This window comes from Macaca fascicularis, chromosome 18 (assembly GCF_037993035.2).
Source record: "Macaca fascicularis isolate 582-1 chromosome 18, T2T-MFA8v1.1".
NCBI lineage: Eukaryota > Metazoa > Chordata > Mammalia > Primates > Cercopithecidae > Macaca > Macaca fascicularis.
Window position 1 is genome coordinate 26358599 of NC_088392.1, and position 72089 is coordinate 26430687.

The 72089-nt window shown below is 37.4% G+C and overlaps 1 protein-coding gene across 2 annotated transcripts; it reads right to left on the reverse strand.

Annotated features, from left to right (window-relative positions):
- Window positions 1-28255: 28255 nt before the first annotated feature.
- Window positions 28256-39489, reverse strand: DYNAP (dynactin associated protein). Of its 2 annotated transcripts, none has more exons than XM_015439748.3 (3): window positions 39382-39489; window positions 36198-36322; window positions 28256-29934 (listed from the first exon to the last, which is right to left on the reverse strand). In XM_015439748.3, exons 1-3 carry the CDS (start codon window positions 39398-39400, stop codon window positions 29602-29604), a joined length of 477 nt encoding a protein of 158 aa, XP_015295234.2. In that variant the 5' UTR covers window positions 39401-39489; the 3' UTR covers window positions 28256-29601. The 2 variants fall into 2 exon arrangements, with proteins under 2 accessions (XP_015295234.2, XP_005586693.3); XM_005586636.3 differs by lacking the exon at window positions 39382-39489 and adding an exon at window positions 32626-32790 and having other exon boundaries at window positions 36198-36292.
- Window positions 39490-72089: the final 32600 nt, after the last annotated feature.

The following is a 72089-nucleotide window of genomic DNA, read 5'->3' on the forward strand; positions in this document are numbered from 1 at the left end:
GTGATCTTTTTCTTTTCTTGAGATAGTATCACTTTTTTGATAACAGCCATTTTAATAGATGTGCAGTGATCTCTCATTCTGGTTTTAATTTGCATTTCCCTGGTGACTAGTGATGTTGAACATTTTTTCATATTCTTATTGGCTATTTGTATGTCTTTTGAGATATGTTTATTCAGGACCTTTCACCATTTTTTAACAGGTCTAATTTTTTCTTGTCACTGAGTTATGTGCGTTGCTGTGTTGCTTGTTTATTTTAAAATAGGTATTAGGCCTTTATGAGATGTATGATTGGCAAATATTTTCTCCCAGTGTCTTTTTACTTTGTTAATTGTTTTCTTTGCCATACACAAACTTTTTAGGTTGATGCAATTCACATTTATCTATTTTTGCATTTGTTGCCTGTACTTTTGGGGTCATATCTAAGAAATCATTGCCCAGACCATTGCTTTTCCCCTATGTTTCCTCTAGTAGTTTTACAGTTTCGGGTCTTGCTTTAAGTCTTTAATTTCTTTTAAGTTGATTCTTGTACATAGAGGGAGATAAAGATTAACTTTCATTTTTCTGCACGTGGATATCCAATTTTCCCAACACTATTTATTTATTTATTTATTTATTTATTTATTTATTTATTATTATTATACTTTAAGTTCTAGGGTACATGTGCATAACGTGCAGGTTTGTTACATATGTATACTTGTGCCTTGTTGCTGTGCTGCACCCATCAACTTGTCAGCACCCATCAACTCATCATTTACATCAGGTATAACTCCCAATGCAATCCCTCCCCCCTTCCCCCTCCCCATGATAGGCCCCGGTGTGTGATGTTCCCCTTCCCGAGTCCAAGTGATCTCATTGTTCAGTTCCCACCTATGAGTGAGAACATGTGTTGTTTGGTTTTCTGTTCTTGTGATAGTTTGCTAAGAATGATGGTTTCCAGCTGCATCCATGTCCCTACAAAGGACACAAACTCATCCTTTTTGATGGCTGCATAGTATTCCATGGTGTATATGTGCCACATTTTCTTAATCCAGTCAGTCACTGATGGACATTTGGGTTGATTCCAAGTCTTTGCTATTGTGAATAGTGCCGCAATAAACATACGTGTGCATGTCCCAACACCATTTATTAAAGAGACCATTCTTTCTTCACTTTGGGTTCTTGGCACCTTTGCCAAAAATCAACTGACCATAAATGCATGGGTTGATTGCTGGACTTTCTATCCTGTTCCATTGGTCAATGTATCTGTTTTTATGCCAGTACCATGCTGTTTTGATTAGTGTAGCTTTGTAACATAAATTGAGATTAGGTACTCTAATGTCTCCAACTTTGTTCTTTTCACTGCAGATTGCTTTGGCTATGTGAGGCCTTTCGTGATTTCTCACAAATTTCAGGATATTTCTGTGAAGATTGATATTGGAATTTTGGTAGAGATTGCACTAAACCTATGGAATGCTTTGGATAGTATGGACTTTTTACAATATCAATTTTTCTAATCCATGAACATGGAGTATCTTTCCATTCATGGGTACTTTTTCCTTTTGATTAGGTTTGGTGCACTGAAACCACCATTTTCAAGGCTTGATGGCACGGTAAGAAATAAAACAGAAATAAACTAGTTGATATACCTGTGGTCTGGCAGTCAGTACAATTGCTTTAAGATGATTAGAATTGACATTTGACTGATGTTTGTTCCCTCTCTCAACACCACTCTCAGTGACCTCTAATCCTGGAGCTTCAGCCCCTCACTTCACAGAAGGTACTGAGAACACTTGACTTTGGAGGCTCTCAGCAGGGAACAGGCTGGCACCATGAATCCACATTATTTGTATTAGGGAACATGTACCTTGAGTTTAGTTAAATCTTTTGCTTTGATTGTTTGCTAATTCAGCAAGTATATCAATTACTGTCAATCCTTGAACCTAAACCTGAACCTTAAACTTTATGGTCTGTTCTAAGCTCTGAAGTCTTAAGCTGTTTTGTTCTGTTTTGAAGTTTGGTCTCACCAGACACGGTGGCTCATGCCTGTAATCCCAGCACTTTGGGAGGCCGAGGTGGGTAGATCACGAGGTCAGAAGTTCAAGGCTAGCCTGGTCAAGATGGTGAAACCCCATCTCTACTAAAATTACAAAAACATTAGCCAGGAATGGTGGTGGGCACCTGTAATCCCAGCTACTTGGGAAACTGAGGCAGAGAATTGCTTGAATCTTGGAGGCAGAAGTTGCAGTGAGCTAAAATTGCACCACTATACTACAGCCTGGGTGACAGAGTAAAACTCTGTCTAAAAAAAAAAAGCTTGGTCTCCACTTTAACCATCAAAGACTGAAGCACTGCTCCTCAGAAAAGATGGCAAGAGAATAGGGTTTTTCCTTTTCCCAAGCTACTGCATGGGCAAGCTACTGCAAGTTGAAAGCAGTCAGTATTAGTCTGATTTTGCATTGCTATAAAGAAATACCTGCAACAGGGTAATTTATAAAGAAAGGAGGTTTAGTTGCTTACAGTTCTACAGGCTATACTGGAAGCATGATGCTGACACATGCTCAGTTTCTGGGGAGGCCTCAGGAAACTTATAATTATGGTGGAAGGTGAAGAGGGTGTAGGCAGGTCACAAGGCCAGAGCAGAAGCAAGAGATAAAGTAGGGAGGTGCTGTACACCTTTTAAAAAACTAGATCTCACAAGAAATTACTCACTATCACTAGGAGAGTACTGAGGGGGATGATGCTAAACCATTCATGAGAAATCTGCCTCCATTATCCAATCACCTCCCACTAGGGCCCATCTCCAACACAGGGGATTACATTTCAATATGAGATTTAGGTGGGGACACATTCAAACTATATTAGCTGGAGATCACTAGAGCATAACAGCCAGTCTTCATCTGGATTTCTGGTGATATTTCTTGGGCTTAATTTGCTTTATCCATGAGAAAATAAAGAGAGAGATTATTGTTCAAAATCCTTAGAAAAACTGAAGATATTCTGTTTCTGGATTCTGTTGTAAATATCTTTGAGGTGAAAAGTTTATCTGTAAGTCACAATTATGAAGCCAATTGTAAATCCCAGAGATGTCAACTGTTCAAAGCAGTTGATAATAGTATAAGGAAATAAAACATATTGCCCATAGATCATGAATATTGGTACCATAATGGCACTTCTTAGCTCTGATGATCAGATGGAAATCATAAGAAAAGACGAATTTCTGATTCTCTCCTATTGCTCTGTTGACTTGCTTATGAAATCCCTAATAGAGAAATGCAGAATTTTGAGAAAATTATCTGGAAGCTGAGTAGAGTAAAAAAAGTAATGATAAGCCAAATAATAGAAGTGAGAACACCTTGGAATAAATGAAGTTTTATTATACATTACACATATCTACTAAAGTATTAATGACTCTGGAATATCCATGCTTATGAATAGTTTATGTACATTATTTTATTATATATGTTATATATATAATTTACTGCCTCTGTGAAAGCAATTTGACTCTTCTTATAATAATAAGAAATATTTATTTTTCAGAAACTGTGACGGGTACAAAAGCTCCTGAAAAAGTATTATTAGGTCCATATGATAGATGAGGATAGATGAAGGAAGACTCAATGAATTTAAGAAATTTTCTTCAGGTTACAAAACCAATAGTTGCTGCAGAGCAGAAATTTCAATTCTACTCTAAATTGAAAAGCCTGTGTTGAACCAGCAAATTGATTGATTTCACAAGGGAATTGAATAGACAAATCACTTAGTAGAAGATAGGCTGATACAAATAAGAGGTAACATATGATCTCATTAGGTTTCTTTTGTACCTCAGCTTTGAAATAATGTTCTATAACCACTATTTGAAAATTTAAAAGAAGTCGAGTATCTACACATGAGGCCAAACTCACTATTCTATTTTAAATCTAGGAACTTCAGTTTCCATTACTCACTGATCCCAAATTACTGTCTGGTCTCTTTTATTGCTTTTTCATTCATTTGTGAAACATTTGAATGCAAAATGTCTGATTGTTTATTTAGGTTTCAATCTAAAAGTAGAATTAATTAGATTTAAAAATCTATTGATAAATATTGCCAAGTAATGAAGAAAATTGTACCAGTTTACACTGTTACTAACAATGTAGTAACACTACCCTACTCACTGTTTCCCCTTGCTTTTGCCATTTTGTTAGACTCTGCTAATTGAGTCAGGAAAAAAATGTAAGTGTGTGTGTGGTCACTTCCTTTGTTTTGTAGCTCTGAGAGTGAACATAGTAACTATTTACATATTATTCATTTTGTATTTATAAAGTATTCATATTTATATATTCATATATGCTTATTCATATACATATTTTGTTTTATTTAACGTTTCATGGTAGTTTAACTATTGTGGTTCAGTATTCTTTTCTTTAAAGAACACCTTATATATTAAAATACCAGTGACTTTTTTTATCCCATGTGTGGCAAATATTTTTCCAATAGTTTTTTTTCTTGTTATTTTTTAGAATTTTTTTTTACTTACAGAAATGTTAAACACTTTTCAGGTTGAAATAATTATTCCTAATTTTTATATTTTGATTTTCATTAATTAACTCATTAACACATTTGAAATCAATTTCTGGTTTTCCCCAAATATTTAATCAATTTTCCTGGAACATTTATTGCATTCTATTTTTGTCTTCCTTGACAATTTATAATATATCTGAGTTTTTCCATCATACATTATTTTGCTCATTTTCTTACAAACAATTTAACCTACTTATGAGCTAATTTTTTTATTTAATCAAGAGCCCAATACAAATAAAGGTTTTTGGACATTCTGGCTACCACATATGGGACATAAATATTTTGACAAATATGGCATGAACATCCAAACTTTTATACTTTTAGCTTTAGGATATTGGTCTACACATGTTATATCTTATGAAGCTTATTAATAATTCGTTATACATCTGGATGGCATCCAGTTACACCCAGCTGTCTATTCTTCACAATAATCTTTCTGATTTGCATCAAATAATATGGGCACTTAATTTTAATACTGCCTTTTTCTGAAAACGTTTTGTCATTTTAATTCTCATCTGCATTTCTGCATTTTTATCCTGTGACTCTTAATTCTTTCTCTGCACATAGTGCAGTCCCAGGTCAGCTCTGCCCTAGGACTGAGCATAACCAATTGTAAATTACAAATATGATAATACTAGTTCCTCTAGGGTGGGGGCCAGGTCTATTATTTGAGATGAATTTCCTGAGTGGTTAGTATCCAACTGCACAATTTATAAGAACTTAATACCAGGTGACTAACTGATAAGTTACTGGCTCAGGATTACAAATTTTAGTAAATATGTAGTTCATGATCATTACAAACAGTCTGTCTTTTGTTTGAGAATACATATAACCAAAAGACTTGGAGTATACAATTTAATTAGTACATGCATGTTCAATATCACCTTTTAACTCTGAGAGTTCTGACCACCCAATAAAATGCTTCATTATAAAAAAGGTTTCAAACTTCCAATTTCTGCTATCTTCATAGGAGTCTTCAATCCTGTATTTTCTTATACGGCTATATCTGCTTTGTGCTGATCAGCAGCAAGGGAAGGCTAAAGTCCCTGCAAAAATGGAACCTAGAACTTTTGTGACATTGCTCTGATAACTGCAACTATGTTTTAAAACCATCCACCCAAAGTGAATCAAGCTATCTACTTTCATATAGTGACATGAGTTGGGGAAGGTAAAAGGGTAATTACATTTCTTAAATTATTAGATTTTTCTAGGCATTCACCAAAAGAATATTTACCAGTAAAAAAAAAAAAAAAAAAAAAAAAAGAGTGATAAGATGGTTACATGTCTACTGCCCATCATAATAAACAGAAATTACTAATATAACTGAAGCCCCAGAATATGCCTCCCAGATAATATTCCCTCCTCACAAACATAGGCAACACTCCAAATTATTTGTTTATTTTCCGTTTTCCCTTATGGACATCCAAACTATTATACTTTATTGGAGTTTTAGGAAATTGGTAGACACATGTTATAGCTTATAAGCTTAACCAATAATAATTGGTTATATAGCTGGTTAGATTCCATAACTGTGCAGCTTTGTAGACACAAATGGTAAAAATATCAAACGGTGTGTGTCTGGACTTGCCTTTATTTCATTGATGTGGTTTGGCTGTGTCCCCACCCAAATCTCATCTTGAATTGTATCTCTCACAATTCCCATGTGTTGTGTAAGGGAGCCAGTGGGAGGAAATTGAGTCATGGGGGCAGGTTTTTCCCATGCTGTTCTTGTAATAGTGAATAAGTCTCATGAGATCAGATGGTTTTATAAAAGGCAGTTCCCCTGCACCTGCTCTCTTGCCTGCTGCCATGTCAGAGATGCCTTTGCTCTTCCTTCACTTTCCATCATGGTTATGAGGTCTCCCCAGCCATGTGGAACTGTGAGTCAATTAAATGTCTTTCCTTTATAAATTACCCAGTCTCAAGTATGTTTTTATCAGCTGCGTGAGAATGGACTAATACATTAATTTTATTTTTTAAGATAAACAATGTTTCTATGAACACCTTGTTCATATTTCCTGGTACTTCTCTAGGGTATATATACCTAGAAATGAAGTTTCTCTGTTTCAGGGTATGCCCATTTCAAATTTGCTAGGAAATTTCAAAATATTTTTCTATTTGTGCTATTCTGCATTCCTACCAGCAATGCATAAAAGTGGCCTTTGTTTTAAATCACTGCCAGTGTTTCAGATTTATAGGGATTTAAAAAAATATTCTTCATCTTAGACTAGGTAATAATAATAATAATAAAAAGAAAAATATTTTCCAATCTAGTGAGTGTAAACTATCACAGTATGACTGAGAAATTTGCATTTTCCTGGTAAGTAATGAGGCTGAACATCTTAGGATAAGATGTTTATTGGCCATTTATATTTCCTTATAACACAAGGCAGGAATCCCCAATAGTCAGGAGTCCTGGACAGTGCCCCAGTACAGGATGGCTCATATTCCTGAGAGACACTTGGAAATGTCATAAGTTGCTCTATAAATTACCACATTCTGGATAAGCTGGTAATTTGGTTGTCCACAGTAATTCACTAATCCCAGCAATTATTTCCCAGCTTGAGATTCCTTTATTAGAGCCACGAAATGGGCCACAGATAGATAGCTTTACTCTCTGAAAGAATGACAGTGTAAAAATCAATAAGTTAGACCAAAGCAAGCATATAAAGTCAGAAAAGCAATAGACAAAGAACAGAAGCTTAGAAATCACAATAGTTTAAGTGCTTGGTTAAATGGCCTTGAAGAAACAAGGAGAAATAATCACAGCTGGAAGGAAGAGCAGGAAAGAGAGATGGGACAGAAAACAAGACAAAAAGAGCAAAATGTGCAAAAAGGAGTGAAATGGGCATGTCAGTGACAAAAGATTAAGAAAATAAGTTTCAGGAATGAGGTGGGTATAAAGTTATCAGGTAGGAGTCAAGGCTTCGGGGCCATGTGAAATAAATTACATCTGTTCCAGTTATCTATTTTTCACAAACAGTGCTCTTTTTTCTTCTCACAGTTTTCTGTGTTATGTACCAGATACTTCAAATATGGTTTTGAAATTTGACCAGGAATCAAACGATTTGATATTTCTTTCAGTCATATACTAACTGGGTCAAAGACTCCTTGACTTCAGATCTCTGAGTTTTCTCCTTTCCATCTCTACCACCATGACTCTGAGTGATTTCAACAGAGTTTTAGTGATTCTTTCTGTCTTTTCTCTTTTTGCTCTCCAATCCATCCTATACACGGCTTCCAGGGAGAAAAGCCCTAAATGTAGGTTTTAAGACACTGAGTGGCCTCCTGTTACCAATAAAGGGCAGATTCCCTCATTAGGCACTCTCCAGTCTCCTCAAGGTGACTCCAACTTATCTTCCTTTCCCTAAAACTCAATTGTGAGCATATGTAATTTCCATTTGTTAATTGAAAATCTTCTAAAGGCAGTGTCTAATAATAGGTTTGTCTTTGTATCTCTTGAAATACCCAGCCCAAATAAATATACTTAAATTTAAGATATATCTCTGACATATACTGTGTATCATTATATGAAGTTTTTTCTTTGGTCTTGCCCTGCCATGACTTTCAAGATTATATAAAAAGGCAAGATTACCCAGAAGGCAGTCAGATAGATGTGCTATCTTACCACCACCACCAACAACAAATGAGAGTGCATGTTTACAAATGACAGTTTGCAGAAATAAAATGTGGAAGGCCCGTTGCAGTAGCTCACACATGTGACCCCAGGCCTTTGGGAGGCCAAAGCAGGAGGATTTATGGAACCCAGGAGTTCAAGACCAGCCTGGGAAACTTTTGTAGAGACCCTGTCTCTACAAAAAAATAAGATTAGCTGGGTGTGGTGGCATGCGCCTGTGTTCCCAGCTACTCTGGAGGTTGAGGTGTTAGAATCATCTGAGCTCAAGAGGTGGAGGCTGCAGTGAGCCATGTTTGGACCACTGCATTCCAGCCTGGGCAACATAGCAAGAACTTGTCTCCAAAAATAAATAAATAAATAAACAAACAAACATGAGCATTGATAGTTTACAAGATTCCCCAAACAAGATATTTACTAATATTCCTCTCCCCTTCTTCATAGTAGTGAGACCCCCTTCAAAGAAGAGGCCCTTTTCCTGCCCTCCTTATTCTTAGCTAATTGGAAAAATGTTCATCATAGCCACCACTACTACCAGTGGAGACCATGGCATTTTAGTTTCTTATTGCTGCTGTAACAAATTAGTACAAACTTAGTGGCTTAAGACAACATAAATGTATTGGCTTTCAGTTCTGGACATCAGAGGTCGAAAAACAGCCTCACTGAACTGAGTCAAGATGTTGGCATGGCTGTGTTCATTTTAGAGGCTTGGTGAAAATTTCTTTACCTACTTTAGCTCCTAGAGACCACCTACATTCCTTGGCTTGTAGTCCCTCCCTCACATCACTCCAACATCTTGTTTCTGTCATCCCATCTGCTACTAATTATTGACTCTTCTCTTTTATAATAAGCCCTGTGATTACATTTGGCCCATTGGATAAACCAGACAATCTTCCCATCTTAAGATCTTTATTTTGATCACATCTGCAAAGTCTTTTCTGCTGTGTAAGGTAATATTCACAGGTTCCAGGGATTAGGACATGGACATGATTATTCAGCCTTCCACAATCGTAACTAAAAGTTTACTACCAGACAGTTCAGATCAAAATGATATTGGGACCAAAAATAGTTTATTTCCAGACTTGTTTAGTCAAAAGCCAGCATCCATTTTCTAGGGCTGCTGCTGCTCTTCCTATGTGTCTGCAGCATCCAGGGCTTGCTGCTTCCACAGCCTTTATTACCCAGCTTTGAAATGCTCAGTTCATCATTTCATATTCTCTTTCAAATTCCCAACACTTACCACATAGGAAATATTTAATAAGTGCTTGTGGAATAAAATGATTGTATTATAAATATTTCAAATTAAAAGATAATGATTAGCATAGGACCTTGAAAATATTAACATTCAATACATGCTTTCTCACTAACATGATGAATCTAATAGATTAAAGGCTCTTTTCAGGACAGAAAAATCCTCTTTAAGTTAGACCTTGCCAATTGTTAAAGACACACCTCTTTGTTCACTGGTCCCTCAATGCTTATGACATGCTGCCTTATTTTTTATATTCATTATACAGTGATTTACAACCAACCCAAACATATTTTAGGAGTTATCTATTGTCTTTTCCAAAATAAAATTAGGAGGCATATAAAGTATTTAATTAGGATTAAGAACCTACTGTAAATTAACAATGAGGCACATTTGTATGAATTATACTAAGTAGACATTTGCTGAAGATTCCACCTTTGGATTTTTGGCTTAATAAACAAAAACAGAGAAAGCCAAATAAACTGATGTTAAATAGAACTAGACAATAGAAATGTGACCTTCATCAGTTCCTCAGGCTTAAATAAATTTTTGTCTCTCATATTGATCCTGGATTATAGTTGTAAAGTGTCTTTCCAAGGAATCTAATGCCATCATCTTAAAGCACAAAGCAGACTCTTTATAAAACCCTTTTGCAACTTCATGTTTCACTGAAAATGAAATCTATAAAAGCTCAGTATAATGTGGTCACTGTGTCTTTCCCAATTCATCTCCTTCCACTTAATAACTCTGACCACACAAGCTTTGTGTTAGGGTACTGAATATGTCAAACTTTTTCTTGTGTGTTTTTTGTGTCTGCAAAACTCTTACTCAGGGTTCTCAGTGCTTCAATTCTTGCAACGACCAAATGAGATACAATAATTATCACTGATTTACACAGGAGGCTAATAATGCATCCAAAATAACAAAGCTAGTATTGGCAAAACTCAGATTTACACCAGCGGGAATACTGGTTCCAACCTTTGCTTGTCCCATACAAGACAGGTGTCTCCATCTGAGATTGTGATATGCCCACCTCACTAGCAACTAATATCCCCAAGTCAACAACTTTGTCTCTTTTGATTACTACTGTACAACTGACACTTAAAACAGGGTCAAAAAAGTGTTCCATAGTTGAATGAATGGATGAATTAATTAATATACCCTTAGAATCACTGGCGTTTACAATATAAATGGAGAAAATCAATGACTTCAATGTGTGGAGAGAACTATCAAATTTAGAAGTTAATTTGTAAGGGTCTCTGAGCAGGAGTGAGGGTTGAAGACTGTTCTGTGGTTTTTAGTGAGAAGAATAAGTCACTCTGCCTCACTTTAATTTTCTATTTTCAGTGGCATCACTTGAAAGAGACAGTTCCCCTTTTGGGACCTTGTTTTGTAGAACAAACGAACAGAGTGGGGAAGGGAAGAGGAAGAGTCTACCTCAAGAGGTCTCTTCCTCATTCCCCACTCCACCCTAAAGCTTTTCCTGTGTCTTTCAGGATAACATCAAAAAGACCTGGCTCACATAAGCTCTGGGAAGAGCCCCTCTAAAGCGTGAAATGAGAAGATGCAGCATAGCATGAGGAGAAGAGGGGCCTGGTATATCCCAGAGCCTGGGATAAATGGAGAGGGGCCCTGCTTTGTCAGCTTTGGAATGGAAGTCTTACACAGCCAGGGAGAGTTCTGGCTGGGTTGGTGGTACCTCATGGCTGCTGGGTCACCCAGAAGAACTGGCACCCTCCCAGCAGCCAAACAGCTCAGGGAAATGAGCCACACCATCACCCACCATTGAGGGAAGCCATATTCACAGCCATACACCTTACATTCTGCCTTGTAAGACAGTCCTGGAAAGTCAGCAGAGGGAGGGCATGCTGGTATCTCAATCTGGGGAGATTGAGACAGATTGGGTGACCCAACACAGCATCCACATATGCAAACATTTTCAAGTTAAGCCATGTTAGAGATACTGACAGAAGGTTTCTATTATTTAAAGTCAACCATCCAACAAACAAAAGACTAGTAGTTGTGTATCAATAAATAATGTGTCGATAGACTTGATAAAGGAAAGGAAAGCAATTAAATAATATGTGCAAAATCCTTCAAAATTTTATGGTTGGTTGTCCTAAATTTATTTATGGTCATTTTTTTTCCATTGCTCAAAGACTATTTTTTTAACTGAAGAAATCTCTCTGGAAAGTGGGCACATTCACCTGTCAACAGTGTTTGACCCTGTTGATGGCTCTGCCTTTCTCCATACAATATATTCACTTGGCCCATTGGATAATGGCTTGGCTTCCAAGGGCACCACTTTTCTTGATTCTCCTCCTGGGTCACAAGGCACACACTCTTTCTCAGAAGGTTTTACTGGCTCCTCCTCATCTCTATAACCTTTAATGCCTGAAGCACCAGGGCTCAGTTCTTGTAGTCTCTCCCATCTCTATGCTCATGCCCTAGGTGAGCCTATCCAGTCTGTGGTTTTAGGAATCATCCACAAGCTGATGACTGTAAAATTTCTATCTAAAGCCTAGGATTATCTTCTGAACTCCAGACACTTATATCTGTCTACCCATATCTAACAGACAACTCAAACTTATTTGCCCCAAATAAATTCCTTAGACCTCCTTTCATCCTCCCCACCCAGCACATTTAACTGATTTGTTTCTGTTGTAGATGTCCTTCATAGGTGAGATGGACCTCACACCCCAGGAGGGTTTGAAGGGATTTACTACTCACATAACGAGACTTTCTGGGGAGAGCACTGCAGGGTTGCAAGCAGGCCTGAAAATGGCTTGAGAAAGAAAGAAAAGAAAGGTATTTGGCTTTCCTGTGATTAGGGAGTGAGGTCAGAGTGAGAGTTTCTGCAAGCATGGCTTGAACTTCCTGCTAGTGCAAAGAAGGGGGCACCCAGGCTTTCTTATCAGCTTTCCCAGATGTGGACCACGGAAGAGAAGAATCTCAAAGTCTATACTCATTTCAGTAAATGACAATCTATCTATCCTTTCTTTCGAAAAAGGCAAAACATGGGATGCCATCCTATTTCTCCTGTATCCCATAACCAATCCATCAGCAAATTCTGATGGCTCTATTGTCAAATAGACCCGAAATACTAGCACTTATTACTTCCACTGCTGCGATCATGGTCCAGGCCTGAATCATCTCTTGGGTTATTTCAATTCTTTCCTAGTCTCTTTGCTTATACTCTTGCCCCTTTATCATCTGTTTACATCTGTAAAGTAGTCAGGATCTCCTGGCCTCATGATCTGCCCTCCTCGGCCTCCCAAAGTGCTGGGATTACAGATGTGAGCCACCGTGCCCAGCCTATTTTTTTTTTAATTTTTAAAATTATGGCCATTCTTGTAAAGGTAAGATGGTATCGCATTATGGTCTTATTTCAACTCTTAAAGAAAAGACTCCTTCTCTCTAAGATCATTCCTGTGTGGTTTATATGGGGGGGATTATAGGAACAGATTCACTCTGCTGATCCTCTAGAAGAAAATCTAGGAAAAGCATTAGTGTTCTACTGTTTGCCTTGCATGTGGTACCATTCATAATAAACTGGTAATAAACTAGCTGTTTCTTAAGAAGTTTTCTGTTTAGGCTGTGAAAACTATGTTCAATTTGAAACTGTCATGTAAGAACTTAGCTGAATCCTGAAGAACTGTCAGGAAATTTTCTCAGAAATCATGTACTCTATCTTCTACCTGGTTATGTTTGCATAATGAATACTACGGAAATGCAGCATTGAATCTGGATTCTGAAAAAAATAGCCTCTCTCAAATGGCTGAAATAGAAAAGCAATTTAATAAAGTATATAAGCTATTTAGTCATACAGCAAGTTCATATATTAGAAATGCATTTCCCTATGAAATCATGGCTATTTTTTTTTTTGAAGATTGAAATGAAAAAAGTATTTTTATTTTTTAAATAATGACTCAGAGAACACAGCATGGATTATAAGATAGATATTACAGAATACAATCATAAAGGAAGGTTTTGTGAACATCTAGAAACATTGAAGAGCATTTTTTAAATTGGGTAAGATGTGTTGGGAGATTGTTGGCAATCGCAAATTGGAAAAGTTACTTCCTCAGTCCCAGATATGATCTAATACTTAAAATGACACCTGCTGGGAAGTCATTGCATGTAATAACACACATCACCTCATACTTCTTGCAGGTAGATTCAATGACATAAAGGCTAACATTGCCAGAGAATGTGCTGGTAATGAGAATGTTTTGGTATTTTTGCTTTTTTGCTGCTGGGTCTTAGACACCATGATCAAAGATGTAGAAAATGGCTTGGACTAAATGGCTTGTATAAAATTATACAAATAAAATCTCCAAACGAATGATAATGTTATGGAATCTTTGGGGTGTTGCTTTTCTTGGACACTTGTGGCTGGTGGCGCCTTGCCCTAGTTTTGCTTAGGTGAGCTGGGCTTGTTCCATCCACTCGGCCTGCAGTCTTTGCTCAGCTCACGCTAGCAGCCTGGATCCCGTGCCTCCAAGGGAGACTGTGAAACAGGTGTGGAGAGGCCAGAGGTGTGCGAGCAAACTTGGGGTCTGGCTACTGCGCAGTCAAAAATGCCGGCTGCTGCCCCAGGGGGGACAGCCCCAGGTGCTGGCATGGTTGCTGACTCTCTGCAAGGCTGCAGCTGGATCTGGCACATCACAAGCAGCTTCCCTGGCTTAACCTTAATACAAGTAAAGTAAAAATCATTGTAAAATATTTTGATTTACCATCAGAAAGCTAGATATTTGATGATAAGTGGAAAGCTCAGGTTAATAGAGAGTTAAAAATATTTGTACTACTCATTGTTTAGATGTGAAGTTGTTTAGTACATGTAGGATTATGTCCTGTATTTTCCTTCCATCCCATAGCAACCAATTTCATAATCCCAGCTCTAGAAATATTTACTTGGTTTGATGCCTTTTATAATCACAGATTTCAATAATATTGGACTTAACACTAGGTGAACTATGATACATCTATCCAGGAGTGAATTCAATTCGGTAATTATGATTTCCCATTGTAGGTTACACCTTTTTCAGTATATATTTTATGTAAAACAATAATATTAACCATGCCACCATTTGACTGAAAAAATATCTAATTTCTTTCTCATGAGCCTTCTTCACAAAAAAATAACTCTGTAATCTGTATAAAATTTCTTCCATTAACATACTAGTGTGTTACTGTTGACATATACTACAATTCCCAAAGAGAAAAAGATGAATCATTTGTTTTGGCAAAAGTCCAAACCACTTGGTAAAATTATTAGGAAACTCTAGTGGCAACTGCCAAAACCACTTTCAGTGCTGTGTTGTTCCTCCCAATATCTCTCAGGTACACTTTTTCTTATCCTCAAAACATTGTTTGAGTAAAGCTATTCTACCTCCTACTGAAAAGGAAAAAAAAAAACAAACTTCTAGCTTACTTGTCAGCTTCCTACTTAAAAGCATGCCTCCAGTCTATGGATTCGTGGAATGACTCAATTGTTTCTTGTTTAATTGAAGAATAATATGTATGAGACTAGAGAAATTATCTAGCCCCATTTTCTCATTTAATAGATTTGCAGAATTGTGACAAAATGGAGGTTCACTGACAACTGTGGTCACCTTTCATGATTTTTTGTCCTTTTGGTTTTATTTTAAACATTTACTAAGTCAGAAGTTATCATTTCTTCGAGAGGTTACAGGTAAGTAAACAAATTGAAAAAAATTATCAGCGTAAGTTGAGAAGCCAGTTCATCTAAAATGAAGTAGAAAGATGGGGTAAGAAGATCCCCTTCCTAATTGGAAGTAAGCTGACTTGGCAAGTTTAATTGTGTATATTGCATAAATAAGTTCTACTGGGTGAGTTCATTTATAGTGATGTTTTTACTCCAGAAAATCCAGGTTTTCTTTGAACGGGAAATCCTGCTCACAATCTGCATTCTCCGCTCAACCATGACTGGAACTTGACAAAGGCTCTATAATCAACCATGACTGGAACTTGACAAAGGCTCTATAATCACCACACTTTCTGGTGACTTCACCTTCTAGTTTCTATTTGTAGTCGAACAATTGAAGAGATCTGTTGTAATGTGACACTTTGGCATTTTGCATTTAGTTTGTTTAACACTTTGTCACATAATGCCTTTCACCAGAGATGAGTTAGTTGGCAAGACTTGATTCATTAAAGACAATCTTAGTCATTCATTTATTCATTCATTTAACAATTACCTACTGACATCGGCTTTGTGCTGGTTAAGTCATATGCTGAGTGCTGTGTACTCAGAGCTAAAAACCAGTGAGCTCAGCCTGGAGAGGAGACTGACACTGAAGCAGGTGATTCCACTGTGGTGTGGCATGTATTACCTCTGTGGCAACTCACAAGAGGTGTGGTGGATCCATCACAGTGGTGGAAGAAGCTATAGGGAAAGAAAAAGCCTTTTGAAAGGTCAGAATGCTCTGCAAAGCATCGGGGGAGAATAAGCTGAAAGCAGCCGTTCTCTTACCCTGAGGCAGAGGGTGAGAAATAGGTACAAGGAAATATAGGGGAATTTATCTCAAAGGGCTTGTTTACCCATGTTGTCCAGAAACCCACCTTTGACCATCCACGCATGACTGCTCCCTGTAAAGGGGAAGAATACTGTTAATTACCCACAGATTGTATTTGCTCCAGGCTTTCAGCATTATGTCTATACTAAATTAAAACCAACCAGTGCTAGCTTATCGAGTCTGCTCTCTCTTCGGCCCCTTAGTGCAGGCAAGTCCCTTGGCGGCTCTTATACTGCATACCTGTGTCTGAGCACTCCTTTCATCCATGGTGTGTGGGACAGATCTGGCAGCTGGTGGTCCCTGTGAGAAACACTACAATGAATCACGACTGCACCCCTGAAAACAAAGGTGAAGAGACTGCGCTGTCCGTAGATCACTGGTGCCTAGTCGGGCTTCCCATGTTAAGGAAAATTTTCAAGCTAAGGTTTCATCATGGGACCAGTTATCCACTCAACAGAAACAGTATATAAAAGTATTGAAACAGCTGCTTAAAGCTAGTGGAGGCTCAGTTTCACAGGTTCAATTAAGGGACCGAATGTAAACTGTTGTTTCCCATAACCCATGGTTCCCAGAAGAAGGCACACTAGACCTAGAGCTCTGGGAAAAAGTGGGGAGAAATCTTAAACAACATCATGCACAAGGACAACAGGTCCCAGTAACATCCTTGGTGTTATGGGCCTTAGTTAGGACTGCTTTGAGCCCACTCTACACAGAAGAGCATCAAAAGGGAAGGGAAGAGGAACCATCATCTACCTTACTGTCTGCTTCTCCTCCCTCAGCCCTGTCATTACTGGGTAAAGGTACAAAAAAAGAAACAGAGGTTTCTTCTGAGCCCCCCTCTCCCAATAAATTGGAAACAAGACAAGGGATACACTAGTTATGGGACCCTGTCTTAGGCAAGTGGTGTTAGAAGGGCAGCTCTTGGCCTGCCCGGTGATGCAAGATCAATGAGGCAATTGGGTATATGAACCCATTACTTTTGACACTTATAAAGAGATAAGGAAAAGCATTAGAGAAAATGGAGCCTCTAGCCCATTTATGAAAGGATTAATTGAGGCCATGGCAGACAATTTCTGTATAACCCCAGGGGACTGGTCAGTAATAGCTAAAACAACTGTAGAGGCCAGTCAGTACCTCCTCTGCAGAGCAGAATTTGATAAATTGTGTGGATGACAGGCCAACCAAAATCAATTGGCTGGGCAAAACATAACAGCTGCGATGCTCCAGGGAAGGGGTCCCTATATTATTATCCAACCTCTAATGATGACCATCCCTGTTAATCTTTGGGGATGAGACCTATTAGCCAAATGCGGGGTCACTCTGCAGACTCCTTTCTAATAATAGCCACTGTTGTTATTTCTCCCCTACCCCGACGTGGCTCTCTCAAAATCCTATTTGGGTAGAACACTAGCCTTTAAAGGGAGAGAAATTACAAACAGCCCGTGAATTAGTTGAGAAACAATTAAAAGCCAGCCATATAGAACCACCAAACAGCCCTTGGAATTCACCCATTTTCATCATTCCCAAAAGGTCTTGTAAATGGAGACTTTTGCATGACTTGCACACTATTGATGCTAATTTCCAACCTATGGGGCCCCTTCAACAGGGGCTCCCTTCCCCGTGGCAATTCCTCGAGATTAACCTATATTCGTTATTGACTTAAAAGACTGTTTTTATACTATTCCTCTTGCAAAACAAGACAGAGAAAAATTTGCATTTACAATACCAGTTATCAATAATGAAAGGCCAGCTCCCTGATTTCATTAGAAAGTACTTCTTCAAGGAATGCTGAACAGTCCTACCATGGGTCAGTATCATGGAAATCAGACTTTGCTCCCAAGTAGAAAAGAATTTCCTAATTGCAAGATCATCCATTTCACCGATGATATCTTACTGGCAGCCCCAACTGAGCCAATACTTTTGAGTTTATATACCTCTATCAAAAAGAATTGACAGTTAAGAGGTTTAATCATAGCACCTGAAAAAGTACAGATGTCCTCTCCTTGGATATATCTTGGATATATACTAACTTCTCAGTCAGTAAGACCTCAGAAGGTTAAATTAAATACTAACAACTTACACACCTTAAATGATTATCAAAAATTACTTGGCGATATTAACTGGCTTCACCCCACCTTGGGTATAACTACTGACAAGTTACAAAACCTGTTTTCTATCCTAAAGGGCAACGCAGCCCTGAACTCCCACCGGTATTTAACTGCCACTGCAAAAAGGAAAATTGAGGAAATAGAGCAAGCCGTTTCTTAGAGGCAACTAGACTGCATAGACCCACAATATTCAGTCCAGTTATTTGTTTTTCCTACTAATCATTCCCCAACAGAATGAATAGGACAGATGGCCCCAGGGCTACGCGTCCTAGAATGGGTTTTTTTCTCATATACCGGGACCAAAACCCTATCTTGCTATGTCCAGCTAGTTGGTAAAGTCATCTACACAGGCTGCCGATGATGCAATCAATTGCTAGGTTATGACCCTGATGTCATAAGAATTCCCTTAAGTAAAGAAAAACTCAAAGCAGTCCTGTCCCTATCTCTAGACACTCAGGATAGCACTGTCTGATTATGTGGGCCATATAGAACATAGCCTTCTCGCTGACAAACTACTTCAGTTCTTATCTCATACTCCTGTAGTTATGCCTACAAAGGTAGTTCACTCCCCTGTACCTAACACTTTAACACTTTTTACTGATGGCTTTGGTAAAAATGGAAAAGCAGCTATCTGGTGGGAACCGCTTAACTCCCTCACTTGATCTGGATTTACTAGCACTCAGAGAGCTGAGGTCACAGCCCTAATATTGGCCCTAGAAACCTTTTCTGCTCAGCCTTGGGGCCCCATAGGTTGGAAATTAGCATTGATAGTGTGCAAGTCATGCAATATTGTTAGTGACCCTGCTTACTCTGTTTATTTATTACAGAACCTTGAGACAGTCCTCATTAAGTTCACTCTTGAGCCCACCCTGTGTGCACTTTTTCTTCAACTTCCACAATTGCTAGATCAACATACACATACTATTTTTATTACACACATTCAGGACCACAGCTCACTGCCCAGCCCACTGGCTTATGGCAATGATCAAGCAGACCTGCAGGTTATGATATCACTGCTTGACCAAGCCACCCAATCACATCAATTTTTCCACCAAAATTGGAGTAATTTATCTAAACAAGTTCAACTTACCCAAAGACTAGCTAAAAAAGTTATTTTACAATGCCCAGATTTCCAGCTCACAGGTAATCCCCTCCTTCAACAGGTGTTAACCCTAGAGGACTGGAACCTAATCAGTTATGGCAAACAGGTATTACACACATCCCTGAATTTGGAAAACTAAGATATGTACATGTGTCCATCGATACCTGTTCAAACCTAATTAGCACTCATGCTCTTCCTGGAGAGTCCACCTGATATATCATTAAGCTCTTCTCTTAACTTTTACATTTATGGGGTGGCCCACAAAAATTAAAACTGATAATGGCCCAGTTTATATCACTTCACAATTTCAACAGTTTTATCACACACGGAACATCCAACATTCCACGGGTATCCCATACAACCCCCAAGGACAGGCCATAGAACATGCCCACTCCACCCTTAAGAATATCCTCAGAAAACAAAAAAGAGGGAATATGACACTACTGGCAAAAGCCTTATTTACCCTTAATTTCTTAAATTTAAATGACAAATTTCAATCAGCCATAGAAAAGCATTTTGTAAAAGCCCCTGAAAACATAAAACCTGCAGTTTTATGGAAATATGTAAATAGCAATGGTGCAGTTCAAATGATTTGTTAACATGAGGAAGAGGATGTGCTTGTATTCACACCCACTCAGGTCCTCTTTAGATTCAGCACGATGCATCAAACCCTACCATAGCATGGCTAGAACCCAACCCAGTACCAAAAATAAAGGAAATGACCCTGCAAGACCTGCAGCCCTGGATGAGGCAGCTTCCTTGGATGACACAGGCCCCGGACATTATACTGAAGAAGACAACTCAGGAGGCTGAGCGAATTCTGCTCTGGACATAGACACCATTCACTCCAGATAATTTGTTCCTTGCTATGCTTTATTAACATTTTTCAGTTCTCTCACTTTGCCTGCTACCTGTACCTGCTACTCTCTATTAGGCCTATCTTCTAGATCCGCCTTTCTTCTGCCCTGTTACTTGGGTAAACACCCCCTTCCCAGCCTCTAACAACGTGACTGTTTAGCTAGGAGGGGTTAACATACCCCCAGTGGGATTCCTCAGTAGCAGCCCTATAAAACAATGAGCAAAAACACCTCTCCTGGATAGACCTCCACTCCTGGGGGTCACTCTTTGATTGGAAAAGAATATTACTGATTATACTCATGTTTGTCTCATGTTATTTACTAATTCTAGGATGCAAAGCTGGAAAATGAGTTGTAGCCGCTACACCTGACAAATCTGTTGCTGCACACATCTGTACTCTTCAATCAACAAGACCTGATGCAAAAAACAGAAAAGGGAGAGATGTGGGGGATTGGTCAGAGTGGTGGAAGAAGCTGTAGGGAAAGAAGCAGGCTTTTTGAAAGGTCAGAATGCTCTGCAAAGTTTCAGGGGAGAGTAAGCTGAAGGCAGCTGTTCTCTTACTCTGGGGCAGAGGGTGAGAAATAGGTATAAGGAAGTATGGGGGAATTTATCTAAATAGGCCTGTTTACCCATGTTGTCCAGAAACCCACCTTTGGCCATCTGCGCCTGACTGCTCCCTGTAAGGGGAACAGTAATGTGAATTACCCATAGATTGTGTTTGCTCCAGGCTTTCGGCATTATGTCTGCACTAAATAAAACCAAGCAGCGCTAGTTTATCAAGTCTGCCCTTGCTTTGGCCCCTAGTGCCGGCAGTCCCTTAGCAGCTCGTACACTGCCTACCTGTGTCTGAGTACTCCTTTCATCTGGCCCTCAGCCAGGGTCTGCAGGACAGACCCATCAAAGAGGGTGCCAAACCACCTAACCCCATTGATGATAACAGGAAGGGCTTTCTGTAGGATTCAGCAGCTCAGCTGAGTTTTAAAGTCTTCATAAGGAGCAAGCCAGGTGAAAGAAAAGGAGTGAGTGCTCCAGGAAGAGCTGGCTGCCTGCGAAGAGACTGATGGACCTTTTGAGAGCTCGTTAGGAGCAAGGACAGATGGAAAGGAAAGAAGGAGGCAGATCACGTGGAGCACACTGGGTCTCATTCTGAAAGCTATTTGAAACCACAGGATTCATTTAAGTATACAAATAGCAAAATAGAATTTGTAATTTTGAAAGCTCCCTCTAGCTGGTGTAGGGAGAATGGTTTGAAAAGGCAAGAGGAAAGAGAAGGAGCTCATGCTTAAATCTGAGAGAAAGAAATGATTTTAAGAAATAAAAAAGCAGTGTTGTGTAGTTTTCCTTTTAGATCACCTTCATGGTTAGGTACATTCCTAAGTTTTTGTGTGTGTGTGTGTTTTGTTTTGTTTTTTCCAGCTATTGTAAAAGGGGTTGAGTTTTTTATTTTATTCTCAGCTTGGTTGCTGTTGGTGTATAGAAGAGCTACTGATTTGTGTACATTAATTTTGTATCCAGACACTTTGCTGAATTCTTTTATCAGTTCCATGAGCTTTCTGGAGGAGTCTTTAGGGTTTTCTAGGTAAATAATCATATCATCAGCAAACAGTGACAAGTTTGACTTCCTCTTTACCAATTTGGATACTCTTTATTTCTTTATCTTGTCTGATTGCTCTGGCTAGGACTTCCAGTACTATGCTGAAGAGGAATGGTGAGAGTGGGCATCCTTGTCTTGTTCCAGTTCTCAGAGGGAATGCTTTCAACTTTTCCCCATTCAGTATTACACTGACTGTGAGTTTGTCATAGATGGCTTTTATTATATTAAGGTATGTCCCTTGTATGCTGATTTTGCTGAGACTTTTAATCAAAAATCCATGCTGGATTTTCTCAAATGCTTTTTCTGCATCTATTGAGATGGTCATGTGGTTTTTAATTCTGTTTATGTGGTGTATCACATTTATTGACTTGCATATGTGAAACCATTTCTGTTTCCCTGTATGAAACCCACTTGATCATGGTGGATTATCTTTTTGATACCACCTGTTCCCCAATAACCTATGGTAATAAAATTTTTTTTCAAATAAAGAACAGTGTCTGGCACACAGCAGGAATTCAATAAATATTTAAAAAAAGAAAACTTTTCATGTAACCAAACACCACCTGTTCCCCAAAAACCTTTTGAAATAAAAAAATAAAATTTTTAAAAATATTACATTATTAAAAATAAATAAATATAAAAGAAGACTGGGTGCAGGGGCTCACGTCTGTAATCCCAGCACATTGGGAGGTCGAAGCAGGTAGACTGATTGAGCCCAGGAGTTTAAGACCAGCCTGAGCAACATGGTGAGACCCCATCTCTACAAAAAATACAAAAAAATTAGCTGGGCATGCTGGCGCATGCCTCTGATCCCAGCTACTCAGGAGGCTGAGGTGAGAGGACCACTTGAGGACAGGAAGTCAAGGCTGCAGTAAGCCACAATCGTGCCACTGCATTCCAGCCTAGGTGACAGAATGAGACCCTATCTCAAATGAATCGTTAAAAAGAAGTAAAATCAATGTATTTTATAAATTTAATTATGGGTTAACTCAATTTCTGAAATTAAAGTTTCAGCTACATGATTTATAATCCTTTGGGTATATACCCAGTAATGGGATGGCTGGGTCATATGGTACATCTAGTTCTAGATCCTTGAGGAATCGCCATACTGTTTTCCACAATGGTTGAACTAGTTTACAATCCCACCAACAGTGTAAAAGTGTTCCTATTTCTCCACATCCTCTCCAGCACCTGTTGTTTCCTGACTTTTTAATGATTGCCATTCTAACTGGTGTGAGATAGTATCTCATTGTGGTTTTGATTTGCATTTCTCTGATGGCCAGTGATGATGAGCATTTTGGGGGGAGGGATTGCATTGGGAGTTATACATGATGTAAATGATGAGTTGATGGGTGCTGACGAGTTGATGGGTGCAGCACAGCAACATGGCACAAGTATACATATGTAACAAACCTGCACGTTATGCACATGTACCCTAGAACTTAAAGTATAATAATAAAAAATAATTAAAAAAAAACAAAAAAAAACAAAAAAAATGTTTCAGCTAATGGGATTTTCAATGTACATAACTCTTGTGATTAACCTAGATTATTCTAATAGCTAAAAATATCCACTAGTGTAACTAACCATTTATTGGGGAATCCAAGTTTGTATAATTTACACATGAATTAGCTATATATTTTATCAAAACTATTCAATGTCGAGTCCCTCCTTGACAATGGGTAACACAGTGCTTAATGACACTTTAGCCAGTCTATAATTATTCTTTTTTTTGTTATTAACAGTCTTATTTTGGCATTTAGGTTCCAATCTTGACCAATTAAAAAAAATAAAAATAAAAACAAAAAATCCTTTAATCTCAAATTCAATTCACTACTCATCTCCTTCCTTTCTCCATCTGGGTCCATATTATTTTCTCCAGTATCTCTAAGATACTGAGGATGTATCAAGGGTAGCACACAGATCGTGGTGGGTGTGGGAATCTTTTCTCTGAGTCACCTCCTCCCCTTCTCTCTTACCAACTCTAGCTCCCTCCAGTTGGGAGCAGGGAAGCAGGAAAAAGGGCAAAAGTGGTTTAGCTATGATTTCAGACAGCTCCACCCTTTGCTGGTGGCCTATACCCATACGGTCTTCACTGTATGAAGGGCATGTACAATTTTGGGGTGGGTGCTGTATTCAGCTTCACTCCAGACCCTCTGTAGCTGAAGACCCTATTAAACTCTACTAATGTCCTTAGCACTATCAGCAGTCTCAACATATCTGGGAGTCTTTTCCTTATCCCAGAGGCTGACAAGGTCAAATACTTCTGCCCCTTCACTAACCCCATGCTCCTTTATCTGCAGCTAAGATTACTCAGATTCTCTTCCTACCTTCAAGAGCCTCACAGATGCTGCCATCAGGAGATGTTGCCATGGCTTTCTTAAGTAGATTCCAGTAAATTGATCTTTTCAAAAAAACAGCTCCTGGATTCACTGATTTTTGAAAGATTTTTTGTGTCTCTATCTCGTTCAGTTCTGCTCTGATCTTAGTTATTTCTTGCCTTCTGCTAGCTTTTGAATGTGTTTGCTTACTCTTGCTTCTCTAGTTCTTTTAGTTGTGGTGTTAGTGTGTCAATTTTAGATCTTTTCTGCTTTCTATTGTGGGCATTTAGTGCTATAAATTTCCCTCTACACACTGCTTTAAATGTGTCCCAGCGATTCTGGTATCTTGTATCTTTGTTCTCATTAGTTTCAAAGAGCGTCTTTATTTCTGCCTTCATTTCGTTATTTACCCAGTAGTCATTCAGGAACAGGTTGTTCAGTTCCCATGTAGTTGAGCAGTTTTGATTGAGTTTCTTAATCCTGAGTTCTAGTTTGATTGCACTGTGGTCTGAGAGACAGTTTGTTATAATTTCTGTTCTTGTACATTTGCTGAGGAGTGCTTTACTTCCAACTATGTGGTCAATTTTCGACTAAGTGTGATGTGGTGCTGAGAAGAATGTATATTCTGTTGATTTGGGGTGGAGAGTTCTATAGATGTCTATTAGGTCTGCTTGGTGCAGAGCTGAGTTCAATTCCTGGATATCCTTGTTGACTTTCTGTCTCGTTGATCTGTCTAATGTTGACAGTGGGGCGTTAAAGTCTCCCATTATTATTGTTTGGGAGTCTAAGTCTCTTTGTAGGTCTCCAAGGACTTGCTTTATGAATCTGGGTGCTCCCATATTGGGTGCATATATATTTAAGATAGTTAGCTCTTCTTGTTGAATTGATCCCTTTACCATTATATAATGGCTTTCTTTGTCTCTTTTGATCTTTGTTGGCTTAAAGTCTGTTTTATCAGAGACTAGGATTGCAACCCCTGATTTTTTTTTGCTTTCCATTTGCTTGATAGATCTTCCTCCATCCCTTTATTTTGAGCCTATGTGTGTCTCTGCATGTGAGATGGATCTCCTGAATACAGCAAACTGATGGGTCTTGACTCTTTATCCAATTTGCCAGTCTTTGTCTTTTAATTGGAGCATTTAGCCCATTTACATTTAAGGTTAATATTGTTATGTGTGAATTTGATCCTGTCATTATGATGTTAGCTGGTTATTTTGCTTGTTAGTTGATGCAGTTTCTTCCTAGCAATGATGCTCTTTACAATTTGGTATGTTTTTGCAGTAGCTGGTACCGGTTGTTCCTTTCCATGTTTAGTGCTTCCTTCAGGAGCTCTTGTAAGGCAGGCCTAGTGGTGAAAAAATCTCTCAGCATTTGCTTATCTGTAAGGGATTTTATTTCACCTTCACTTATGAAGCTTAGTTTGGCTGGATATGAAATTCTGGGTTGAAAATTCTTTTCTTTAAGAATGTTGAATATTGGACCCCACTCTCTTATAGCTTGTAGAGTTTCTGCCGAGAGATCCATTGTGAGTCTGATGGGCTTCCCTTTGTGAGTAACCTGACCTTTCTCTCTGGCTACCCTTAACATTTTTTCCTTCATTTCAACTTTGGTGAATCTGACAATTATGTGTCTTGGAGTTGCTCTTCTTGAGGAGTATCTTTGTGGCATTCTCTGTATTTCCTGAATTTGAATGTTGGCCTGCCTTGCTAGGTTGGGGAAGTTCTCCTAGATAATATCCTGCAGAGTGTTTTCCAACTTGGTTCCATTCTCCCCATCACTTTCAGGTACACCAATCTGATGTAGATTGGTCCGTGGGCGTGGGAACCTCTGAGCCAGGCACAGGATGTAATCTCCTGGTATGCCGTTTGCTAAGACCATTGGAAAAGTGCAGTATTAGGGTGGGAGTGACACAATTCTCCAGGTGCTGTTTGTCATGTGTTCCCTTGGCTAGGAAAGGGCATTCCCCAACCCTTTGCGCTTCCCAGGTGAGGTGATGCCTGGTACCTCAGTTAGAAATGCAGAAATCACCAGTCTTCTGTGTTGCTCATGCTGGGAGCTGTAGACTGGAGCTGTTCTTATTTGGCCATCTTGGAACCTCCCCTCAACCACAAAGATTTTCTCATAGAAATTTCCTAGTTCTAGGTTTTACATTTAGGTCTATAATCTATCTGGAATTACTTTTTGAAAGTGTGGGAATTATGAGTCAAGGATCTTTTTAAAAGACATATGCATATTTACATACACTGAAAAATTAGACAGTTGTACGTATGTATGTATGTATATAAAATTGCCCGATTGTTCAGCACCAACTATTGAAAAGACTATTCTTTTCTCATTGAATTGCCTTTGGACATTTGTGAAAGTTGAATTGACCATATGTTTGTAGATCTTTCTAGATTCTCTATTCTGGGCCATTGATCTATGCTTCTTTCCATTTACCTATATAAAACTCTCGATTGCTACAATTTACGGTAAGTCTTGAAATCATTACTGTGATTCTTTCAGCGTTTCTTTTTCAGAATTGTTTTAGCTATTCTAGTTCCTTCCCCCTTCCACATAGTTAAAAACTAGTTTCTTGATTTCACAGAAAATATTTCTGATATTTTGATTGGGATTACATTGAAACTCTAGACCAATATGGAGAAATCCGAACATCTTAACATGACTCTTCCAATCCATTAACACAGTATATTTCTCTATTTAGGTCTTCCCTGATTTATTTTAAAAGTGCTTTGTAGTTTTCAGCAGATAGCTCTTGCACTTATTCAGTTAGATTTATATCTATGCATATCATGTTTTCATGCTACTGTAAATGTTATTAGCAACTCCAATGGTATATAGAAATACAATTAATTTTTGTCTGTTGACTTTATATCCTACACCTTTACTCAACTTGTTAATTGTAGAAGCTATTTTGAAGATTCTATGGATTCTCTTATTTTTTATTTTTATTGATGGAGAATATAATCTCTTTTTATTATATTTACTGATATAACATATTTCTTTTTTGATATTAATTTATTTTTTAAAGACTGAGGTATGATTGATGAAAAATTTGTATATTTTATATACTTAAGGTGGAAAACATGTTTTTGTTTTTTCATAAACACAACAATTCAAGGAATACACCATTGTGTTTTCATATAAATATACTTTTATAATGATTCCCACAATGGAGCTAATTAACATATTTTTCACCTGTCATAATTATCATTTTTCTTGTGTTTGGATTGAGAACACTTGAGATCTATTACCTTAGCAATTTTCAAATATGCAATACGTTATTATTAACTATAGATACCATATTGTACATTAGATCTCTAGAACTTATTGATCTTATAACTGATAGTTTGTACCCTTTGATCTGTATCTGCCTATATTCTCTATTCCCCATCCACTGGCAACCACCTTTCTGCTCTCTGTTTCTCTTAAGTTTGACTATTTTAGATTCGACATGTAAGTGATATCAAGCAATATTTGTCTTTCTGTGTCTGGTCTATGTTACTTAGCATAATAGTTTCCAAGTTAATTCATGTTGTTGCAAATGTCAGGCTTTCCTTCTTTTTAAAGTCTGAATAGTATTCCATTGTGCATACATATATAGTACATAGTTATCATATATATGATAAATTGTGTGTGTGTATATATATAGATATATACACACACACACACACACAATGGAATACTATTCAGCCTTTAAAAGGCTGAATATAGACAAATATTTTATATATATCACATGTTCTTTATCCATTCATTCATTGATGGAAGCTTAGATCAGTCCCATATCTTGACTATTGTGAATAATACTGAAGTGAAATGGAAGTGCAGATATATCTTCAAGACAATGATTTCATGCCCAGAAGTGGGACTGTTGGATCATATGGTAGTTCTGTTTTTAATTTTTTGAGGAACCACCACACTATTGTCCATAATGGCTGTATTAATTCACATTCTCACCAACAGTGTACAAGGGTCCTTTATTCTCCACATCCTCAATAACACTTGTTATCTACTTACTTTTTGATAATAGTCAAACTAACAGCTGTGAGGTGGTATCTCATTGTGATGGTTAGTGCTGTTGACCACCTTTTCACATACCTGTTGGCCATTTGTATGTCCTCTTTGGGAAAATGTATATTCCAATCTTTTGCCCATTTTTAAATCAGGTTTTTTTTTTTTTTTTTTTTTTTTTTTTTTGCTATTGAGTTATGTAAATTCCTGATATATTTTACATATCAACCACCTATTAGATATACAATTTACAAACATTTTCTCCTATTCTGCAGGCTGCCTTCTCGTTTCCTTCCCTTTGCTTTGCAGAAGCTTTTAATGTTGGCAATAATGTTATGTTGGCTAGAACTAGACTCAGATACTGTACAATTTCAATTTTGGGGAAGAGCCAGTGTGGGGAGTAGTTGTAGGCTAATATTACTGGTGATAACTAAAAGTTAACTTAATATAGAACAGGTCATTTTGATGACTGATGCTAGTTCTATCAAATTTTAAGTGGCAGTGGTGGCATTTGTGGTTGCAGGTTTGGATGTATTGACAAAAAAAGTCAAATGCTGTAAAATATTTTAAGAGATTTATTCTGAGCCAAATATGAGTGACCATGGCCTCAGGACACAGCCCTCAGGAGGTCATGAGAACATGTATCCAAGGTGGTTGGGGTACAGTTTGGTTTTATATATTTTTAGGGAGGCACGAGACATCAATCAAATACATTTAAGAAATACATTGGCTTGGTTCAGAAAGGCAGGACAACTCAAAGTGGGGGCTTCCAGGCTAGAGGTAAATTTAAACATGTTCTGGTTGATAATTGGTCTAGTTTATCTGAAGACCTGAGATCAATGGAAAGGAATGTTCAGGTTAAGATAAAGGATTGTGGAGATCAAGTTTTATTGTTCAGAGGAATCTCTCAGAAAGCAGACTTCAGAGAGAGAGCAGGTTGTAAAATGTTTCTTATCAGACCTAAAAGGGTGCCTGGCTCTTAGTTGATTATCTCTTGGATCTGGAAAGAAAGGAAGGAAAACAAAGGGGGAAGGATGTTCTCTATAGAATGTGGAGTTCCTCCACAAGAGACTTTGCAGGACAATTTCAAGGTATAGCAAGGAAATATACTTTGGGGTAAAACATTTTGATTTTTTTGCCCTTGTTATTCCAGAGTCAGATTAGAAAGTAAGTCACAATATATGGGGTTAAATAAAACCCATCTGATGAGAATGTATGGTTTGTAGGGCATGACTCCCCAGACCCCCTAGAAAGGAATTTGGGCAAGATAAAAAATCAGAGCTTAGTCCTCAGATGAATAGGTGGAGATTATACATTGTTGGAAAAGAGTGATGAGCATTGTTACTGTAGGCTAAGTAGAAGTTACAGTAGTTATAGGTTAAGTGGAAGTAGTTGCAGATTCAGTTGAAGGGAATGTAGTTGTTGATTCAGTCAGAGATGGTAGAAGTGCTGATTGTTTGAGTTGTCAAGTAAGTTTAAGTTGAAGTAGGACTTGATATTGTTGAAGTTGTAACAGTTAGAGTCTGTTAAAGTGACTGCAGCCATGGTTCCACTTGAAGTGATAGGAGTAGCTGTTATAGTTGCAAACTGAGTTGAAGTGGTAGAGGCTGAAGTTTCAGTTGAAGTGATGACTGTGGCTGTTCAAATCATAATTGATTGGCAGCTGCAGCAGATGTAGGTTCTGTGGAAGTGGTGGCAGTTGTAGCTGTTGAAGTTGTAGTTTCAGTGGCTGTACTTGCAGGTACAGTCGAAGTGGTGGTCATTGTAGGTGGACAAGCAGGAGAGGGTGTTCCAGGTTTGACAGTCACACACTCTCCATTGTTTGTGGATAGTTGGATAACAATGGAGGAATTGGCAGATCCTTTGTTATTCACCAAGCATACTATAAGTACTCCAATTGCTGTCATTATCACACAGGCTAAGAGACAAGCCAGGAAGACTTTCCACATAGACCAGTCATTGCAGCAATGCTCTTTTACCTAAGCATGTATATAAAAATATCAGCAATGAGAAACAAAACTGCTTGTAATTTATCATCTCTTTTAAATTACTTATAACTTATTGCGTTAACATCATTTGAGTCACTATGTGTCTCTGAAAGTTGGGCTTGAAGTCCATGTTTTCATGCAGGTAGAAATAATTGTCCCTTACATTAGAAGAAAGACAAATCTGCAAAGTCTCATCTTCTCTTATCCTATTTTCCATTTGTCTTTTTAACAGACTTTATTTTTAGAGCAGTTTTAGGTTGACAGCAAAACTAAGCAGGAAATACAGAGATTTCCAGATCCCTCCTGCCGTCACACATGTTCAGCCTCACCAATTGTCCACTTCTCCAATCGGAGTAGAACATTTGTTACAATTAATGAACCTACAATGATATACCATTATCAGATTACTTTAGGGTTCACTCTTGGTGGTGTACACTGTATGGGTTTGGACAACTATATAATGATATGTATTTACCATTATAGTATCATGCAGAGTAGTCTCACTGCCCTAAAAAATCCTCTGTGTTCCTCTTATTCTTCCCTCTCTCACTCCTACCTTTTTTTTTAATGTGAGCACTATATCTTATATTGTTGTTGAGAAGATTAAAAATAACATACATAAAGTTACCACTTTTCAAAAATATTATATTTGGTTTTGATGCAGTATAATATAGAATTTAGAAACAAGGGCTTTGGAGTCCAACAGATTATTTCATAATTACCTGGATGAAAGCAAGATCTTCAAAGAATAGAATACAAAACTTGTACCTTTCAGAAAGAATACAGTAGGTCTGAAATATTACAAAACATGGGCCACGGTATTTGTTGGAAGACTAGAGTTTCATGAAAAGCCTGATGACACCAAGACAGCAGCAAAAGAATGAGGGCAATGGTCACCAAGGCCAGGGAAATGAAGGCCACTAAGACCAAGTTAACCCTAGGACAAATAACATCCTCTTTCCTTGATGGGAGGCACTGAAAACGAGGTTCAAGAAAAGAAAGTGGCAAAAAGGCTTATGTACATCTGGGAGAGGATTCTATAATACTGCATTACACAAACTTAAAAAGAGCCCTTTAGTGACATTAAACACGCATGATCAGACAGAAGGAAACTATGTTCTCCTCCTGCTTTGGCCCCTTCTGGCAAAAACCGTGTGAGTTCTAGCAACTCTCTAAACTTTCCTGAGCCATATTTTCCCTAATTGTTAAATAATTTAATGGGACTAGATCAGCCATTCTCATCACTAGTTGTACATTAGATTCATCTGGGTAGCTTTTAAAAACTATTGTTGTATGGGCCCCACCCCCAAGAGTTTCTGATTTAATTGGTCTGGGGTGGGGCTCAGGCATTTGGTTTGTCCTAAACAGTCCCCAGGTGATTCTAATATGCAGTCAAGTTTAAGAACCAGCAGAGGCTGGGCATGGAGGTTCACGCTTGTAATCCTACCATTGGGGGAGGCGAAGGTGGGTGGATCCTTTGAGCCCAGGAGGTTGAGACCAGCCTGGGCTACATGGCAAGACCTCATCTCTACAAAAAATACAAAAAATAGTCAGGCATGGTGGCATATGCATGTGGTCCTAGCTACTTGGCAGGCTGAGATGGGAGGATTGTTTAAGCCCAGAAGGGTGAAGCTGCAGTGAGACGTGATTGTGCCATTGCGCTCCAGCCTAGGTTACAGAGTGAGACTCTGCCTCAAAAAACAAAAAATAAAAAATAAAAATAAAAAAAAGAGCCAGCAGACTTGATGTTATTGAAGACCTCCTTCAATTCCATGATTGATATGGATTACTTTACCTCTACAAACAAGAAGAAACATTTTCTAACTCCATCCTACTGAGCTTATTTATTATTTCACATTGTCCCAGAAACAGTATAAAGTTCATGTTGTTTTGTCCAGAATCAAGAAACAAGGCTCAGAGGCTCTCTACTAAGTCTCTGTAACAAGACTAAGCAGGGAAAGGAAGGAATGCCAGAGTTTGTGGAACCAAACCAAACTGCAAAGCATATTGGTAATTTATAGTCAATGTTAAATTTCTATACAACGACTGAAGACTTAAAGATACAGTCACGAGGTAAAGTTCATTCAGCCTACAGGACATGAGGTCAGGAACCAAGGAGAGCCAAGTCTGGTCTCCAACGCTAGTGGAGACACTCCAGAGAACAGTAAGGTTTCTGTGTCAAGGTCATATACACCAGAGGACAGAACCCAGGGAGTTAAAGAAAGTGCCACACACAGGTTCAGAGGCTGCACAGAGTAAGAAAATAAGGTGATCACCAAAATAATAGGACCTGGGAAACTTTAAATATGACAGTCTCCCATCAGAGCCTAATGGTGAATTAAACCCTAATATTGCCAACATTCTTATTCACCCGCCCCTCCCTAACCTTGCATTTGCACCTTACACTTATTCTTTTGATTTTCATGTATGTTTTGTATCTATTATGGATATTTGAGTCCCCAGTTAGAACATTAGCTCTTGGAAAACAGAGACTAGCAAATATTTATTTTCTTGTGAATTGCCTCACAGTGACTTGTACCTATACTGAGAATACAGCAGATGCTTAATACAAATGTAAATGAATTAAGTAATTAAATACATTTCTTGGGAAATAATAGGCAAAGTACATGCCCTTATAGAGCACATCCCAACCTGAATAAAAGCTCCTGCGCTAAACATTACCTGTGTGTTACCGGATTCTGATTGTAGACATCTTGAATGTGCAAGGACCCCTGGGCTCATGCAGACCCCAGTTAAGTTAGGAGAGACATCACTGGTTATATCATTTGAAGGTGGACACCAGCGTATGGAACTGTGAGCCTCTTGGTCATTTGGACATGTGGTTGGCTACAAAGGCAGACTAGAAGTGAGTAGGAAGCCTAGGAAACCATGGCGTTGAATTGCTAAAATAAAACTCTTCTATCAAACATACCTAAGAGTATGACTTTTAAAAGGAATAAATGTTTTCTCATGCCCTGAAGATAAAAAAAAAATCTAGACATTTATTATATATTATACTTTAACTAATTTTGGTAAGTTACTAAAGTTCTAGTTCAGGAATGTGTATCCTCATATTACACAAATGGATTGAATATCCTTAACGTTGCAAGCTGCCATATGTGGAACATATATTAAGAAGCCTCTATAAGGAAGAGGATGGTGAGCTGAAGTCCTTGCATCTTATTGGGTACAACCTGCTCAGGTCATTTTGGAAATGAAAATATTGAAGTAAAAAGAGTTGAAATGATTTGTCATTATGACACAACAGAGAGCATGGGAGCTCGGACCTTCTGGTGTTAAGGCCCATGTACTCCACTACACTATACTAGGAATAGTATATTGTTATGCTACACCATGCTATGCTAGTATAGTAATGTAGTATATACTATACTACATGATACTAGTGAAAAATTCTTACACAAAGTGACTGCTTTACATAATTCATACCATGCTCTATCCAATGGAACTTGCAAGCCTATGACAGTGACACAGAAGACAAACCATTGGTCAAATTTACAGTATGCTTTTGCTGGGTCCCTCTTGGGCATAGAGCAATGTAAAAACAGTCCACAACAATACAGGTTTCTACTCTCAAGGAGTCTATATGCTAACAGGGAGACAAAACAGGTTAGTGTATAATTAACAAATAAATGCAATAATTGTAAATTATTCAGAAGAGGTGAATATGGATTGAAAATGACTGAGTTGGCGGGGAAAGACTTCAGGGAAGGAGTGTGTTAAAAGAGGGGAAGGATAAGATAAAGTGAATATGAGAGAGGAGTAGATTCAGGAATTTATGGATCTTGTGGAAATGTTTTTTGTTAGTTTCGTTTTGTTTTGTTTTGTTGAGATGGGATCTCTCTCTGTAACCCAGGCTGTAGTGCAGTGACACAATCATGGTTCACTGAAACCTTGACCTCCCAAGGCTCAAGCAGTCCTCTCATCTCAGCCTTCTGAGTAGCCATGACTACAGGCGTATGCCATTATGCTCATTTAATTATTTTTGATGTTATTTTTCATAGCGATGGGGTCTCCATATGTTGCCCAGGCTGGTCTAGAACTCCTGGGCTCAAGCAATCCTCTGGCTCTGCCCCCTCAAGGTGCTGGCATTGTAAGCATGAGCTGCTATACCCAGCCAAAAGTTTTATTACATATGAAACATAATGTAGAATTATCTAAGGCTCTTCATCTCACAAGAAGATAATGTTTACTTTGTAGCTGTGAATCAAGGTGATCTTGGGTCACTCCTCAATCAGCTTCAAAAGGAGAATACGGTTGATTTAATAACCCATTACTAATAGTTATAGAAATTACTGGCCAATGAACCAGTGAGTTCCATGAAAATTGTCAAACCAGAATGGTATATAATCATTGACCCATTAGGAATTATCATTAAAAATACAAAAATATAAAATTATCATTAAATAAGATGGGATACTCCTGGCAGTAGACAATTAGCTAAGTTAAGTTTTTCTGTAAGTATAATATCAAAGAAATAGATATCAGTCCCATGTTTATCAAATATGAATAAACAAAATTCTACTTAATATTCATTACGCAAATTTGAAGAAGTTGAATTTACCTTTGTTAATACCCTTGCTTATTTAACTAGATGCTGATCCTGTTGTTTTCATTACATCCGATTTGCTTGTGGCTGGTGAACCTGAACATTTTAATGCACTTTGCAAACAAAGTGAAACTCACTCAGCGGGGCAGTTTCCCAGAATTTTCTGGCCCTGTTAGAATCCTAGCCCTTTCAGAGAGGAAGGTGATGGGTGGGTCTACACTAGGGATGGGGAATCTGTGATCTAGGCCTAGTTTGCAGCTTAAGTAATAATTTTACTGTGTCAGGTTGCTCTGACTCTTAGTACAGGTGGAGTCTCTTTTCCAAACTGGAAGAGTTGAAGAGCTGTAAATAATGTTTAACCAGCATTAGCGTAATCCGCATTAGCTAATAATGGCCACAGGCAACTGAAATGCGTTAGTTGTACTTACTAAAGTACATTCTATAAGTTTTTTACCCTGACTTTATAAGAATTAACTTGAGATTTCTTAGATCCCTAACGGAAAAACAAAGACACCAAAATTTATTTTTGTTGTGTTTATAATCTTCAAATACTTTTAAAATTCCATTATTGAATTTGGTCTGAAGAGAAAAATATTGTCGTATCTATGCCTGAATAATATAATAAAGTAAAATATTTAGTCAGCTATCCAGATATATGCTGTAAAAAAAACCAATGTAAGCTAATATTTGTAAACATCTTTACATTTGTTATTATCTAGAAAAACTATCAAGATGATACATACCTGGCCAAGTATATGTTTTTTTTCCATCTGAGTATTTGGACAACCTGAAGATCCAATTACAGGGTTGCCTGAGCAACTGACCAAGCAAACTTCCAGACACCAACCCAGGGACTGAAGATCTTGTTTCTTTTGGTGAACCAGAAATCCTCTATAGGAGTTTTGTATTAACACGTACTGAGAAACAGGACTTTCTTCTTTGGTTTATCTCGTGAGTTATACAGGCTGATTACCACAGCTCCATATGACAAAAGCAAGCTATTTCTTCACACATGTTTCATTCATTCTTCAGGCAGTGAATTTTAACTCACCATTTTAATTTTCATTACATGTCCTTCCTTTTTTCTGAAGTCAAAGGTTATTTGGTTGGATATAAATAGATACATAAAATCTGCATATGATACAGATATATGATTATGAAACTATACACTGAAGGCTTGGTTTTTGGTATAAAATATTTTTTAAAAAGCAGACAAAATAGTCATATTTTGACATGGTATTTTTGGAGGATTTCTTTCTTAGGAATATTAATATCTAGGATTAATATCTGGTTTTTCAGCATATTTAGAAATCTGAGTTCTGACAAGTCTAAAAATTCTAAGCATCAAATTGTAAAAATGGAGCTTAATAAATACTGACATCAGTTTATGTTTACATGAATGTGTATATAGAAAGTTAAAGGGTCTATTTGTATATCCTATGGCCATAGAAACATTTCTAATACTTTATATCTATACATATTTAAATTAATACCTAAATATATAACATAGCAAAATAAAACATGAAAGTTACAGCACAAAAATTGATACAGGGTTGCTCTTTATTTTGGAGGAGAATGCAAAATTATGATCTTGGTTACATAGTAATAAAGAGATTAAATTGCTTTTAAATTCTGAAAATGAAATTGTAATATAGGCAAACTATCAAAATGGAGCAAGGACACTCACCCGCTGGTTTTCAGAGTGTTCAACGTTCAGTATGTATTTTCCATGTTTTCTGTCCATTCTAGAGCTGCCAATATCACAAGCTTCTCTCCAAAAATATTTTTCAATTTGTTCATTGCCCTTTATATCTGCAACCAGGAAACAATTAAAACACTGGTGGAAATCAACTATGATGCATCAGTACAAGTGTGGATTAAACTAAATACTAATTATTCACTAAAACAGGATCCACCTCAGAGGAGGAAATGAAATGTTAATTGCAGAAAGATGCAAGAAAACCAATACTTCTCTGAGAGCGATTGTGACTGCTCCCTCTGAAAACCTTACATTATTCTTCCATCTCTCCTCTTTGGCCCCATCATTCAGGAACTCACCTTTTATTTTAGGACTGACCCCAGAAAAACATTCTGAGATAGAAATTTACCATTGCTTGCTTCCTACTCAAGCACGAATGTCTCTCTCCCCTTGTTGGCACCATCTCTTAGGTACCCATGACCTCAGGGAAACTTCACCTTTTCAGTCCCTGGGTTGGTGTCTCTTTTGTCAGTTGCTCAAGCAATCCACACTCATTAAAAACTATTAGAATCAATGTCTTAGGCAATAATGTCAAAGGAGTGATGGAATATTGAAAATCTTTAAGAAGAGAGTTTTTTTATTTTGGTCAAAAAATCTAATTTGTCTTAAATTGCAAAATGATCAACTCTCGTATTGGTTTATTCACTCAACAAGTGAGAATTTGGAGTTTCAAAAGTGTGCCAGGTATTTTTGTAGTGCAGAAAGTTCCATAATAAAAAACAAATTCCTATTCTCTTTGTATGTGACACTTTTGGATTCGGAATATTTTTAAAGTTTAATCTTTTAAAGTTTAATCTCTTATAAATGTATTCAATACCTTCAGGTTGTAAGCTTTACCTTTGAACTGTAGAATATAAAGAACATGGAAAGCTGTCTAGGAATTGAAAAACTGGGGAAAAATTGTTCCAAAGAAGAGTTTAAAATATGATGATTTGCTACCACATGGATGAAACTTGAGGACATTGTGCTAAGTGAAATAAGTCATCACAAAAAAGACAAATAGTGTAGATTTCACTTATATAACATACCTAGAATAGTTAAAATCATAGAGACAGAAAGTAGAATGTTGGCTGCCAGAGGCTAGGAGGAGGGAAAAATGGGGAGTTATTGTTTAATGAATATACAATTTCAGTTTGGGATGATAAAAAGAGATCTGGAAATGGGTGGCAGTGATGGTTACAGAATATTGTGAACGTATTTAATACCCCTAACTGTATACTTAAAATGAGTAAGATGATGAACTTTGTGTTGTGTGTATTTTACCACAATTTAAAAAGTGAAACAGAAACGTAAAGATTTACTCTTCTTGAAGGAAAGCAAACAGCCAGTGTATAGCCATGGGGTACAAGGGACGAACATGGGTTGAAGGTGTCAATAATATTAAAAATGACTTTTGAATGACTTTTTGATTCATTTGAAAATCAGAAGAATATTATTGTTAAACCAATAATATACATTTAATTGTATATTATTTAAAATATTACTACAATTTTATCCTGCAAAAACATTTCATTTGTCACTAGAGCCACATAGCCACGGTGGAAGTGAAACTCCATTACTATTGATGGCATCCATACATTACATCAGTGGCATAAAGAGTGGAAGATTATTCTTGTCACTGGAGTCTCACCCTCACAATCTCTAACTGGCCAAGCAGTTACATGACTCAGTCACAACATTTTGGAGAAAATTTTAAAATTTAAAATTAAAAGAAACAGTAACATAAAAATAAGACAACACATTATTCTGTAGCTAAATATATCATGTGAAAGTCAGATTTTTCTTTATTTTACAAAGAATATTTCTTCACCTTGTATTATGAGGAAAAATTCTTTGAATTCCTCAATCTAAACCTTAACAGAAAAAGCAGAGCACACCTGAATTGTTAGAATGACAGAGAGCGTGGATACCTCTCATTACCCTGTTAGAGTTGCCAATAAAGGATCCTTTTTATGAGCGGGATTTATAATGAAAAAAAGAAATCTGAAAGTCTTGCTGGCTGACACGTGGCTGAGAGAACTCTGGTAGCTGGCCATTTTTTTGCACTCTAAGGTGGCAAGGGGAGGAGGCCGTTTTTCGGTCATCCAATAAAGAAGTGAATTGGCTGTTGTCTCAAAGCCTAGGTCAAAATTGATTTTTAAAAATCATCTTACTCAAAAATTTTCTTACCTGAAATTTTGGTAAGCTCTGATTATTATTTCTTTGGTCTACTGATAAACTGAGAGCCAGCATGACAGCTTCAGCCATGTCATGCTGGCTCTCAGTTTATCAGTAGACCAATGATTTTAGACATTTTAGGGAAAGGGGTTATTATATTTCATCTTTTTGTCAGACACGGAATTTCAAAGCCTAAGTAAAATGCTGGCATGCAACCAAAAAAGCATGAAAGAGCCTTGTGAAGAAGATAGAAACTGAACAATAAATTTCCAAACTGCCCTGTCAAAATTACCAAAGAAATTTGAACCAATCATTAAAAGTAAAAATAAAAACTGAAACATTCTGTAAATTCATATATATTTTTTCACAACACATTTAGCATGTTCTTTATTGTATTGTTTACAAAGCTGAGCCAATACTTATACCAATTATTCCTTTACCGAATCAAAAGTAACGAAAAAGTATTTAAGCAATACAATTGGATTAGAATAATTAGTCCTATTCAAAATAGAAACTTCAGGAAGAAAACATGTTTTGATTTATATCATTGAATTTTCTAATTCCAAATGTAAAGTTTACTTATAAATTTTAAATATGGTTGTATTGACAAAGCACAGTCTTCCATTAATTTATTCCCAACTGTTTATTGAGTGCCTAATGTATCACAGGCATATCTGAAACCTGGATATCAAATTAGCAGCAACCAAGACAGACAAGACCTCTGCTGACACTCTATTCTTTGTTAATGAAAGCTTGACTTTTGATTTTAATTTTCAAATTTGTTTAAAGTGTTAATATTTTTGTTCAACCAAAGAAAATGTTCTCTTTCAGCTTTTTGTATGTTGGAATTAGAGGAAGGACCATAATGATAAATATATATCAACTTCTACAGAATAAAAGGCAACTGTATAATTCACCTGTGTTTGAGGACAGTGACTGGGAATTCATGACTTACCTAAAAGTTGGTATTCCATTTTTGGATGACCTTTGCTATTTGAAAGTTCTTTCTCTTATAGAGCCAAAATTTTCCTTGTTTCTCTGGCTGACTTACACCCTGGTCCTCCTATCTGGAGAGACCCAAAATAAAACTATTTTTTCTTCAGAATATGGATCTACAATCCCTGATAGACAATTCCAAAAATCCAAAAGGCTTTGCAAACTGAAAATTAATGTGAATGTTTGGCACAAATTTATTTGGCAGTAAAAATTAATATAAACAAACAAGGATATTTTGAGTCTTTAATAAATTTAGCATTAGCATGGTTATCTATATGTTCAATTACAAAAATATTAATGTGTGTTGCAGGCTACCAACATGTATTGTATAATATGCAACATACATACCATATTTCATCGAATTTTAAAAATTTTGAATTATGAAACATATCTAACTCAAGCTTTTCACATGAGGGATGATGGGTTTGTAGAAATGTTACATTTTTTTTTTTTTTTTTTTATAGCCAGGACCTCACTGTGTTGCCCAGGCTGGACTTGAATTCCTGGGCTCAAGTAACTCTCCCATCTCAGGATGCCAAGGAGCAGGAACTCCAGTTGTGCACCATCACACTCATTTGTGTAAAAGTTTACAATTTTTTAAAGACAGTTACATCCCTCCTTATTCTCATTGTGCTGAAAAACTATTTCATAAAAGACTTGCATTACTAAACTGACTCTCATGACTGGCATTTTAAAACTGTGAATGAGAAGAAGAAAATACAGCTTCATCAATTGTGAAAAAATATACCACTCTGATGGGAAATGTTGACGACGGGGGAGGCTATGCATGCGGCAGGGACCATCAAAACATATTTTTCCTCTCTGTACCTTTTACTCAATTTTGATGTGAATCTAAAACTACCCTAAAAAATAAAGTCTATTTGAAAAAATAAGAAAAATAATAGCTTTAATTGATGGATCGCAGGAAATGGTGCTACCCTTAGGCAACCTCTGACATAGATTTGATTTTACCATAGTATTACTGACATTATAGAAATGTTTATGTCCCCTCCAATGGGCGTACCACACTGCCCAAAGCTAATCCTTGTAACACCTACAATTAAGTAGTACTATCCCCACTTTTCTGATGAGACATATATGCTTTCAGTGACCTTTTACAAACTCAAGATTAGAGTGTGTGGCTCTCAGGATATCCACTCGTTTCTTGTCTGTGGCCATTTATTAGTGTCTAGTGTATACCACACTGAGCCCTAAGAAGGATAGGGAGAAAAGGTGAAAGACAACTCAGAGCTTGACTTCATTGTCAAGATCATACAACTGTGGCACCTTTAGAGATTCTGATGACATGTATCAAGATTCATCAGGGAGGTATGGATATTTACTGGAAACACAGCAAGGGTGGTGCTGCCACCTGGAATTAGACCGGCCCACGAAGACAGAGATGGCTGGAATTCAGGTTTTAAGTAACACAGAATTTAGCAACTCCCAGGGCGGAGACATGTCTCATCATCCTTGCTGACTCTCCAAGTTCTGTCCAAGCATGAAACAAACGTTAGGACGTTCACAAAGCATGAGGATTGCCAATCAGCTGCGTGGGCCTTATTTTTGAGAACATGAAGGCCCCAGCTTTTGCAGCTGAGGTTTACTCATCAGTGGGATTAGTTTACAGGGATGAACACAAAAAGATTAAGGTAGGGCTCCAGAACTCATGAAAAAAATGCAGCAGATAGACTGCTTATTAGAATCAGAGCTCAGAATGAAAATCTCAGAAAATGTCAGGTTTAAAAGATAGGGCAAATAGAGAAACTGGGATTCATAAGGTACAGAACCATAACTGGGTTATCAGATCTGGACCCGAAATTGGGGTCAACTCAACCTAGGATTAGAGTGGGGTGCAAAGGCTCAGCGGTGGGACATCATAGCCCTGTTCAGGGCTGCAGTAGCCAGGCTCAGCGTACAGTGAGCAGTGCAAACCCAGTAGTCTCATAGTTCAAAGTTAAGACTTGGCTCCTTTCATCAACCTCACTATGGATGGAGGATGCTGTGGTAAAAGACGAGAGCTCATGAAGCTGGAGCGGCTCGTGGAGTCAGGTTTGGATGTGGAACAATGATGGGAACTAAGGCAGGACTGAAGAAGGCTGTGATGAATTCAGCTCTGAGGAGCTGGTGAGGAGTGGCAGGTAGGCAGGATAGTGAGAGGAAGTGAGAATTAACCACTGGGACAGTGTTCAAAATATTAGGAAAACAAAGGAAGTGATCTTTGAGGGAGGAAGGTGGTGATAGTTTGGAAGAGGCAAGTTCACATTGAAATCTTAAAGGTCCTCAATGCACGTGGATGGACAGAGAGAAGGAAGGAGAAATTGTAGAAGAGAGAAGTAAAGACCACCATGGAGTGGCAGAAAGAGGCAAGGCACTGGGGGAAAGTAGGAAGAGTGGTCTGGAGGTAGAGTAAAGGCTAGAACGAAAATCGGTATTAACTAGATTACACAGGCAAAGAGGAAAGAAACGTCAGGATGTGAACTTAAAAATATGCATTGAGAAATGAACAATACAATACTCTTTGGAGCAAGAGAATACATGAAAATTAGATGTACAATAACCAGTTTTATGGCCCTAGTGTTAAAAAAGAAAATATTATAAATATCCCTAAATTAATTTAGATTTTAATACAATCTATTCACACTGTTGACTGCCCTTTACATCCCCTGTTGGGCATTGGATGTTGAAATAGAAATAAGGATTCCACCCTCACACCTGAGGAGGACCACATATGATGGTCCTCCCACTTCCATGTTTGCCCCTCTTTGATTCATTCTTCACAAGGTCACCAGAATACTGTTTCCAAAATGTTAACCTGTTTATATCGCCATCTGGTTCAAAATGCCTAAATGGCATTCATTGCCCCAGGTCGAAGTCCTCTCATGGCCCACGTGTCTCTGAACTTTCCGGCCTCTGCCTGCCTCTGAATCCCCATCCTGCACTATTTTACACATCACATACCACGCCCCAGCCACACCATTTTTAAAAAATGCATTAACAAAAATTGCAACCACACAAAAAGGTATAAATAGCCACATTCCCATTGGTAAATAGCCACATTCCCATTGCCCAGCTTAAGTGATAACACTGTTTTACTTGCAATGAGAGCTACTGTGTCCCTGGGCCTGAGCACAGTCCCCTCCTGCCCTTTTCTCTCTTCCTACCAGGTATCAGAACTCTCCTTAATTGGTGTTTATATATCTCATGGATGTTTTAATGTTTTAATATATTCTAAAAATATACAGTATAGTTTGCATGTTTTAAAATTTGTATGAATCCTATTATACTGTATTTTTTCTCAATGCAGGTGTGGAGTTACCCAGATTATATTTATACAACTCAATTACATAGACTCTTGTAACTCTATTTTATTCACTTTCATGTTTTATAGTATTTCATTTGATTATTAACCTATTGTCCTAATAATGGAAGTTGAGTTGGGTTCCCTTTTATTAGCATAATGAACAATGAGGCTATGAATACTCTAAAATATGCCTTGAATATGCCTTCTTGGGCATATATATTAAATATTTAAATAAATATTTATTTTAAATATTTAATATTTAAATATTTCTAAATGTGTAATTAAAAGCGAAATTTCTGTATCATCAGGTGTATATTTTATTAACTTTACCATATATTTCCAATATTGTTTCCAAAGAACTTTGCTCATTCGTATGGTATAAAATACTGTTTTTTTCACCTTTTCTTTCACGCTCCTTATATGTAAGTTGGAGTTTTTAGTCTTTGTTTTTGAGTTGCACAACAGATGTTTGTTGTGGTAATTTTTGTTTACTCTTTTTTCTGCCTTGTATGTAAATACTGGAAGGTATTATTATCTGTATTCCAAGCTATTTTCAGGTGACCGGTTCCCAGAAGGTGGGATTACACAATCAAAGGGTATTTTATCACCCTTAATACAAACTGATTTCCAAACTGCTGAAAAATTTTTGATTTGCTAAAAATATTGACAGCACATGTTCAAACACATAATTAGCAGTGCTGAGTAAAATATTTAAATATAGTACTGATTAAGTAGGTAAAGAGTGTGTAATTTTATTGTTATTTTATTTGTTATTATTGAGTTTAAGCATGTTACCATAACTCTGTAAATAATTGTAATTTATGGGCTTTTGCTCAGTTAACTATGAAGATGTAGGTGATTTTCTTCCTCTAGAAGATGTAGTAGACATTTTGATTGGCAGTTAACATTCATTCTTATTCATTCTTAGTTCCTTCTCTGTACTCCTGTTATACCAACAGCTGAAATTCTGGAACTACATTCCCAGAACACCTAGGCTCTGTCAATGAGATGTATTCACATGAGATTTATAAAGTCAAAGGGAAATGCCAGCCCTTCTTACCCCAGCAGTGGGGGCGTCTGATATATACAAGCTTCAAAGATAATAAATAGGTAGCTTTTGTGGTGACAGGCTGCACTCTACCTTTCAGTCTCTGGTTTGGGAGCTGCAGGAAAATGTGACTTGGCAGGAGTTTTCTGCAGCCCTCTGACCACCCAGCAGGTCAGAGAAAACCTACAGATAGTCTTCTTTATTTTACTCCTTATACTATATTCAGCACGATAACCGTATTCCTTTCTGTTTACATTACCTGAACCAGTTTCTGTTATCCTAAGGTGTGCCCAGAAAAAGAGTGATTCCAAAAAATTGACCCTCAAAGATGAGAATCTTAGACTGTATATCTGTTATCTGACTTGGTATAGGATGATCAATGAAATGTGTATTAAAAAGCATTGATGGTTGTTGAAGCTGGATAATAAGTACTTGTTTGTAAATTGGAAATTTTTGTAAAAACGTTAAAAAATATATAGGTCACTGGCAAAACAATGATTATGTCAGTAAGAAGATAAGACACTGGAAAACATGAATAATGAAAGCTAGGGTAGCTTAAGAGTAAAATGAATGTGGTGGAAAATAAAAGACATACGAGGTCAAAGAAGAAATAGCTCAAAAGAGAGATGAGCAGCGCTTGGTGGAGGACACAGGATTGATTGAGTCCCAGAGTACAGATGAAATTCTAAGAGAGGAAGGAGAGGGACAACAGCATTTTTGAAGAACAGGACATGTGCCAAGTAGATGGCTTAGTACACAGTAGAGGCTCAAAGCCTTTTTTTGAATAAAGAGTTGATGATTAATTGACTGATTGGCTAATTATTTTATTCACTGGATGTGCCAGGGTCTGAAATATTCACTCAGCCATTTATTAAACAAATACATATTTACCACTGACTAAGTATAAGTCTGGGAGAAAGTTACCATTGTTATGAAATCTAAAATTGAATTCATTTCCAGAATATTATTTCTGACTTATAACAGAAATTACAAATTAGAAAACACATTTCTTTTTAAATAGAAAAGTGCAGCCACAAATATCTGTGTACAGTAACATCACAGATGGAAACGACTTGGATCATTTCAATTGTATTTGTATTAGTAAGAAAGAAACAGAAATTTATACTAATAAAATATAAGTTAAAAGATTTTAGTACAACTTTAATCTTTTATTAAAATTGCTGGCAGCACTTTTTAAAAAGTATTCTTGCAGAGCTAAGTGGAAGAACTGTTAAAAATTAATTCTTATTAGCTTAATAGATATTGAAATATATTTTTTCAATTTTTGCTTGCAAATAAGTTTTTCCTTTATCTAAGTGAAACATTTCTTCCCATGTGATTATATTCTTGACAGTATTTATATATAGTTCTTTCTTCATAGATTGGATTAAGAGTAGTATTAATTTTTTCATGTTTCTCTTGCTTATCTTAAAAATTGATTTTTTTCTTTTTATGATTTAAAATAAGATTGTATAGTTTGTATCAGCTTCACCAAACCCACCAGTAAGATATAGCATGTCAGAATGCTTTCATTGATTTACGGATTGGACCATGACTGTTAAACCTGCCTATGCATTAGAATCAGTTGTGAAGGTGTTTATAAACATATATTCCTGCCGCACTCCTGCGGTTATAGTACAGTAGGCCTGGGGAAGACCCAAGCAATATCCATTAAAACCTCCTTGATATCCAGGAAATGTAAACAAAGCGGCATGTTCACGTTAATTATTTTAGTGATTATCTTGCATCGTTATTTCTTCTGCATCTCCTTCAGTATTTTGGGAGATAGACATATAGTAAATGTCTGACATTTAACTAAGTGACTATAAGGTTACATAAAGAATAGCAAATAATTAATTCTAACAACTGTGGTGCTAAACAGCAAAATAATCTGAAGAAAACTTATATAAATAAAATAATTTTACACATCAGGAAACAAAATGTGGTACTTAAAAAACATACATAGTAAGTACACGGATCCAATACATAGAGAATTGTCATACTAAATGAAATATTCTGAACAGATAAAAACTGCGTTCCCACTGAGGAATCATTTAATTTTATAAAAACAAAAACAATATTGGTAATGAATACCCAACCAATGTTAATAAAGATTTCTTTGTGAGATTTTATCAAATTACTTGGAGGGTAGTTCCTAGATTTTTTTTTTCTAGGAAAATTACATGATCTGAAATTTTAGAAAAATTGTTAAACTATTATAAAATAAAATAACAATTCTAATAAAATGGAGGTATGTTAAATATAAAAGACAAATGAGTTGGATTTGATGTCATGGTGCTGGTGCTTGGAAATGGGCTAAATTGTTATCATTGACCATTGCTACAGGCTCCGTTGAAGTATTTGTGTTAGCTAAACAAATCACCTGTGATAGCATTTGTAAATTCAAATTTATCATATGAGCAGCTATGGAAATGATCAAAGATAACTTAATCAAAGTACTTAATGGTCTGGTTGCCTTATTGGAGGCCACCACATTGTTGTAGTTTCTGTGAGAATAGTGACTTAGCACTTCCATTAATAGATTCACTGGAAGGGAGGATAGAGGTTGTGCTGTCTCAGCTGATGTGCTGGTTTCTGTTGCTGGTGTACATTTAGTTGAAATAGTGGTAGCTGTAAAACTTGAAGGCTCAGTTGAAGTGGTAGTTGCAGCTTAATTTGACATGATCATAGTGGCATATTCACTAGACATTGTGATAGCTACATTTTAGCTAAAGTCCTGGTAAGCAGAAGGTTCATGTGAAATATTCATCGTGGACCATGACAGGTGGTGTCTATCAGTGGTGAAAAAACAGTGCTGCTGAAGGAGTGTTTTGTTATTTGTCACAAATATTGCAGCCCAAGTCATAATTTTTACTGCCATTTTGCTCTGGCTCTGTTCTGACTCTAAATTTTAAAATTTGAATAAGTAGAGAGCTGAGGATAATGTTTAATCAACTGGTCAAAAATAGTCACTAATATCATTCAGTGCAGCTGAAATGCATTTGGTATATTTACTGAAAAGTTATGATGTAAGATGTACTATTTCTCCAAGAAGAAAAAAATACCTAACTTGCCTTTTTGAATCTAACTTTCAAGTGACATTTTATTTCATTGGTCAAAATTGACCTCATTACATCAGAATATCCAGATGGAAGTAAAATTTCTAGAGTACTGTATATAGTACTGTTTTTATAGGATTTGAAACATATCTAAATTTACTACTAACCCAAGAAAAGGTCAACATGATCAATTAATGCCTTATCAAAGGCAACTACTTTTTTATTTAACCAGAGTGCTTTCAAATAATGAAAATTCCATCAGAGAACTGAGGATTCAGAAAGATCTGGAGACCATCTTTGAGGATCACATAAACTAAAACAAAAAGGGGGAAATCTACTTTTGAGATGGAAGTATTTTTCTTGATGTTCAACCATTCAACAAATATACTTATTGAGCAACATGACTTTCTGCTTTGGTATATCTCTCGGATGAAGAAAAATACTTCTCCACTCACTTTCAAATTGTTCTTTAAACTGTCCATTTCAGACTACATATCCACATTTGTTTCTGTTATCAAGGCAACTGTAAAAACTAAATAAGAGTTTGGCTCTTGGGTATGGAAAACATGATGATGTCTATATATAAACCAGATTTTCTTGACTTATGTATTGGACTTGTAGAGCATATATAAGATTAATTTCTGGTTTTCAAAGATATCAGAAATATTTGAGTTTTGAAAGTTCTAGAATGAGTCTCAAAAATCTGAGAATTCTATACCAAAACCTAGATATCAAACTTTAAAAATACTTTCTAAAGTAGCTGAAGCCAGCATTGCATGGGTTTTAACTGCATATTATTATTTTAACTCATTAAATTACATTCCAGACAATACTAACATTTTAGTTTAATAAATACATAGAATAAATTTCAAACTATTCCTTTGGTACCATAGAGTAAAAAAAAAAAAAATACAAAATTTCTGATTTTTAGAGAATAGTTGAGAAGTTAATTAATTGCCTTTTCTAGCTGGGCACGGTGGCTCACGCCTGTAATCCCAGCACTTTGGGAGGCCGAGGCAGGTGGATCACAAGGTCAGGAGATCAAGACCATCCTGGCTAGCATGGTGAAACCCCGTCTCCACTAAAAATACAAAAAATTAGCTGGACATGGTGGTGGGCACCTGTAGTCCCAGTTGCTCAGGAGGCTGAGGCAGGAGAATGACATGAACCCGGGAGGCAGAGGTTGCAGTGAGCCAAGATCGCGCCACTGCACTCCTGCCTGGGTGACAGAGCAAGACTCTTGTCTCAAAAAATAATAATAATAAAAATAAAAAAATAAATGGCCTTTTCCTCAACCATTAAAATGATGCATTCTTTTTTTGTGAAGAACGTGTAAGCATTACTTCTATTATATTAAAAGCCATAGAGTTTCTCTTAAAATCAGGCAAAAGATTCATATAAACACAATATCCAAATGGACCAATAGTTACTCATGGGCTGGTTTCTAGGGGAGTCAATATTTACCACGTATTCCCCATGTTTCCTCTCCATTCTTCATCTGAAGTGATAAATTCTGTTGGAGTGGTGGTATTATTCATTGTAGTAGAAGATTTCATTGAATTGCTGATGATTTTTTCCATTATGGTAATAGCTTCCATTGAAGTGAAGGTTACTGAGGTTATGTTTGTAGGTTCAGTTGAAATTGGGTTGGCTGCAGGTTCAGGTGACATGGTGGTAGAGGACCTTATGGTCGTAAGTTCAGTTGAAATTTTAGAATTATCTGTTGTGGTAGTTGTACGTACAAGTGCTGTAGTTAGTTCTGTTGTGGTGGTCACTGTAGATTAAGAGACAGGCAATGTGGTTGTTCCAGGAATGATTATTCTAGGTTCCCCATCATCTAGGGGTACATGGATAATAACAGAGGTACTGTTGTCCTCATATTTATTGACCAGGCACACAATGAGCACTGCAATTGCTGCTGTTATTACACAGGCTAAGAGACAAATAAGAAAAATTTTCCACAAAGACTACTAGATATATTTTGTGTCACCTAAAAACAATTTAAATAAAAATAGTAAAATTGAAATAAAACATTTCAAGAAAAATGAAGGTCAGCTTTATAATTTTAATTTGTGCTTGTTATTTATAATTTGCCACTTACATGTAATTTGCCTCACCAAAAGTGTGTAAATGTCACTATTATTTATTCTTTTCATAATAAATATGAAGTTAAATTTCTACATTTCATCCTGGGCAATGATTGGGCTTAAGCTTTTCCTACCACTGGAGTAAAGAACTTGCACACAACTCTCGTCCTTTCTTATTCTTATGTCTGAATCTTATAAAGAAAATCTTGCTAAAAACCCAAAATCCTCAAAGATCAGTACACAGGTAGATTGTTGACTTTATATTGTCAATAAGGAATCGCCTAAATTCTCCTGATAAAAATTTTCTCCTTTCTAAGCCTATTAAAACTCAAAATTCTTCCATTAACTACACTCCCTAGGAATTTTCCAGTGGCTTACTTTTAAATTATTAGACAAAACCCATTCATCTGCTAATCTTCAGCTCATATTAGGAGTCATCAGCATGACAATTTTCAGACAGACCTTAGGAGAGTCTAGCTTCTGCAAGCTACTAGCTTGGAAAATTGCTTATCCTCTTTGAGTGTATGTCCTCATCTGTAAAATTAGTAAGAGTAGTGCTAGTAGACGTAAAATACTGGCACAAAGACTCATGTGGATGAAATAGCTTTGTGAACTCTAAAGAGCTGTTCAAGTGAGAGGTTGAATACACGGTGGTTGGACGGCATAGAGTCTGGAGCCAGAAACAACTTGGCTTCCAACCTGGCTCTGCCATTTACAGTGTTGCTTGAGCAAGTTATTTCAATTCTGCTTTTCACAGTCTTCATCTGTAAAATAAGGATAATAATATAACCTGGCACATGGGATTGTTGTGCAGCTTAAATGAGATACATGTGTAAAGTTCTTATCTCACTCTCCGGGATTTAGCGCATGCTATACAATGCTTGTGATTATGTTGGTACTGATGATTATCGTGACATGGCAACAAATCCTTTTTGTTATTATGAAGCGGACAGGTAGCACGAATGGTGGAAAAGAATAGGCTTTTTTAAAAAAAATCAAACATTCTTAAGTTTAAGTCTCAAAACTATGATATTTAGTAGAAGTTTCTAAGTTTGCCTGATACTAGTTCATCTCAGCCACTAACTAGTTGTATAAATTCTAGCAAAATATTCAACTTTCCTGAAGGTGTATTTCCAGTTATTAAATGAAGAGGCCAGATTAAATGGTAGGTAAAATAACTTTCAGCTTGAAAATCAAAATGTTTTATTTCACTTTTGCAGACAAGGAGACACATCCTCTTCTCTTTAAGCTCACTCCAACATCCACATTGCCTCAGCTCTGCTAAAGTTGTATCAAGGACCAGGACCCTCCAGAAGATGCTCCATAATGGCAGGAAAAAGAGGAGGGGTGGATTTAAAGCCAGGATAACCCAACTGAGCTGCCAAACATGTCACCCACAGAGCAATGGCAGCTTTCTGCCAGGTTCGGGGCTTAGGGTCATGGTATGAGGTGAAGTAAATATAGCAATATGACAGGAGCTCAGAAATATGGGAGATCTGAGCCTAGGCAACAAACCAAAGTGAAAAACACAGGGAAACAAAGTAAGGTTTCTAAGTCAAGGTTAAAAATACTAAGATTATCACACCTGTAATTCCAGCATTTGGGAGGCCGAGATGGGCGGCTCACTTGAGGTCAAGAATTCAAGACCAGCCTGGCCAACAAGACAAAACCCCGTCTCAACTAAAAACACAAAAATTAGCCAGGCATGGTGGCAAGCACCTGTAGTCCCAGCTACTCGGGAGGCTGAGGCATGAGAATTGCTTGAACCCAGGAGGCAGAGTGAGCCGAGATCACACCACTGCACTCCAGCCTGGGGACGGAGCGAGACTTTGTCTCCAAAAATAAAGCAAAACAAAAACAAAAAGAAAAATGCTAAGATTAGAATCAGGAGGGCAAAAGAAAGTTTGTAGTACAAGATGATTTTCCTAGGACATTCCTTCCTTCAGCAAGAGATCTATCAAAGATTAATGGGATTCTGCCAATATGACACAAGAGTCAACTTGAAGAGGCTCCTAACTGGCCAGAAGGGAAAATTAAACCATCAAAAAAGGAATTATAACATTGACTCTTAAAAATCAAACCTCACGATTCACCACTGGAGGTTGCTACAGTAGCAGCAAGCTCATCTCCTTGAAAATTAATAAATAAAATGAAATATTGAAATATTTCTGCAGTCCTTTATTTAAGGATTGTATTTCAAGGTAATAAAATAGTTGATTCATCCTTGTCAAAGAACTCTAATAATTGTAGAGGGAAATATATAATCAGAAAATCACCAGTTTCCAACCCTTAATGAGAAAACAAAAGTGAATCTAGGTAAAGATTATCAGTAGATACTAAAGCCATTATGTGGAAGAGTGAAGGAACTTTATGATAGTGCTATCAGCCTGATACCACATGAATCTGTAGACTTAGCATCACAGTAAGTGGAAAAAATCAGACTTTGTGTGCAGTAAAATGTAGAATGCATCACCTATACATTTTTCTTGCCTGTGGCTTGCAGGAAATACAGAGGATAAAGTAACAAGTCAAAAAGTATCAGCAAGAAACAACCAACCCAATCCTGAATGTGGGACATTCTACATGGAAAATGACCTAGTTTCTTCAACAAATCAATGCCATCTAAAAAAAATGGTGGGTGGGCGGGGAGGAAAAACTATTTTAAACTAAAAGAGATTCAGATATATAACAATCAAAGAAATGTGTAGACTTTATTTAGATCCTCATTAAAACAAAAAATTATAATTTGGGGGATAATAGGGACAATTTGAATATAGATTGGCTATTAGGTAATATCAAGGAGTTACTGTTAATTTTTATAAGTATGGTAACAGAAAAGTGGTGATGTTATTTAAAATGTCCTTATCAGATAGAGAAGTATGTGGAGTTACCTGCAAGTCAAAGGACCTAAAGTGAATGAAAGAGGATAAATGAAACACATTTGGGAAAATGTTGATACTTGTTGAAACTGAACGATATAAATATGAGGTTATTTTATACGATTTGCTCTACTTTTCTGCAGGTCTTAAATTTCCCATAATAAAAAGTTTAAAAAGAAAAAGAAGTCAGAGCCCAGACGGGTAAAGAAAGGACAGTCACGCTGACTCAGAAGCTGGATTGGAATTGCAGCAAAAGGCAGTTTCCTACAGAGCAGGGCCTTTAGAGTCTTGGAGCACACTGACACCTCTCTCATGCTACTTGAGCTTAGTTTACCTGCCCATTCCATATATATATGGGATATGTGTGTGTGTGTATATATATAGGATATTAGATATTATACACATGCACTCATATATGCATACACACATATATATGTGTATACATATGTATATATACATACACACATCATTCTATAGAAATATAGACTCTCTCCATGTATATATATATGTAATTCCTAATATATAATACCTATGTTATTATATACCTATACCCATTCAATAAATACTGAGCCAGGAGTTTTGCCACGGAAGTATCACTGAAGAAACAAGCAATATTATCACAAACATTATCTGGCCCTTCTGGAATAGTCTTTCTGGGAGTTCTGAGGGTTCAGGGGTTCCTGGATTGATGCAGACAGCGTTGATATTGGAGCAAGCCCCACTGGTGACATTAGTAGAAACTGACATGCTGAACTATGAGCTTCATGGTTGTTTGGACTCTGGAGTGTCTACAGGGACAAAACAATGGAACAAACAGGAAGAAAAAGAAGCTGCTGTGTTGCATTTTTTAAGCAAAATTATCCCCAAAATTTTAAACCATCTCGTGACATGTAATAAAATTATTAGTAGAAGATCAATATTTAAAACAAGACTTGTACTGAATAAATCAAAATTTTCATTTTATTTAATGATAAATATAGTCTTTAAATAAAATTATCTCTCAAAGTAATTAAATCCAGTCAGGTCACTAGCTTTTATTATTTCACGTACTTTATTAATATTATGAGGCAAGATCACCCATCATCTGTTATCATCATATTATGATGCATATTTATTAAATATCCCCATATTTCAAGCATAGGTGCATCCTACGAAGATATACCACAACAGAGTTTCTATTAGGTATAAAAACAAGGGGTCATAGATGATCAGAGCTAAAAGAAAACCAATTGCTTACCAAGAGCAATACCTGCCGGTTATTTCAGAAATAAAATTATTGAGACCAAAAGTGGTGTGGAGACTTCCCATAATAACAGTTCAGAAAGTTCTATCATCCAATTTTTTCCTGCTAATCCTGGAGTGCCTGCAACTAAAACCACCATTTAAAACCCCCCATGCAAAGACACGTTCTGTATTAGCAGTAACTCAATGCTCTAACAGAATACCAGAGTCCAAGTTCAAGGCAAAGCTAAGAAAGATCAAGTATTTTGCGAATGATCAACGTGTTGTGGGGTCTCTATCTCGCCTCAAGGGCTTCATGCTCTGTTATAGGGAATAAAGAAGGGATATGTCTCTGTGTGTAATAAATCAGGTTATTCATCTATAAAAAATAATAAGGCACTGTTATGAGTGAGATGGGATTAAGAGAGATGAAGAAATTTGAGCTCAGCCAAACAGAGGACAGAGGCTATAATCAGAGCAGGAGAGGGCTGGGGAGGAAGGACGCCATTCTTTATGATGTGTCACTCCTGAAACAGGATGGTTAATTCATTGTATGATAATCAGCTTACTTACTCCTTATGCGTTGACTTTGACTCAACATAGAGAAGAATGATCTAATAGTATAAGTCAACTCAAGAGATCAAGGCAATATCCTATGAATCACAGAGTAGCAAAGTGAAAGAAGCTTGAAGCTCTAAAACCTTCATAAAGAAGAATTACTGCAGCACTGTAGACTTTTATAACAGTTGAATTACATCTTTATAATACACTAACAAATTATGGCAGGGAGGAGATACTATCTTAATTTGGCCCTGGGGCACCATAACCACAGCATAGATAAAATTTTGCAAGCATTCTTTAGTATTTATACCTTATTTTGACAGCCTACAAATGAATAAATTATTTCTGATGCTTGTACAATAATTGGCATGTTCCTCTTTCAGAATGCCTAATTAATTACACAGTTGCAAGACTAAATTACAACGTACCAAAAAATATGTATCTGCGAAATTCATCTAATCTTACATTGTCAAAGAACATTTCTTATGCAGGTATTAGTATATTATTCAGAAGAGAACACCCGGATTAACATGATGTGCAAATAACGTATGGGTAAATCCAGGATTGTTACTTTGCCCAATACCAGGGGCAAAAAAAGTGCACCTTAAATTATTTTGCACCTTAGATCGTGAATATGATGCCACTTGCAGTTGCGTATCCCACCGTCTTCATAGTCAAATTTTTTTTTTTCCAAAAGAATTTGGAAACACTTATTAGTCAGTAAAGTAGTGAAAGTGCTTTGATATTTGGTCGTTCTTTAGCCAAAGAAACTTGGTGGTCTCTTTTAGGTTCATCTATGAACGCTATGTCAGTTTGTTTTCTATTTTGACTAACACACACACAAACTCCTTGACTGAAATTTCACTATGGTCTGATGACAATTAAAGCAACTTAGTTCATTCATTGGCTGAGACCAATATGACAGCTCCAGTTCTTTGATTTTTGACAATATTCAGGCAAAGAGTTTATCTTAGTTCCCTTTTTAACTGTTTGATTGGCATAGTAACTAACAAGCCAGACAAGAGGTTTTAAAATATAGTGCAGTTAGTGATAATTATATTTCCAGTGTTATTCAATTAATTTAATGTATGAAAAGTCATTATAAAAATACACAGAGGTGCAAAAAAATTTTCAAAAATCTTCTCAGATTGGTATTAATTCAGTGAGTGCTTTGCATAAAATCACTAAATGTAGAAGTTAAAAAAAAAGGAAAATTTTACACATTCTCTTATGTAATTATCATAAAAAACAAGAGTGGTTCTTTATTTTACTCAACTTTCAATACCAGTGACAGGGTGTCCTTTCAACAGATTAAAATTAATGAAAAATAAATTAGATAGTATCTTATAATACTAATAATTAATACTACTCAAAATGGAAACAAGCAGCTGAAAAATACTTCTTGAATGATTGATTAAAAATGCAAATGCATTTTAATGATAGTGTCTTTTCTTCATTCATTCAGAAAATGTTTATTGAAAATGTAATACAAGTCAGATTTTTTGGGAAATAGTAATCTAAAAAGCAATAAATAAAATAGATTAATTACTTGTGTTATTGGAGCTTACATTCTAGTCTTAATGCAGCTGGTAATGTATATAATAATTGACTTTTGATTATAAATGTAAAAGTTCTTTTAAGTAACAGTAGTTGTATCTTTCTTATTTTAAGGCAGAGTCTTAGTCTGTCTCCCAGGCTAGAGTACAGTTGGCATGATCATGCTCACTGCAGCCTCAACCTCCTGGATTCAAGCAGTCCTCCCACCTCAGCCTCCTGAGTAGCTGGGACTACAGGCACATATCACCATACTTGACTAATGTTTTGTATTTTTTATAGAGGCAGGGTTTCGCCATGTTGCCCAGGCTGATCTCAAACTTCTGAGCTTAAGCGATCTGCCCGCCTCAGCCTCTCAAAGTAGTTGTATTTTATTACGGATAATACTCTGCTTTTAAAAAATGTATGCAATTATATTTTAGATAAAAGGACCTAGAAATACGATCAAACTCCAATGAACAAAAGTCAACTCCATCTTCCAGACTCTATGTCAACTTACAATGACCTGGAGTTCATTCATTTTCTAGGGTGCAACATTTTCTCTTGAGTTGACTAACACTACTAGATCATTCTTCTCTACGTTGAGTCAAAGTCTTCTCAGTAACTTTAACTTATTGCCCCAGGTTCTGTCTTGTAGAGAGACACACAGAATAAATCAGCTTATTCTTCTACACATGCACTCATATATGTTCACTGCTGAATGATTCACAATAGCAAAGATATGGAATCAACCCCGGTGTCCATCAATGATAAACTGGATAAAGAAAATGTGGTACATGTACACATGGAGTATTATACTGCCATAAAAATAATGAAATCATGTCCTTTGCTGCAACATGGATGGAGCTAGATACCATCATCCTAAGCAAATTAATGTAGGAACAGAAAAACAAATGCTGCATTTTCTCACTTCTAAGGGGGAGCTAACATTAAGTACACACAAACATAAATATGGAAACAATGGACACAATGGAGTACTGTATGGTAGAGGGAGAGGGTGTGGGTTTAAAAAGTACTTATCAGGTACTATGCCTACTATCTGGGTGATGGAATCCATACTCCAAACCTCAGCATCATGCCATATTCCTACATAACAAACCTGCTAATGTATCCCCTGTATCTAAAATAAAAGTTGACATTTTTAAAATTCTTCTAAATGGTAGTTCTTAATTATTTTAGCACCACAAACACGCCCCCTCATTACTCAAATTTAAAAAAAAACTTCTTAAAAAATAAAAATTACAATTTGACTTTTACCTAAGTCACTTATTTTTAATGCGGAAGAGGTAAGGGAATGAATAGCACCATCTGTTATTGCAAAATGTCACTGCAGCCTCCTAAATGATTGTTAACAGCTGAGCAGTATTTTCCACACTTGCCAGTACTATTACAATTGTAATAATAATCATAAATACCACTCAAAATGGAAACAAGCAGCTGAAAAATATATTTTGACCCATATGAGTAATATTTCTAATTCCACATTACATTAGATTAAAAATGTCAAATGTGTTTTTATCAATAGAATATTGTCTTTTCCTCCTTCATTCAGAATAAATAAATTCACCATAAAAAGATGTGTGCTTAATGCGTAGGTGCACCTCTCTGTTCATAATTTAATTCTTATAACCCCTCTAAGAAGGAAAGATTATTATCCCCATGTCTTGATGAGACATCAACTCTGAAACATTCAATGACTCCCCAGCTAAGTTTAGTGTGAGAATCTTAGGTTACCTCACTCATCCAACAATCATTTAATTAAGGTCATTCTATAATTATTGCACACCTTTGTTAAGAATAATAGGAGAAGAAAAAGTGTACACTGTAAATTGGCAAATTTTATGATGTGTGAATTATATCTCAATAAAGTTGATATTTGAAAAGTATATTGGGGGAGATGGTAAAAGGGAATTAGAAATGAAAGATATTTAGAAGTGATTCATTCAAAGAGACCAAACAAAAGCACTGAAAAAATACAAATACTGGTGACTTATCTTCAAATGCATCAGGGAGGCCTAGATGTTATTAACACAAGACAGGGCAGCAAAACAGTGGTAGTGTTGAGGGCTGGAAATAGAACATCCACGGGGCAGTACATGCAGGAGTCCAGGCTGTAAGTAGTAGCAATGGCTTAGCAAAGCTAATTGAGGATGCCAGGTTTCCTATTCATGCAAACACTCCAATCTCCAACCCAGATTTAAACAGATGATCAGCACTAAGGCATCCCCATTGGAGAAGCCCATCCTCTTACTGACTACAATAATCATGAATCCGTCAAGAGCCCTGCAGGTCTTGCAGTCTTAGTCAAGGTCTGCAGGAGACAGAAGGTCTTTAGCCTTTGGAGGTAAAGTTTATGGAAAAGACCTAGACTCGCAGGAATGAGGCCTGAAAAGAACAAAGTATGGCTGTAAGCACTATTGGGAAAAGAATGGGAATCAATCAGATATTCATCGGCAACACAAAAGGGATCCTCTAATTATCAGAGGCTACAAACTAGCTCACAGAAAAGGGATTAAAAGCTGCAGGGCCATGATGGAGTTGTCCAATCTGAGGTCCCATGGGAGCTGGGGACAGCTCTAACCCTACAATCACAATGGGACTGCAGGAATCAGCACTGGGACATTCAACCCCCACTCAGGACCACAAGGAAAGTTTTGAGCAGAATGTCAGGGTAGGACTGTGCTGTCAGGGGTCAGAGTATGGGATTTGCCACCTAATCTGAGTTGAAGGTGGCAGAAGATGAGTATGAAGCAACCCTGCCAAACAGCAGAAGATAAGGGGCAGTAGCACTAATGTAATTGTTTTCTCGGACCCAGTTCTGCCTGTGACTAGGGCAGACGCTGGGGCAAGATAGAGGTTACAGGTGAGGTGTTTTGGTGGATTCAGTGGTGAGGATCTGAAAGAGGCTCAGGTGAGGCCCAAGGGATGGAGCTGGAAATAAACATATTCAGAGTGATGATTTTCAACCTGTAAAAAGGCAAAGATCAGATCGAAGATGGCCGAATAGGAACAGCTCCAGTCTCCAACTCCCAGCGCGAGCGACACAGAAGACCGGTGATTTCTGCATTTTCAACTGAGGTACTGGGTTCATCTAACTAGGGAGTGCTGGACAATCGGTGCTGGTCAGCTGCTGCAGCCCAACCAGCGAGAGCTGAAGCAGGGCGAGGCATCGCCTCACCTGGGAAGCGCAAGGGGAAAGGGAATCCCTTTTCTTAGCCAGGGGAACTGAGACACACAACACCTGGAGAATTGGGTAACTCTCACCCCAATACTGCGCTTTAAGCAAACAGGCATACCAGGAGATTATATCCCACACCTGGCCAGGAGGGTCCCACACCCACGGAGCCTCCCTCATTGCTAGCACAGCAGTCTGCGATCTAACCGCAAGGCACCAGCCAGGCTGGGGGAGGGGCGCCCGCCATTGCTGAGGCTTAAGTAGGTAAACAAAGCCGCTGGGAAGCTCGAACTGGGTGGAGCTCACAGCAGCTCAAGGAAACCTGCCTGTCTCTGTAGACTCCACCTCTGGGGACAGGGCACAGCTAAACAACAAAAGCAGCAGAAACCTCTGCAGATGCAAACGACTCTGTCTGACAGCTTTGAAGAGAGCGGTGGATCTCCCAACATGGAGGTTGAGATCTGAGAAGGGACAGACTGCCTGCTCAAGTGGGTCCCTGACCCCTGAGTAGCCTAACTGGGAGACATCCCCCACTAGGGGCAGTCTGACACCCTACACCTCACAGGGTGGAGTACACCCCTGAGAGGAAGCCTCCAAAGCAAGAATCAGACAGGTACACTCGCTATTCAGCAATATTATATCTTCTGCAGCCTCTGCTGCTGACACCCAGGCAAACAGGGTCTGGAGTGGACCTCAAGCAATCTCCAACAGACCTACAGCTGAGGGTCCTGACTGTTAGAAGGAAAACTATCGAACAGGAAGGACACCTACACTAAAACCCCATCAGTACGTCACCATCATCATCAAAGACCAGAGGCAGATAAAACCACAAAGATGGGGAAAAAGCAGGGCAGAAAAGCTGGAAATTCAAAAAATAAGAGCGTATCTCCCCTGGCAAAGGAGCGCAGTTCATCGCCAGCAACGGATCAAAGCTGGATGGAGAATGACTTTGACGAGATGAGAAAAGAAGGCATCAGTCCATCAAACTTCTCAGAGCTAAAGGAGGAATTACGTACCCAGCGCAAAGAAACTAAAAATCTTGAAAAAAAAGTGGAAGAATTGATGGCTAGAGTAATTAATGCAGAGAAGGTCATAAACGAAATGAAAGAGATGAAAACCATGACACGAGAAATACGTGACAAATGCACAAGCTTCAGTAACCGACTCGATCAACTGGAAGAAAGAGTATCAGCGATTGAGGATCAAATGAATGAAATGAAGCGAGAAGAGAAACCAAAAGAAAAAAGAAGAAAGAGAAATGAACAAAGCCTGCAAGAAGTATGGGATTATGTAAAAAGCCCAATTCTATGTCTGATTGGGGTGCCTGAAAATGAGGGGGAAAATGGAACCAACTTGGAAAACACTCTTCAGGATATCATCCAGGAGAACTTCCCCAACCTAATAGGGCAGGCCAACATTCAAATCCAGGAAATACAGAGAACGCCACAAAGATACTCCTCGAGAAGAGCAACTCCATGACATATAATTGCCAGATTCACCAAAGTTGAAACGAAGGAAAAAATCTTAAGGGCAGCCAGAGGGAAAGGTCGGGTTACCCACAAAGGGAAGCCCATCAAACTAACAGCAGATCTCTCGGCAGAAACTCTCCAAGCCAGAAGAAACTGGGGGCCAATATTCAACATTCTTAAAGAAAAGAATTTTAAACCTAGAATTTCATATCCAGCCAAACTAAGATTCATAAGTGAAGGAGAAATAAAATCCTTTACAGATAAGCAAATGCTAAGAGATTTTGTCACCACTAGGCCTGCCTTACAAGACACCCTGAAGGAAGCACTAAACATGGAAAGGAACAACCGGTACCAGCCATTGCAAAAACATGGCAAAATGTAAAGACCATCGAGGCTAAGAAGAAACTGCATCAACTAACGAGCAAAATAACCAGTTAATATCATAATGGCAGGATCAAGTTCACACATAACAATATTAACCTTAAATGTAAATGGACTAAATGCTCCAATTAAAAAACACAGACTGGCAAATTGGATAAAGAGTTAGGACCCATCAGTCTGCTGTATTCAGGAGACCCATCTCACATGCAGAGACATACATAGGCTCAAAATAAAGGGATGGAGGAAGATTTACCAAGCAAATGGAGAACAAAAAAAAAGCAGGGATTGCAATACTAGTCTCTCATAAAACAGACTTTAAACCATCAAAGATCAAAAGAGACAAAGAAGGCCATTACATAATAGTAAAGGAATCAATTCAACAGTAAGAGTTAACTATCCTAAATATATATGCACCCAATACAGGAGCACCCAGATTCATAAAGCAAGTCCTTAGAGACTTACAAAGAGACTTAGACTCCCATACAATAATAATGGGAGACTTCAACACTCCAGTGTCAACATTAGACAGATCAGTGAGACAGAAAGTTAACAAGGATATCCAGGAATTGAACTCATGTCTGCAGCAAGCAGACCTAATAGACATCTATAGAACTTTCCACACCAAATCAACAGAATATACATTCTTCTCAGCACCACATCACGCTTATTCCAAAATTGACCACATAATTGGAAGTAAAGCACTCTTCAGCAAATGTACAAGAACAGAAATTATAACAAACTGTCTCTCAGACCACAGTGCAATCAAACTAGAACTCAGGACTAAGAAACTCAATCAAAACCGCTCAACTACATGGAAACTGAACAACCTGCTCCTGAATGACTACTGGGTACATAACGAAATGAAGGCAGAAATAAAGATGTTCTTTGAAACCAATGAGAACAAAGATACTACATACCAGAATCTCTGGGACACATTTAAAGCAGTATGTAGAGGGAAATTTGTAGCACTAAATGCCCACAAGAGAAAGCAGGAAAGATCTAAAATTGACACTCTAACATCACAATGAAAAGAACTAGAGAAGCAAGAGCAAACACATTCAAAAGCTAGCAGAAGGCAATAAATAACTAACATCAGAGCAGAACTGAAGGAGATAGAGACACAAAAAACCCCCCAAAAAATCAATGAATCCAGGAGTTGGTGTTTTTTAAAAGATCAACAAAATTGATAGACCGCTAGCAAGACTAATAAAGAAGAAAAGAGAGAAGAATCAAATAGACACAATAAAAAATGATAAAGGGGATATCACCACCAACCCCACAGAAATACAAATTACCATCAGAGAATACTATAAACACCTCTACGCAAATAAACTAGAAAATCTAGACGAAATGGATAATTTCCTGGACACTTACACTCTTCCAAGACTAAACCAGGAAGAAGTTGAATCCCTGAATAGACCAATAGCAGGCTCTGAAATTGAGGCAATAATTAATAGCCTACCAACCAAAAAAAGTCCAGGACCAGATGGATTCACAGCTGAATTCTACCAGAGGTACAAGGAGGAACTGGTACCATTCCTTCTGAAACTATTCCAATCAATAGAAAAAGAGGGAATCCTTCCTAACTGATTTTATGAGGCCAACATCATCCTATTACCAAAGCCTGGCAGAGACACAACAAAAAAAGACAGTTTTAGACCAATATCCCTGATGAATATCGATGCAAAAATCCTCCATAAAATACTGGCAAACCGTATTCAGCAGCACATCAAAAAGCTTATCCACCATGATCAAGTGGGTTTCATCCCTGGGATGCAAGGCTGGTTCAACATATGCAAATCAATAAACGTAATCCAGCATATAAACAGAACCAAAAATAAGAACCACATGATTATCTCAATAGATGCAGAAAATGCTTTTGACAAAATTCAACAGCCCTTCATGCTAAAAACGCTCAATAAATTCGGTATTGATGGAACGTACCTCAAAATAATAAGAACTATTTATGACAAACACACAGCCAATATCATACTGAATGGGCAAAAACTGGAAAAATTCCCTTTGAAAACTGGCACAAGACAGGGATGCCCTCTCTCACCACTCCTATTCAACATAGTGTTGGAAGTTCTGGCTAGGGCAATCAGACAAGAGAAAGAAATCAAGGGTATTCAGTTAGGAAAAGAAGAAGTCAAATTGTCCCTGTTTGCAGATGACATGATTGTATATTTAGAAAACCCCATTGTCTCAGCCCAAAATCTCCTTAAGCTGATAAGCAACTTCAGCAAAGTCTCAGGATACAAAATTAATGTGCAAAAATCACAAGCATTCGTATACACCAGTAACAGACAAACGGTGAGCCAAATCATGAATGAACTTCCATTCACAATTGCTTCAAAGAGAATAAAATACCTAGGAATCCAACTTACAAGGGATGTAAAGGACCTCTTTAAGGAGAACTACAAACCACTGCTCAGTGAAATCAAAGAGGACACAAACACATGGAAGAACATACCATGCTCATGGGTAGGAAGAATCAATATCGTGAAAATGGCCATACTGCCCAAGGTAATTTATAGATTCAATGCCATCCCCATCAAGCTACCAATGAGTTTCTTCACAGAATTGGAAAAAACTGCTTTAAAGTACATATGGAACCAAAAAAGAGCCCGCATTGCCAAGACAATCCTAAGTCAAAAGAACAAAGCTGGAGGCATCACACTACCTGACTTCAAACTATACTACAAGGCTACAGTAACCAAAACAGCATGGTACTGGTACCAAAACAGAGATATAGACCAATGGAACAGAACAGAGTCCTCAGAAATAATACCACACATCTACAGCCATCTGATCTTTGACAAACCTGAGAGAAACAAGAAATGGGGAAAGGATTCCCTATTTAATAAACGGTGCTGGGAAAATTGGCTAGCCATAAGTAGAAAGCTGAAACTGGATCCTTTCCTTACTCCTTATATGAAAATTAATTCAAGATGGATTAGAGACTTAAATGTCAGACTTAATACCGTAAAAACCCTAGAGGAAAGCCTAGGTAGTACCATTCAGGACATAGGCATGGGCAAAGACTTCATGTCTAAAACACCAAAAGCAACAGCAACAAAAGCCAAAATTGACAAATGGGATCTCATTAAACTAAAGAGCTTCTGCACAGCAAAAGAAACTACCATCAGAGTGAACAGGCAACCTACAGAATGGGAGAAAATTTTTGCAATCTACTCATCTGACAAAGGGCTAATATCCAGAACCTACAAAGAACTCAAACAAATTTACAAGAAAAAAACAAACAACCCCATCAAAAAGTGGGCAAAGGATATGAACAGACATTTCTCAAAAGAAGACATTCATACAGCCAACAGACACATGAAAAAATGCTCATCATCACTGGCCATCAGAGAAATGCAAATCAAAACCACAATGAGATACCATCTCACACCAGTTAGAATGGCGATCATTAAAAAGTCAGGAAACAACAGGTGCTGGTGAGGATGTGGAGAAATAGGAACACTATTACACTGTTGGTGGGATTGTAAACTAGTTCAACCATTATGGAAAACAGTATGGCGATTCCTCAAGGATCTAGAACTAGATGTAGCATATGACCCAGCCATCCTATTACTGGGGATATACCCAAAGGATTATAAATCATGCTGCTATAAAGACACATGCACAAGTATGTTTATTGCTGCACTATTCACAATAGCAAAGACTTGGAATCAACCCAAATGTCCATCAGTGACTGACTGGATTAAGAAAATGTGGCACATATACACCATGGAATACTATGCAGCCATAAAAAAGGATGAGTTTGTGTCCTTTGTAGGGACATGGATGCAGCTGGAAACCATCATTCTTAGCAAACTATCACAAGAACAGAAAACCAAACACCGCATGTTCTCACTCATAGGTGGGAACTGAACAATGAGATCACTTGGACTCGGGAAGGGGAACATCACACACCGGGGCCTATCATGGGGAGGGGGGAGGGGGAAGGGGGGAGGGATTGCATTGGGAGTTATACCTGATGTAAATGACGAGTTGATGGGTGCTGACGAGTTGATGAGTGCAGCACAGCAACATGGCACAAGTATACATATGTAACAAACCTGCACGTTATGCACATGTACCCTAGAACTTAAAGTATAATAACAATAAAAAATAAATTAAAAAAATAAAATAAAATAAAATCATACCTTCCCAACAGTCCCGCAAATTCTTAACTCATTCTAGCATTAACCCAAAAGTACAAATCCAAAATCTCATCAGAGACAAGTCCCTTCCACCTATGAGCCTGTAAAATCAAAAGCAAATTAGTTACTGCCTATAGGGGTAACAACATTGGGTAAATACACCCATTCCAAGTGGGAGAAATTGGTCAAAATGAAGGGACTACACACTTCATGCAAGTCCAAAATCTAGTGGAGCTTCAAATCTTAAAGCTCCAGAATGATCTCCTCTGACTCCATGTCTCACATCCAGGTCACAACCCCATGGCCTTGGGCAGCTCCACCCCTTTGGTTTTCCAAGATATATCCCCCCTCCTAGCTTCCTTCATGGGCTGTCATTGAGTATTTGTGGCTTTTCCAGGTGTGCAAGGCTAGCTGTTGGCAGGTCTACCATTTTGGTGTCTGGAGGACAGTGACTGTCTTCTCACAGGTCCACTAGGCAGTGCCCCAGTGAGGACTCTGTGTGGGGGCTCCAACCTCACATTTCCCTTCTGCACTGCCCTAGCAGAGGTTTTCCATGAGGGGCTCAGCCCATACAGCAAACTTATGCCTAGACATCCAGGCATTTCCGTACATCCTCTAAAATCTAAGCAGAGATTCCCAAACCTCAATTCTTGACTTCTGTGCACCTGCAGGCCCAACACCACATGTAAGCCACCAAGGCTTGGGGCTTGCAACCTCTGAAGCAATCGCCTGAGCTGTACATTGGCCCCTTTTAGCTATGGCTGGAGCTGAAGCAACTGGGATACAGGGCACCATGTCCCAAAGCTGCATAGAGCAGGGGGGCCTGCCCAGGAAACCACTTTTTCCTCCTAGGCCTCCAGACCTGTGGTTTAAAATCAAGGGCTGCTGTGAAGGTCTCTGTCATGCCCTGGAGAGATTTTCTCCATTGTCTTGGTGATTAACATTTGGCTCCTCCTTACTTATGTGAATTTCTGCAGTTTGCTTGAATTTCTCCCCAGAAAATGGAGTTTTCTTTTCTATCAGATTGCCAGGGTGCAAATTTTTCAAACTTTTAAGCTCTGCTTCTTCTTGAATGCTTTGCTACTTAGAAATTTCTTCCGCCAGATACCCTAAATCATCTCTCTTAAGTTCAATGTTCCACAGATATCTAGGGGCAGAGGCAAAATGCCACCAGTCTCTTTGCATAGCAAGAGTGACTTTTACTCTAGTTCCCAACAAGTTCCTCATCTTCATCTGAGACCACCTCAGCTGGGACTTCATTGTCCATATCACTATCAGCATTTTGATCAAAGCCATTCAACAAGTCTCTAGGAAGTTCCAATCTTTCCCATGTTTTCCTGTCTTATTCTGAGCCCTTCAAACTATTCCAACCTCTGCCTGTTACCCAGTTCCAAAGTCACTTTCACATTTTTGGGTATCTTTACAGCAGCATCCCACTCTACCAGTACAAATTTACAGTGTTAGTCCATTCTCACGCTGCTATGAAGAAATATCCAAAACTGGGTAATTTATAAAGGAAAGAGGTTTATTTGACTCACAGTTTCCACAGGGCTGGGGAGGCCTCAGGAAACCTAAAGTAATGGTGGAAGGGAAAGAAAACACATCTTTCTTCACGTGGTGGCAGCAAGGAATGCTGAGCAAAAGGGGGAAAAAAAACCCTTATAAAACCATCAGATCTCATGAAAACTCATCCACTATTATGAGAACAGCAGCATGGGGGTAACTGTCCCCATGAATAAACTATTTCCTGCCAGGTCCCTCCCATGATATGTGGAGTTCATGGGAACTACAATTCAAGATGAGATTTGGGTGGGGACACAGTCAAATCATATCAGGCTTTATTAGCAAATTGTATACAATTAAGGAGAGAGATTAGCATACTAGAAGATGCATCAGAAAAAATACAGAGTGAAGCACACAGAGACAAAAAAATGGGGGAATAGTATGAGTCCAAATGGACATGATTTCCATCACAGAAGACGGAAAAGAGAGGATAAGCAGAAGCAGTTATGTTAAGGAAATATGATTTCATATTTTTCAAACTAATATAAAAACATTAAGCCAAAAACTCAAGATCATTAAAATATAAATCAATAAAAGTTTCATCGCTAAATAAATACAAGTAAAACTATGACAGAGGCAGATCACACTGGAACTTCAAGAAACCCAAAACAAAAAAAGAAAATCTTTAAAGCAACCGGAGTAAAAGATAGTTTTTTTTCAAAGCAGGAACAATTGATTGATAATTTTCTTATCAACAGGAAAAGTTTGAGAAAAAAGAGTAGCTCAGAGCAGTGTGAGCTATGTGAGGTATGCAAAATTGATCAGGTTCAGAGAAACATGAATATGAGACTTGAATCTGGACAGGAGTCCCACCCCACCCCACCCGCACTCGGCATTTTTTCTTTCTTTTCTTCCTTATAGTTTCCAGACTAGTTGATAAATTACCTAAAATGTCATCACAAGTTGCACAGTGTGACCTTCACTCAGTATCTTCGCAAGATTAAATAAAGATATCTCATGAAGATAACTTATAACCAATCAATAGTTTATGTTATTTTAATGAACAATGTAGGAACGGCTTTCTCTTTTTTCCTTTAAAAACTCACTTTTGCTAGCTGCTAATTAGAGCAAATATTCAGGGAAAATTGAATCTGTGTCTCACAGGTTACAGTCCTCAAATTTGGTCCAAATAAACTCTCTACTTATTTCAATTTTGCCTCAGTTTCTTTCTTTAAGTTAACAACTTTGAGGCCAATTTCATATGGAGAAAGTAAGATAACTTCAAACCACATAAAAACCTTCTGCTCTTGCTTTTACTTTTTCTTTCTCTTCTTTTTCCTTCCCTTTCTGAACTATTCAGCCCTAAATCCCACTAGGTGGGACAGAGTAATGAAGGCATCTGCTTTGAAAGTGAAAAGGGCCAGAACAGCTCTGGGAGGACAGTCAGAGGCTGAACAGGGTAAAGAGGATGTTACAAGAGATGACGCTGGGTTTTGTAGCTGAGTGGCTGAAGGGGGCATCTGTGTCACTGAAGGAGTGGCAGGAGTGTCATGGAATGGGACCTTGGTTACACACAGGGAGAATTAATCAAGCAAATTCAGGATAATAGGAGTCAACAGGCAGATGTGATTTGACAGGTAAGACAGCAGAGAAGTGGGAAAGGATAGCCTTTTAAATAAATGATGCAGGGTCCTTTGGATAACCACATGGATCAGTACCTAACACTAGGAACCACTGGCATAAGCAAAAACATATATGAATCTCACAAATATAAGGTTGAGTCAAAGAAGCCAGATGAAGAGACAGATGAAGAGAGTTCATGTGATACCGTTTCATTTCTACTATGTTCATAATCAGACAAAGTAATTAACAGTGTTAGAAATCAGAACAGTTTTTACCTTGTGGGGAAGAAAAATGAAGTGGTGATTGGGGAATAGCACATGAGAGTTTCTGAAGTGCTGATAATGTTCTATTTCTTGATTTGCATATGGGTGTGTTCACTTGGTGATAATTCATTGCATTGTGTCTAATGATTTCTGCATTTTCTGCTAATATGTTGTACTTCAGCTAAGAAAATTAGAAAACAAATAATACTAATAGGAATAGATTAACATAAACAAAAGTAGACTAAAAATTGAAGTAACAGCATAATTCCAATTCTAGTCATCTTAGTTTGGTAATAAATTCTTACATTGATCACTATTTTCTTTTGTGGAACAAATATTTATTATCTACTAGATGCCAGGTACACATAGTGGTTAAACATAGAGGCCAGGTCCCTGGCTCTGAAAGTTTACCTCATATTTCCTTCCTATGATGCATTTACGTGCTCACAGTTGACCCTTGAACATCATGGGACTTAACTGTGCTGCAAATTTCTTATGTCTCCACCACACTGAGAAAGCAAGACCAAACCCTCCTCTTCCTTCTCCTTAGCCTACTCAACATGAAGACAAGAAGGAAGAAGTCTATGATGATCTACTTCCACTTAATAAATAGTAAATGCATTTTCTTTTCCTTCTGATTTTGTTAATAATTTCTTTTATCTAGCTTACTTTACCTAAGAATACAGTCTGTAATACATATACAAAAGATGTGTTGATTTGTCATCAGAAATGCTTCTGGTCAACAGTAGGTTATTAGTACTTAAATTTTTGGGGAGTTAAAAGTTCTATGCAGATTTTAGACTGAGCAGAGATCAAGGGTCAACTGCATTAAATAAATATCTATTAAGCACCTACAATGTGTTAAACTGGGAAAATCTTCTATCTTTTAAAAAAACAAACTTGTATTTATTTACATAATGAATTTACTCTGGAACATTTCTCATCCTAATTAGCAGCTGAAATATGGAACTAGAAAAAAGTAAATGTTATAACTAATAAAAGTTATTTTACTGTAACTTTTACTAACTAAAATTTACTGTGAAAGAATTTGCAGAAAAAGTTTTATCAGTGATACATTTAATAACAAAGAAATACTAATTGAAAATATAATGAGGAAAGGAAAGAAATAGACTTAAAGTGTTTGAATACAGTTTTGTTAAATTAATTGCATATAATGACAGTAAGCAGGCTAGCCAAATGGGGGAAAACACTTTTATAGGAATGACATTAAAAAAACAGTTAAATATGATTTCTAAGTAGCATAAAGTCTATCAAAATCTTTGTTTTATATTTCTTGAGAACACTTTTTTTTCATAAATAAAGCATTTTCACCCCCACTCCCAACCACGTGCTCAAGTGAAGTGCCTATATACCACCATCTTTTGTTTATAGTAACACCAAAAAGTGACTGAATTTTCTTAGTGCTTAAAAACTGTTAGATGATTTGTATCAATCTCATCAACACCATCCAAAAGCTATAGCAAGTCACAATGTCATCCTGAGTTCAATGCTTCATTGGGTAGTTATGAGCCCTGGCTACACACTTTTTGAAAAATATGGAATTCTGGCCCATCCTTGATGATTTTGATTTGGTATAACTGTACTGGAATGCAAGTACCATCAACATTAATTTAAATCTGTCAATTACCAAGAATTCTAAATAACAGAACCCAAATTTCTAAGTTTTTTATTGTTTTCTGCATTTTTTTTAGAGACTTGCTCTGTTACCCAGGCTTGAGTGCAGTGGCATGATCATAGCTTTCTGCAGCCTAGAGCTCCTAGGCCAAGCAATCCCCCCACCTCATCCTACCGAGTAGCTGGGACTACAGGTGTGCACCGCCACGTCCACCTAATTTTTTTATTTTTTATAGAGGCAGGGTCTCACCCTGTTGTCCAGGCTGGTCTTGAACTCCTGATCTCAAGCAATCCTCCTGTCTTAGGGTCCCAAAATGTTGGAATTACAGATGTGAGCCTCTGTGCTTGGCCTGCATTGCTATTTTCTTTTTCTAAATTTTCTTCAGTATTTCAGCAAATAGGCACACAGAAAATGGTTACTCAAAGTTTTAAATTGAATGATTGTAAAAGATTACTGAAAATCTAGCGAAAATAAATTTTTAAAACCAAAAATAGTGAGAACACATTCATAAATATTACTTAAATAGCAAAACAATTTAAACAGTAAATAATGAAATGGAAATAATTTCATACAGTCTGAAAAGGAAATGTGGTACTTCATACATTTAATATACCCTCACCATACAGAATGTTCTTTCCCTATTACATAATGAGTATATGTATTAAGCACTAAAATTTTGGAATAATAAAAGACTATATTCATATTTGGTAACTTATTTATTTAATCAGAAGAGGTTTCCAACATAAATAAATAGATTGAACTTACTTTGTATGAAAATTGCGTTATCTAAAACTTCACAGAGAAAATAGGAAAACTCCACATTTAGTGTGCAGGTCTGCTAAGTCATATTTTTAAATCTAAGTATAGGCATGAAAATGATTTCATTGTCATGCTAGTAATAGCTGAACTGGTCAATAAGCAATAAGTAAGTCTTGTTTAAGAAGTGGTTGTTTCTGGTAACCACTATAACCCCACGTTTTTCGAGTTACACGTTGGCAGTGATATTGGCCATATAATTCCTTATGGTACTGGTGGCAGATACAGAATTTGGTATAGGAATGATGATAGTAGGTGTTAGGATTTAATTTGTAGGTATACTAACCACAGTTGCCCTAGAATAGGTCATTAGAGAGTTGCCATTTTTGTCAAGTGAGAGTAGTAATCAGACTTAGTCAATTTACTAGAAAAAATGAAAGCTTTGCATTTATGAATAAGTGGTGAATGGCTTTGAATAACATGAAATAGAAATTGTAATGCTTTTAGATTCCAGTGATAGGCTATTAAAAGGTTCAGTAAAGTTTTGTCTGTTGTAGGAGTACATAGAGTAGAAATGTGGTGGTCTCTATTGTGAAATTTCAGTAGATGTTATGAGAGTAGCACCTTTTGTTGATGTAGCATGGTTGTTGTGGCTATGAATGGACTCATTTGAAGGGGCAGTGGAAGAGCTGGCAGTATTGTGATAGCAGAGTATGTAGAAACTATAACTGTGATTTCATTTTCTATTAACAGGTAATGATGCTCATGGAGATTGTAAATTGAGCTGACATTGCTAGAGAGTTGTGATCAAAGAGTCAGTTGAGTTAGTAATGTATGTGTTGGCTTTCATTTAGTTGAGTTGGTGGCAGTGAAGGTTAAAGATGTTGTTTTAGTTGTATCAGAAAACAGAAGAGACTCATTAACTGAGTTGGAGGTAGCTATTGTGAGGGTTGTAAATTCAATTAAAGTGCAGGTAGTAGTGTCTGATGATTTTGTTAAAGTAATAATCATTTGTAGGTTCATTTGATATGAGAGTAATTCAGGGTTGAGTTAAAAGTTGTTGTATGATTTATGTAGTTGTAGCTTCAACCGAAGTGGGAGTTTTGGCCACTGTGGATACCAATGAGTGAGACTGTTATTGTAATCTTATGATACTAGATTCAGTAAAAGTTACAATGGTCATAGACTTAGCTAATATGAACCTGGTTGTCATGGCTGTGGCCTCAATTGAAAAGATAATTGTGATTGTGGTAATACATTCAGTTGAAGGAACAAAGCTTGGAGTTACAGTGATAAGTTTGGATTAAGAGATGGTGCTCACAATTATGCTGACATGTTCAGATGAGGTGCTACCAGTAGATGTGGTTATACTAACTTCAGTTAAAGTAGCAGCTGCTGTTGTGGTTATTAGCTTATTTAAAATGGTAGCAGGCCAGGTGCAGTGGCTCATGCCTGTAATCCCAGCACTTTGGGAAGCCAAGGCAGGTGGATCACGAGGTCAGGAGATCGAGACCATCCTGGCTAACATGGTGAAACCCCATCTCTACTAAAAATACAAAAAATTAGCCAGGCATGGTGGCACAGGCCTGTAGTTCCAGCTACTCGGGAGGCTGAAGCAGGAGAATCACTTGAACCTGGGAGGCGGAGGTGGCACCACTGCACTCCAGCCTGGGTGACAGAGTAAGACTGTCTAAAAAAAAAAAAAAAAATGGTAGCACTACCATTAGTGTCTACAGACTCATTAGATGAAGTCCATGTTGCTGTTCTGTTAAATTCAGCTGAAGTGTTATATGTGGTTGTGTGGTTTGCGGTTAAGTTGAAGGAATGGTTGCTGTTGTGATAACTGGTTCTTTTGAAGCAATAGTCCTGACTCTTATACTTACAGGCTAGTAGAGATGCTGCCTATGATTGTTATGATAATGACCATAATCAAAATGGTGGCTATTTCTGTTTTCCAGGTTTAGTTGAGTCAAAGTGATGGA

Excerpts from the sequence above, each read along its gene's own strand:
- DYNAP (XM_005586636.3), bottom strand. The coding sequence starts at position 36,254 with ATGGACAGAAAACATGGAAAATACATACTGAACGTTGAACACTCTGAA. Across the intron at positions 32,791-36,197 it reads AACACTCTGAAAACCAGCGG|CCAACCACATGTCCAAATGA; the intron begins GTGAGTGTCCTT and ends CTGCCTTTGTAG. Across the intron at positions 29,935-32,625 it reads CAGAATCCGGTAACACACAG|GTAAAAGAGCATTGCTGCAA; the intron begins GTAATGTTTAGC and ends ATACATGCTTAG.